General features: G+C 42.2%; 3 protein-coding genes across 4 annotated transcripts; 1 reads left to right on the forward strand and 2 right to left on the reverse strand.

Moving 5' to 3' along the window:
* Positions 1 to 3: 3 nt before the first annotated feature.
* LOC309524452 (phenolphthiocerol synthesis polyketide synthase type I Pks15/1-like) lies at positions 4 to 13,442 on the reverse strand (the record flags this gene model as incomplete). The annotated part of the gene is made up of 7 exons (XM_082242395.1): positions 13,138 to 13,442; positions 11,597 to 11,670; positions 10,772 to 10,925; positions 7,410 to 7,570; positions 5,685 to 5,888; positions 4,465 to 4,646; positions 4 to 4,218 (listed from the first exon to the last, which is right to left on the reverse strand). Coding segments are annotated over exons 2-7 (4,971 nt in total), but the record flags the coding sequence as incomplete, so codon positions are not given.
* Positions 13,443 to 16,826: 3,384 nt separating this feature from the next.
* Positions 16,827 to 31,022, forward strand: LOC309524453 (patched domain-containing protein 3-like). Its single transcript, XM_082242396.1, has 4 exons — positions 16,827 to 18,192; positions 27,413 to 27,534; positions 28,764 to 28,909; positions 29,136 to 31,022. Exons 1-4 carry the CDS (start codon positions 17,410 to 17,412, stop codon positions 30,719 to 30,721), a joined length of 2,637 nt encoding a protein of 878 aa, XP_082098522.1. The 5' UTR covers positions 16,827 to 17,409; the 3' UTR covers positions 30,722 to 31,022.
* A 1,119-nt stretch (positions 31,023 to 32,141) lies between these two features.
* Positions 32,142 to 49,972, reverse strand: LOC309524451 (mycocerosic acid synthase-like). 2 transcript variants are annotated; one of them, XM_082242393.1, is made up of 7 exons: positions 48,970 to 49,972; positions 44,007 to 44,110; positions 42,910 to 43,063; positions 41,263 to 41,423; positions 40,229 to 40,432; positions 39,445 to 39,626; positions 32,142 to 38,357 (listed from the first exon to the last, which is right to left on the reverse strand). In XM_082242393.1, the coding sequence occupies exons 2-7, from the start codon at positions 44,059 to 44,061 to the stop codon at positions 32,814 to 32,816; spliced, it is 6,300 nt and encodes a 2,099-aa protein (XP_082098519.1). In that variant the 5' UTR covers positions 44,062 to 44,110; positions 48,970 to 49,972; the 3' UTR covers positions 32,142 to 32,813. The 2 variants fall into 2 exon arrangements, with proteins under 2 accessions (XP_082098519.1, XP_082098520.1); XM_082242394.1 differs by lacking the exon at positions 48,970 to 49,972 and adding an exon at positions 45,812 to 46,001 and having other exon boundaries at positions 44,007 to 44,731.
* Positions 49,973 to 54,717: the final 4,745 nt, after the last annotated feature.

A 54,717-nucleotide genomic window follows, 5' to 3' on the forward strand; every position in this document is an offset into this window, starting at 1 on the left:
CGATGATTTCTGAAAAATGGTTGCAAGACTGAGAATATGAATTTGAAAGTTTTCATGACCGCTTCCAATTAGAGATCGCAAGTGTTCAGAATGGTGGTTGCCATCGATTACCACAACATCCTCAAGATGTGAAAGACGGGCTAAGACGTCTTTGGGTAATCTTTCTAGGAAGGGCAGAAAGACAAGGGCGTTGCATTGAGCTACTCTTTTTTCCAGGTTGCTGTCAAGTGCTGTACATAAGGTGTTCCAGCCCTGTTCCTGAGCTGACAAAGCAAGCACTTTACACAAAACCGACTGTGGTTCATCAGAAATAATGCCTAAAAATCTATTCCGTTTCATCTTTGGTAACATCTGGTGCAAAATTTCCCATCCTATCCTGAAGAAGGAGACACAGGGTACAATTTGAAAACATGGAAATTTCTGGGTTTTGAAACACACTGCTTCTGGAATCCTGATTCTTGAAGATGCAGCCACTGGGTAGCATGAAACAATATGATCTCCCACTTTGATCTTTTTTACATCACTGCCTGTTGCAACCACCGTCCCACTGTAGTCCAGAGCCAAGAACCTGTATTTATCAATGGTCTGTGAATTCCAGTATAATGTGTTTCCAAAGTTACAGCTGGAAACACTAACAGGATAATAGTCTTCAGAATGGATACTTATTTTCTCAACTTGCACTTCAACATTGTGATTATCAAGAGAAATCTCAATGTGGTCAGCTGGCTCGGCAAATAGATTTCTTACTTCATGAGGCTCAGAAGTGTAAAAAGTTGACAGCTCAGATTCTTGAAGAGACTGAAAAGGCTCATTATAGGACCAGTCATCAACCTGTGTACATCTAATTTCAGAAGTGTAAATTCTCCCCTGATTAATCCAGACTTCAGCATATTTATCTGCTTCATATTCTACTAAAACATCTGCTAAAACTGCTATGTCCATTGTACTTGTTGAAACGATATCAATAATCTGAAATGTGATTTCAGTAACTTCAAGAATGCAGGATCTTACCATCCCATACAAGGCCAAGCCAGGGTTAATGTGGTCTACAGTCCTGCCTGTTGCTCTATATGTAATTATCTTGATGGAACCATGACTGTTCTTCTCTCTCAATGCAACGACAAGTTGCCGGAAAGCTTCACAACATTTGGATAAGCTTGCAACAACACTCTCAGGATTTTCTCCATTTGATCTTTGAATTCCCCACATAAACAAAACATCACTGTAGTCATGTACCTCTAGCCTAATTTTGTCCTGAGCAGCTGAATTTGCGCTTCCTGACACCAGTAATTGCTCCCAGTCTTCATACATCAAAAACCTAGAATCTTTATGTAAATATTTTTTGAGCTGTTGAGAAACTCCAATTTTGTCAGCAAACACTGCAGCTCTGGGTGCATCTCCTGAGGTTTGGATAATCCGAGAAGGGGTTACCTCTTTCCACTGATTTTCAAAAAGGAAAGCATCATCACTATTGGACGCTCTCTTCAGAAGAGTGATCCCAACACGTTTAATCTCAACCAAAACAGAGCCTTGTTTATCTGTGAAGCATCCACAAAATTCTAAATAGTTCTCAGTAGACTTACTTGTTTTCAGATATATCATCATTTCCTCTTCCAAAGGTCGGACAATTACAAGGCTGCCTATGTTGGAAGGAAACCCTGTACAGTTGTTCCTGGTTTTTGTGGTCATCACACCAGTCATTTGCAGAAAGCAGTCTAATATCACTGGATGAATAAAATGCTTGTGCAGTTCTTCCCTGGTTTGCTTGTTCACCTTAAGGATGGTTATGGCTTCCTTCAGCTCTTCAAAATAAAACACATCACTCAGCTGCTTGAATACTGAACCATACTGAAATCCGAAACGAGATAATGCTTCGTATATTTCATCCTTTCTGACCATTGATTTACAACGCTGAAAAACATGTCTATATGAAATGTTATTTTCTTCAAGAAAGGTTTCTTGGTTCCATGTGATCTGTCCAGATACATATACTGCACCAGATGAGGACAGTATTTTGAAATCTTTTTTTTCCTTTTGTGATACTACTGTTAGCTTCAAATCATGAGAATTTTCACTTAAAACACAAGGTGATTCAAACTTCATGCTCATCTGACACAAACTTAAGGGCTCCTTTCTTCCTGAGCTAGCCATCACAGCTGACAAAGCAAGTTCAACAAAAAAGGCACCAGGAACCAGAGCAACACCATTGAGCTTGTGCTCGTACAAATAGGGAGTCGCTGTCTGAGATATGGAATGCTTGAATTCTGAACTGCCGTTGCTGACATTATGAATTGACAGGTGGTTTGCGTTCAGCTTGGTTTGAGTTGGCTGCTGGAGCCTGTTTAAAAATGACATGAGCTTCTTATGATCAAATTGATACCTGGGGTAGGCTGCAGGTACACCCTGATATCCTGCATAGATGTGCTCCCAATCTGGATTGACTCCCAATTCAAAAAGGCCTTTAACAAGTGTGAGAAGTGTCATATATTCTTTGTCAAGGTGCAAGGAAGGAAAAACTTTAGCTTGTGTCCCTAATGCTTCAATTATATATCTTTTCAGTGCACGCTGGGGACCAATTTCCACAAATACAGGATCATCTCTGCTTTTTGCTGCAGTTGTTATAGCCTCTGCAAAAAAAACAGGATCCCGAACCTGTCTGGCCCAGTAGGTGCCTGTAACAAAATCACCATCTGAAAAGGCCTTCCCTGTTGCTGTCGAAATTAGGTCAATCTCTGGCTTCCCTTTCTTTAATTCTGATAGATTGTCTGCTATCTCAGTTAGTACTGGATCCATCATTTGGCTGTGATATGCAGCTGGCACATTTAAAACATGAAGAAATATGTTTCTTTTACTGAAGTGCTCAGCCAGATCTTTCTGAATGGCATGGATAGACGTTTCATCTCCTGATAAGGTGCAAGACAAAGGACTGTTAAATGCTGCAACACAGACTTTCCCGGAATATGCTCCAATGGCTGCTGACACTTCTGCAACGGGAATGTTGCCAACCACCAGCATTCTGCCTCCAGTGACTTTAGCCTGTAGCCTGCTTCTGTGGTAGATGACTTTGACAGCATCTTCCAGGGAAATCAAGCCAGCACAATGGGCAGCAGCTACTTCGCCAACTGAATGGCCAACAGCAGCAATTGGCTTAATGCCCCAGTGTTGCAGGAGTGTAACCAAGGCCACCTGCAGTGTAAAGAGTAAGGGCTGGGCAACTTCAGGCCTGGAGAAATCTTTGTATTCATTTTCTTTTGATTTTAGGATTCCTGTGGGAAGATGTTCTAGAAACAGCCTTTCTATTTCTTTGCATTTGTCTCTAAACACTGGCTCAGACCTTAGCAATATCTCAGGTATCCCTTTCAGATCCAGACCGTTACCAGAGAATACAAAAATTAATTGTGGTGGTTTCTTCAGCGGAGCTGTTTCCAGTTCAGCCACAGGGGAAAGCTGTTGCTCTAGTTTCTGTAGTGAAGATGCCACAAATGCTTTTCTGTACTTGTAGTTTATATGGCTTCTTCTACAAGCAGATGTGTAGGCCAGATTTGGGAGTGTCGCTGAGTCACTTGTATTAAGGTACCTAGCTGTGTCTTCTATCGCTCGTTTGAGAGAATTTCCTGAAGCTGCCGAAATGACAAATAATTCGACAGGCCTTCGGACTGGAGAAATAACCTGGGTTTGTTTAAACTGTCTGACAACCACATGGGCATTGGTGCCCCCAAATCCAAAACAGTTGATCCCAGCAACTCTGCCGTATTCACCAGGCTCCTCCCACTTCTCCACTGTTGTTGGGATGGAGAGATTCAGTTTCCCTGTATTTATGCTGCTGGTGCTCTCTGAAAAGTGCAAGGATGGGACTATCTTCCCATGGTGCATCATGAGAAGAACTTTGATTAAGCCTGCTGCCCCAGCAGCCGACTCTGTGTGCCCAATGTTCCCTTTAACGGAGCCAATCTGGAGAGGGGGCAGATTAGGAGACCTCTTTTGACCAATGACATTACCTAAGCTCTCTGCCTCAACAGGATCTCCTGCAGGTGTCCCTGTGCCATGTGCTTCAATATATTGCACAACAGATGGATCAACACGCTCTGGGTAGATGCTGAGCAGCAACTTCTCCTGTTCCTCCTGAGATGGTCTGGTGATTGGTGTGACGGATCTTCCATTCTGGTTGACTGCACTCACGCTGATGACACCCCATATTTTGCTGAAGTCTTCCTGCGCCTATTTTAAAGAAGATGAAAAGAGATAAAGCTTCTTAAAGTTGTGAAACATAGGGATGGCAAACACAGCCAGTGCAATATAACTCAGTTAACATTTTATGATATGCTCTCTCTCTTATAACAAAGATTATGAGACATGGTGAGCATTCTACCAGCTATGACTATTTTATAAATAGAATTAGACATAATTCCTAGGTTTAATGAATTAAGAGTCAGGAGTTTGTGAATCCCGTGTCTATACTCATACCTTCTTTAACGATTTCAGCAAAATAACTCCACAACCTTCTCCCCTTCCATAGCCATCGGCCTTTATAGAAAATGGTTTGCTGACTCCTTCAGGGGATAGCATCTTTGCCTTACTAAGAGCGACGAAGACCTGTGGTTCCATTATGCAGCTCACTCCTCCACAAAGAGCAGCTTCACAGTCTCCTGTAGGGTAAAATAATGAATGCATTTCTGTTCAGCATAAGGCTCAGTATTTAGTCTTCTGAAAAGATTACATCGGTATATACAAACATACACATTTACCTGCCCCTCCAAGCTTAAGGGCATTCCGTTAAAGGAATCCAGGGGTGTGAATCTTGTCCGAAGCCTGGGGCAGGGCCAGGGCCATGCCACGACCCCATCAGGAACCCTGGGTTACCTCGAGTTGGTTTGCATGGACGGGGTTCCCCCTATCCGTTGTTGACCCTTACTGGACTCCCTGTGTGACGAGCAGGAGTCAGATGTAGTCGGGTCAATCCAATGCCTAAGCCAATAAAGCTCACATTCTGTAACCAATAAAGCTGTGGCCTAAATTTGCCCAATAACATTTAACCTAATACCTGTGCCCTTGTGTCTTATTCATCAATGAAGGGGTGGTTTCGGGGTCTCAACACGCAACAGTAAGTCTCTCATTGTTTGTTAGGGGAAATCTGTTGTTCTCTTTAAAATGTTCTAGTGTGAGTAAAGCAAATGTCTACATCTTGTCACTAAATTAATATAAAATTATTTTCCTAACTTACGGTTAGCTACATCATTCCTATAAGCTCTTTTCTCTCTCACTTCCATTCAGTGCTTGCCTACTGGAGTTTATGGTCTGTGAGGCAACATACCTAAATTACAAAATGCACCCTGTGTGACATGACATAATATAACTGGTCCGCAATGAGCATAGTATAAGGAAGACCAAGATAAATCCCAGAATTATACTTTGAAATATGTCAGTCTTATTTGTGAGTGCCTGTGGCCTTCAGAAGGCTGGGGGTTTTCTGGGGGGGGGGGAAGGCTTTCACAACATACAAACTTCAGACCTTTCCAGAAACATATTCCAATATTTTACTGTGCCTTGCAACTGATGCTGCTAAATAGGGAATAAGAGGCAATATAAGAGGCAATATCGCGTGCAGTGGGGACTTGTTTGCCACTTTGAGGTCCTTAGAGGAAAGGAAGAATATGAACGAGTGGAAAACTATTAGATCTCATTACCTTGTTTAATTGCATGCAAAGCAAAGTGCAAAGCATAAGAAAATGAGGAGCAAGCCGTGTCAATGGCAACCGATGGCCCAGTCAGATTAAATGTATATGAAATCCGGTTAGCAGCTATGCTCATTGCTGTCCCGGTGCCATCGTAGTGGCTTGCTTCAGTGGGGGTTCTGCCACTCATTAGCCTGTAGTCTTGATTCATCATACCTGTGAATACCAAAGATGTACTGTGTTACCAGCATAGTACATTGAGAGTACAGTATTCATTCTGAACAACTTGATTGCATTTATTGCTCTAGATCTGCCACACACAACATGCTTCAATCTACACAACAAGATTAGGCTTTTCATTGAGTCATCTTCGTAAGGGAATGCTATGCAGCTATTCAGGTTTGTGAGTACTGATCAGCTAAGTGGATAGACTTTGAGTTGTGAGACTAGGGTTAAAAATAACAAATCCACCATAAATTGCATTTCCTAGCTCTCTGCTAATCTCTCCGCAGGTCTCCAGTATATAAAATCTGAATGCAGTTCACCTACCTAACAGGGTTGCTGTACAAATGATCATGTTTTACAAGAATGTTTTACATACATCACTAATAATATGAAAACCGTATTATTCCTCAAATTTGAACTGAATATTGGAAATACTGCATAAATGTTGCTTTATAGCATAGTATTATTTATGTGTTTTATTTACTATAAAATCCATATTTACATGTTCTATTCAAAGCAGCTGATAGTCACAGAAGTTCTTTTAATGATCATAAAGTCCAACAGCTCTCTTAATACACTAGACTTTATTTTTTAAAACTGCAAATCATGTAACTGATTAATCACCATCAACAGTGCTGTTCATGTAACCAATAGTTACATGTTTGTTTCTTGAGTTATATCAGTTTAAACTTTCTTTAGCTTGTAATGCTCTTAAGCACGGTTATATTTACTGTCTAGACAACTTCACATTTTCTTCAAAAATATTGTGTAGTCAGCAATAGATACTCTCAATTGTCTTTAACAGTGGCTGAATTACATTAGCATGTGTTACCTGTTGACATCAATTAAAGTTCATTTGTTCAATAAATATAGGTATGTTGAACCCATTTTTCAAATGTTCTGATGTATATTTGGGAGCTATTTCACCATTACCAATCACTTTTTTGGGGTTTTTAAGTGATCTGCAAATGAACCTTAAGTGTTCATAAGACTTCATTAACACACCACCACAATAGGAAAATTCTATTCATAACTGAGTAGGATCTAAGCTAATGGGATTTACTCCCAAGTAAGTACGTGGACGTGGGTGGTGCTGTGGTCTAAACCACTGAGCCTAGGGTTGGGGGTTCGAATCCCCGTGACGGGGTGAGCTCCCATTGCTCAGTCCCTGCTCCTGCCAACCTAGCAGTTTGAAAGCACGTCAAAGTGCAAGTAGATAAATAGGTAACACTCCGGCGGGAAGGTAAACGGCATTTCCGTGCGCTGCTCTGGTTTCGCCAGAAGTGGCTTAGTCATGCTAGCCACCTGACCCAGAAAAACTGTCTGCAGATATGAGCGCTGCGCCCCCAGAGTCGTTCGCGACTGGACTTAACTGCCATGGGTCCTTTACCTTTACCTTTTTAAGTGTGTATAGGATTGCAACCTAAGAGAATTATGTAGACCAGCCCTATATGTTCCAGTCTATGCTCCTAAATTAGTGCAACTGTTTTAAGCTTCAAATTATCATCTCACCAACAAAAACCCCTGTTTTTGAACCACTTATGTTTTCTCTAGGGACTCCTGCATCTTCCAGTGCTCTATATGTGCATTCCAGGAGTAATTTCTGCTGGGGATCCATACGCTCAGCTTCCACATCATTAATTCCAAAAAGTCTGTTGTCAAATGCATTAAACCTACAAAACAGAAGTCAGATAATAACATTGTAAGTAGGAGAAAATAATATGCAACCAACTCATGGCACATTCATTAATATGACAATCAAATATTTTGACTTCTAGAAAATTATTTCCATTAATCATTTTTAAATAAAAGGCTTTAATAATTTGGTCATTTGTTCTTGGGGAAGGTAGAATGAAAATAGAAGAATATTTAGAGCCACTACTTAACAGTGGCTTAGGATAGTGGACACAAATATTTGTAGAATTGGATCCAAAGTACCATGAGTAGAGGGAGAAAATGTAGGGGTGCTGTTCTGAACCTTTATACTAGCAAAAGGCTATATTAAACACATGGTAAATAAAGATACAAGCTTTAGAATACAGAGGGGCACTCAAAGGTTTTGAGAAGCGCTAGTGCAAAGTCTTGTGCAAGAGTTCTTGCAAATGAAAGGACTTATTTAGAGTTAGGACTACTCTCTTTTGTTGAATCAGAAACAGGCCTTCCACAAAAGGAAGAGGCTTTCTTCTAGATTTTGGATCCTAGTCATAACGTTGCACATGCCTGAATATTTCAGATTCCACACTAGTTTCAGCTCTTATCAAAACACTGTATAAAATGAAATTCAAATAAACAGATGGCAGGAAAGCCCATATATCCCTGGCAGCCAGCCTGGGAATTCCCCAATAGCCGACCACCTTGCTCAGGCGTTGCTCCCCAGGGATAGGAGCTTGCTGTGGCTGGCTTCCAAGCCACCCACCCTATGACTGGTTAAGCAGCCATTAGGATCAAGGCCTATCTAGTCCAGCATCCTATTTGCAATATTGGGCAGACAGATGTTTCTGAAAAGCTTTTGAGCAGGGTAGGAAGGCAAAAGTCCTCTTCTGCTACCTCACAAGTGGTATTCAGGTGTTCACTGCTTATAAGCAGTTATTTTCAAAATTGGATGATAACTTATGGACATTGTTTTATAAATTGAACTCTCTCAAGTGGGGAGAAAGCAGAGGAAGGCGGGCCCAAAAAGGAACCATAGAGGAGTTGTGCCAAAGTTTTGGCCTTGTATAATTTTAGAGCTGTGGGGACCAAGAAGCCCCCTTGTGCTCTGAAGAATTTAAGGATACCATTTGCGGTTTTTTCCGCTGAACTCCCGATGGAGGTTATGTGTAGTTTGTTGGTTCCTGAGGCCTGTACCACCATTCCTAGATACTTGTAGTTTGTGGCTTGTTCTAGTTTATGGCCTTGGCGTTCCCAGCTTCTAAGCTTTGGTTTTTCCCCAAAAGCGAGTATCTTGGTCTTTTGATAGTTGTTTTTGAGACATTCAGTTTCACAGTATGTTGCGAGCTTTCTTAGTGCTCTTTTGAGTCCAATGGAGGTTCTAGATAGAATTACCGCATCATCGGCATATAGCAGGACCGAAATATGCCGATTTGCAATCTTCGGCGGGTGGAGTTCTGAGTCATTGAGTGCAGATACTAAGTTATTTAGATAGAAATTATAAAAAATAGTAGAGGGGCCAATAGGCACCCTTGCCTGACTCCTTTTGAAGGAAAGTGAGGACAGGTGACCTCACCTAGGCCCGAAGTCACCCCCCACCAAAGCAGGCTCAAAGCTTCTCAAAACTTTTCAAAATCATTTTCTCAGCAGCTAAGCATCAGAAACATTCCGCTCTGCTGTAACAAAGGTAGAGAACAGTCCATTGTTTCTCAGGCCTTTCTCATGTCTTCTGGCCTTGCTAAAGAACCACATTGCAACTTACTTTCTGTCCGGGAACCATGCCAGAACAAGAGATTGAAACATATCTGAACATGCTGAAAACCCCTTGGCTTCTCACCCCCCCTTTTCCTGGGAAGGGTGCCAAGAGTCCACAATAGTCCCAAAACAGCTTTCTGTTCATGCTCAGAGGAACTCCTGAGGGAGGAGAAAGGGGGAGGGAACTGGAAAGGGCTATATATGCTTGTGTACATGATTGTGAACTCATGCATGCTTTTTGTGACTTATCACACTTGCTCCTTCTACCAGTTCATGGATGGTAGAAATAAAAGCCTTTTCTCCGAAACTATTCCTTGAGTGTCTGTTGACTCCCACTTCCCTTTCCCAGGCGCAATATTTTTCCCACCCGAGGGCAAAGCCTCATAAGGCTACACTTTGAAGGTATTAATAGGGTCTGTTAGATGTCCTAGGTGGCTGCACCTGACTCTAAGAGCTGTGTTTGTGTGTTGGTTCTGGAGACTGTATCAAATGCTGCTTTTAGGTCGTGTTTAATCCAAATGTTTTATCCTATGCCTGTTTCCTTGTCCTCATTTGCTCTAACAATTATTGGTTAAAAAATCCTAACTGCTATTTTATCTATATGCTTTTTTAATTCTGGTCTGAGACCGTAATAAAGTTCATTCATTCATTCATTGTTTTATATATAAAACAAGTAGATGCAGCAAAACAAGTTGATAGCCCAGTTCAAATAGACACTTTAATTGCCAAAAAATGAGATAAAATGGGATTTGTCATATGGTTAAGGGAAATACAATAAAAACCTCCATGAGTAAACAGGTTATATAAAAAATATTCTGGTTAAGATGTTCAAGAAACAACTGCACATCTATTAAAATACAAACTGAAACAGTTTAAATTTGTGGATTAAAAACAAAACAAAAAACTCATAGCTGTTCCATTTAGTTATCCTGAGTAATAGTCATTGATGGACAAATTTCTATGATCCAATTCTTTTTCAAAGCTACTTTTAAGCCAGTGTCCACCATCTCACCCACCCACATGCTGTAGCCACAGATTCTGAAAATAATTTACACACTGTGTAATTAAGATTAAGAAACAATTTGCAGTAAATTCTATTTCCAAATAAACTGACTTAAATAGTTATGTAGTTCAGGCTGCAATCCTATACCCAGTTAACCTGGGAGCAAAGCCCATTGAACTCATCTGGAATTGTACCGTCTATGGGACAATCATATTAAGCTAAAACAAACTGCTTCAAGCCTGTAGCTCCAAAACCATTTTTGCTTACTATGAAAAAATGACTGGCATCACACGTAGAAAAGTGTCTTTGAAATGTATTATCTATTTTCCTTAACATACACCAAATGTGTACGTTTAGGCAAATTACTTTACAATAAAAAATATTAAAAACAGTTTAGTGTTCTGTTTCCTTGGAGCTGATTCACAGTTTATTTTCCACCATCGTGTGATTAAGCATTAACACTTACTCTTTGGTAAAAGCGGCATGTCTTGTGCTTGTCTTTCCTGGTTTGTGACTGTCTGGATCATACCAGCTTTTGGTTTCAAATCTTTCCGGAGGTATTTCTACAACACAGTTTCTGCCTTCTACTAGAACTCGCCAGAAATTATCAATTCCTTCACCTGTTGAAAATATATTATTTTAGATAGCTGGAATTTACTTCCCAATAGTTTATTTATTAAAATAGAAACTTAAATTATTTTGGTGTGATTCGTTTGACAGAAACTACAATGGAACACCGGTTGTCAAACGTAATCCGTTCTGGAAGAGCCGTTCGACTTCTGAGGCGCATTCGAAAACGGAAGCATTCACTTCCCGGTTTTTGGCATTCGGCTTCCAAATCGTTTGTCTTCCGAGATGCTCAAAAACCAAAGTTCCATTGTATAAGACAATTAAAAAATTCTGAGTAAATAACTCAACATGATAGCTCAGCCAGTAGAGCATCAGACTCTTAATCTTAGGGTCATGGCTTTGAGCCCCATGTTTGGCAAAATGATTCCTGCGTTGCAGGGGGTTAAACTAGATGACCCTCTTGGCCCCTTCCAGTTCTGATATTATGATTCTATATTATTTTATCATAGAACTGTATATCAGAAGTGTGCATCCATGATTCAGCCTTCCCACGTGAGCCGATACAGATTATGATCATTAAAAAGCTGCTATATGAATGCTGCTGTATCATTGCACTAGAAGTATAATCACATTCCCTGTTAGTTCTAATATAAAGATCTCTGGTAGCACCCACTACACATTGACTTATATTTAATATGTAATTTAAAGGGGCAGTGCTCACCTCCAGGAAAATTGCATCCGATCCCCACAATGGCAATTTCATCCTCAGTGTCCATCAGTTTTTTTACTTTTATTCTGAAAAGTATAAAATAATTAGTTCAATGAATCCACATCTAAAATTAAAATATGTTTCCCCAACAGGGTGAGCGCGGCATTGCAGGGGTTGGACTAGATGACCCTTGGGGTCCCTTCCAACTCTACAATGATACGATTCTATTTTTTCTGTGTGGTCATTTGGAGATAATCCTTAGGGAACATAATGTCAATGACCATTCATTAATGGCAAGCACCAGCCAGAAAGTGGACATTTAGATGGAGCCAATATATTCTAGTTACCACTGGGGGCCAAAGTAGACATGATGTTAAATACATCTTCATCTGTCCCATCTCCCCTTTTTAAATAACAGCTGGGAGTAGGGGCTCCTTAATTATTTCCTAGTGCAGTCCCCCCCCCCCCCCGTAAGAGAGCACAAGGGAGAAGCTATAACTGAGTGGTAATAGCACATATGCCTTCCATGCAAAAAGTCCCTGCTTCAAGCATCAGCATCTCAGGCCAAAACCATCAGATGGTGATGGGAAAGACTGAGGAGTGCCGGCAAACATAACATATAACAAGACAGGGAATATGCACTCATTCACACATCCATACTCACTGGCTCTTCACTGAATTGATTAGGTTCAGTAAAAGCTATGGGTGACCAGACAGTGGGAATCCCATCTGCGTCTGATACACAGACTGATCTGAAAAGTCTCGTCTTATATAGTCTTCTTGGTGTTCATCTGAATCTTGGCATTTCTCCCTTTCTTTGGCATGTTCTTGGCATATCACAACACTCATTGTTCGGAACTTATATTGAGTAGCTTTTGGCATGTTACAACACTCATTGTTTGTAACTAGTGTAGTATAGCCAGTCTTTACACTTCTTTGCGTGTTCTGTTCACTTGGCCAGAACATGCACATACCATTAGCTTTTTGATCAACACAGTTCATTATTAGTTCATCAACAGCATCTATTTTGTGGTGGTGGTCTTCAACCATTTTCGGTCCATTCAAACCATATCATTCATTACATTATGAGCCATCAAACCTCGGAAATATGCTTTTTAAAAAAGGTTTCCACAATTTTAGCCACTAGTGTATATGAAGCTAACTGGAATTATTACTGTTTTTGTAGCAGTAAAACTGTAGATAGCCTCTTCTATTGCAACCTCTATGGCCACATTTTGTAAAAAAAGAACTCAAACAACATTTGGTGCAAATTGCATGCCACATCCAGCACAACCAAGCCTTCTGCAAGGTATGAGGTATGCAAAGGATAGAATAGAGGAAGCTGTGCTGCTATTAGAATATAAAGGATTTCAACATTTTACCCAGCATGCCCACAGCAAATAAACTATTTGGGTCCCAGATACTTGTAAACTGCAAACATTAAAATAAAAATGCAAAAAAATATGAAGAAACAGACAATATTCTTATGTAAAGTAAACTTGTACAACAATCAAAGTCATCAATACATAGAACAGTAGGCTATTCAGACTCACCTCCAGTTGTTTTAATGTATGGTACATAGCTTTTTGAAGTTTGCTGGTGAAATCTTCTGTGCTGTGTATACATTGAAGTTCGCTAAGTAGCTATAACCATAGTGGGGGCAAGTCCCACTAAGGTTCTACAAGTGCTAGAACTGCTGAGACATCCTTGCATCTTTCATTTATAAAGGTTTCGAGTTGGCTAGCTCATCATTTTGTCATGGTAACCTTTCCATTACATCATGCTTGGGAAGTTCCCACGGAGTGCAACTTTCAGATTTTGCTTTCCAATTGAATACAGACTTCTGCTTCTCCCCCAAAAAATTATGATGCTTTGTCATCTGACCAAAACAAATTCTTTTTACCATGTAGCATTTTTGCATTGATGAATTCTTAGCTGTAAGTCCAACGTGCTATGTAAATACAGCACAATAATACCGACTCTGGTGTTGCGCACTCAACTCGCTTTACTGGCCGAGGGAGCTGGTGTACAGCTTCCAGGTCATGTGGCCAGCATGACTAAGCCGCTTCTGGCGAATCAGAGCAGCACACAGAAACGCCATTTACCTTCCCGCCAGATTTATCTACTTGCACTATGATGTCCTTTCGAACTGCTAGGTTGGCAGGAGCTGGGACTGAACAACGGGAGCTCACCCCGTTGCGGGGATTTGAACCGCCGACCACCTGATCGGCAAGTCCTAGGCTCTGTGGTTTAACCCACAGCGCCACCCGCGTCCCCTATAAGATGAAGTATTTCACTCAAATAATACATAGGGCAAAACAGAATAAACTCAGCTTCTGTGAGTCATAGTTTATAATTGCTGTGATAATACCTTCTCATGTGATTAACTGCAAAAAGATGTTATAAGTATGAGGCTAAATCATTGTGTCCATTAGGATTTACAGAGTTTAAAGTGAAAATCCAGTAAGCCTTACACCTATATAATACTAAGTGTTTGTCCTAGGACAAAACATTCAGCTCTTTGGGAGTATGTTTGGACAATATATGTAGTTAATAGAGCTTCTATGATATTAATGTGAATCTTGCTCTTCTGCTCACTAATCTGACTTATTACTGCTCTCCTGGTTTGTTCTGCATATAGGGTTTTTTGTGGCAATACTCATCATTATGGAGTGCCAACACCTGTTTTGTGGCTGCCTAAATGTCATTTTGGTTCTGGCACTCACAACACTCTTATCAATATATGAGACTGTAATAACATTTTTTAAAATAAAAAAATGGATTGCCTACATATATTATCAAGGGCACAAAAATAGCAGATGGATGGAACATATCCAAGCAGGTTTCCTACACAGCTTCTTGATCACTCACATTTGGAAGATTTCACCTTGGGGTATTTGCCTTATAAGCAGCTTGTGGATCGAGGGCCCGACCCCGCTATGTGAAATAAATACACAAGGACACGTGATATTAGGTTAATGGGCAAGAAAAGGCCACAACTTTATTGATTACAGCAGTGAAAAGGTATTGGCTTAGGCATTGGATGACTATAGGTGGTGGGTTTATTCAACAGTAGGTGGAGCCTGTTGATGCTCATCCAACTATAGGCTCACCCCCTGATGTCACCGAGGGTCGTGCCATGGCCTCCCGCCAAGCAGGCATCGGACGGAATACACGACTGCCAGATTCCTTTAACGGAATAACCCACGGTAGATAGCATAGGCGATGGCCACACCTAGCCCTTGACACAGCACAACACATGAATCCAATGCCTAACCTACCCACCAATACCACAAAGGTTGTGACGATTGCTACGAGGTAGGCGAAAAAACCAAAAGGCCTAATGCCAAATGGAAAAATTCCTACCAGGCCCACCAGCCAACCAGGGCGACCAACCTAAGGTCCACAGCAAGGCCAAAAACCTATACCCTGAGCTAAATGGGAGTGGAGGGTGGGTGACTCACTGAGGGACGACGACGAATGAGGAGGCGGTGGAGCTGGCACCACAGCATTAAGCTGCTACACACGCCCCCCGGAGGCACCTGGTTGGCCACCTCCGATGGGCGTGGGTGCCATCCAGGTAGGAGGGGAGGGGGCTAATGCCCCCTACCGGGGGCGGAGCTCGGTCTCCCGCCCACAACCACTCCCCTCTCTTCCAGGGAGGAGAGTCTTTTCTGCATGCAGTGCAACTATTTTCTCCTTGTGGCAGGCTGTGGTCTTTCTGGTAAGAGTTGGTTGGGGTATTTGGTGGCTAAGTGAGCCTGCCTTGTGGTGAGGGAGAAGGCTTGGACTAGTCAAGTGAGATAGTCTCCTGCTCCCTGTTCTAAATCCGTTCTAGTATGATAAAATGCTGTTGTTTAAAGCCATCTTTCCCAACCTGATGCTCTTAAGATGTTTTGGGCTACAACTCCCATAAACCCCACTGCCATGTTAGCTGGGGCTGATGGGAGTTGTAGCCCGAAAAATCTGGAAGTAACCAAACAAACCCCCGTGTTGCAAAGAGTATGTCAGCAATGTCTAGGCAACACGATGACCATGTACATACGCAATAAACAATCTTTATAGGATTCCTTCAAACCATAACAAGTACTAAATGAAATCTTTAGTCTCAAGTCTCTGACAATCTTTAAATAAAGCGAGGTACCAGACTTTGTACTATGTAAGACAAGCCGTGAAGCTTTGTGTATTCAGCAAATATGATGTCCAAAACTGAACAGTGATTCCGGAGATTGACTACTGTTTCGTAGAATTCTTCGTCAGCGTGGGGGGAGGATATAGAATAGCTTCATAAACTGAAAATAAAATTTTACAGACGATGACCTGCATGTAAAACACATGAGGAATAACTGGCCAGTTTATAGGGATTTAGTAGAATATTGATTGTTAGCATGTATGGGAACTAGGTGTGAAGACGCAGTTCATTTATATTTATAGCATGAAAGGCATATGATTTTAGTATGTTGAGCTGGGGCAGAGTCTGTTGCAGAATAAGGAAATTTCCGTGGCTACATTTTCCAGCTGATGGGAAGCCAAGGAATGTTTGGAAATTTTGCTCTCCTCTGTGTCCTTACTTGCTTTCTTTAGCACATGAGAGAAAGATAATGCAGCCCCCCAGTTAAAATATAGATTTATGTATTTACTTAGGTGATTTCTACACCTCTTAATAAGTTTCTGGGTGGTCTCCTGGATCACTCACATTTGTTCATCATTGTGCTGTTGCCATGATTCTTTGCAATATTTTAGGGGAAGCAGGTGGTACATGTAAAATTGTGTGATCCATACATTATTTCTATATATACATGATTCTCATTGAAATTTTGCCAGAACCTGGCGATTTCCCGTTTGACATCTTTTTAATTACTTGGGCAGTTTCTTCTATTTCTATGTCGGCATTTAAATATTTATATTCTTCTTCTAATATTGACAGTAAATTATTCTGTAACAAATACTCTTTTTATTTTGTTTTAATCTTTAAACTCTGTTTTATACAGCTTTTTGTAGTAATTTATAAAACTTTGGTTAATCTTTTCCGGGTCAGTAGTTTCAGCGCGCCCAGGCTTCAGCATGCAGGCAACTCTCCGCAAGCTGCGGGAGCCCAGTGCGCGAAGCCTGGAGAGTGAGAGGGGTCGGTGCGCACGGACCCCTCTCGCTCTCCAGGCTTCGGTGAAAGCCTGCATTCGCCCCATAGGACACACCCACATTTCCCCTTCAAATTTGGAGGGGGGAAAGTGCATCCTATGGGGCGAAAAATATGGTATATATGCATCTGTTTTTCTAAACACAACCTAGATTAACTGTGGGGAACCAGTGGCCCTCCAGATGTTAGGACTCCCTCTCCAGAACGGCCAGTCATCAAGCACATCTGGAGAGCCGCAGGTCGCCCACCCTTGCGGAAAAAGGACTGCCGAGACGAAGGAAATTCCCAGTTAAACGGGCTACTGGTTAAAAGATCACTTTCATTGCATCTTGGCTAAAAAGGCACTGCGCCCTCTCGTTCTGGATTTTCTCCGGAGTTTCCCTCAGACGTAGCAGCCAGATTGCAGCCAAGAAACCGATGCCTTCGCTGAACGGGGTTTCCCTCAGCATCGCCTCGCTCCCTCCCCCCAACCGACTTCTGAGGCGGTTAGCGGGTGGGCGTTTCCCGGACGGCGAACCTCCGCCCAGCGGCCATTTTTACCATCTTTTCCCGCTCAGTTCCCCCTTTTCGAGATGTTTCAGAAACTCGTGCGAAGTGGGGCCGGGCTGCCCGACGCCTAACTTACTCGGATAACGGTCTGAACTCTCTTAACTCTTCGCCGCTGGGAGGAGGAGAAAGAGAAAAGGCGATGGCGCCCCTCGACTGCCACACGGACTGCGTGGAGAGGCCCCTGTCGCGCGCGCTGCGGGCCCTGGGCGCCCAGGTGGGCGCGCACCCGTGGCCCTTCCTGCTCGTGCCCGTGGCGCTCTCGGCCGCTTTGGGCGCCGGCTTCGCGTCCCTGAGCAGCCTGGAGGACAACGACATCGAGGGCCAGTTCACGCCGCTCGGGGGCCCCGCCAAGGGCGAGCGGCGCTTCGTGCAGGCGCACTTCCCCACCGACGACGCGCGGCGCTTCTCGGCCGAGAGGCTGAGCACCGAGGGCTCCTTCGCCTCCCTCCTGGCCGTGGCCCGCGGCGGAGGCTCGCTCCTCACCCGGGAGGCCTTCGCCGAGCTGCTGGCGCTGGACCAGGCGGTGCGGGGGCTCCGCAGCCCCGACGGCCCCGCGCTCCCCTTCGCCCGGCTCTGCGCGCGGAGCAGCCCCGGCCACAACTGCAGCAGCGCCAACCCGCTGCTCAGCTTGGTGCAAGGCGACCCGGCCGGGATACAGGCGCTGCTGCCCGACCTCACCTTCCCGCTCTACGTCCCTCCGCTCACTGCCAACCCCCTTTACCTGCCCCCCTTTCTGGGAGGCCTCGACTTGGGCCCCGGGGATGGGCCGGCGCGCCCCGTCCGGGCAGCCAAAGCGCTGCGCCTCTTCTACTACTTGCAGGAGGACGAGGCTTCTCGCAGAAACGACAGCGCGCTCTGGCTCCGGACGTTTCTGGAGCGCATCCCGGGCGTGCTGAAATCCTTGAACCTCGCAACCATCCAGGTAAGCGTCTCCTGGCACGATGGAGCCGCGATATGACTCTCTGTGTCTGCCTGACGCATGCTGCCATGCTTACTGGAGGGAACGGGATCTGAAGTCAAACCACTAGGGTCAGAGGTTCCCCATGCCTAACGCACCTGCATCAGCAAGTGGAGGCATTCAGTGGCGGCCAAACATTTAATTTTAGTAAGTAATTAGAAAACAAGCTATTGCAGCATCTCTGGCAACGCAAGAATGCCAAGGAGTGCCTCTTTCAAAATGATGCAAATTATTACTATGCCTTGTGTCAATCTCTAGGTTTAAAAAATGCATTTTATGCTTTTATGCTGTTTCCTGAATTACTTCTTTTGCACAGCTTGGACATGCTTGGATGTAAATCAGGGGCAGAAAACCTTGAGCCCATGGGCCAAATTTGGCCTGCCATGCTTCACCATTTGGCCCATAAGGCCATTTTGCCCAAACCATACCCTGCCCTACATCTGATGTCACATGTGATGTCAGGCACAGGGCAGGCAGAGATAGGGCTAGATCAGCTGCACATACAACCAATCCCAGCAGAAGGGACCACCCATCAGCTGATGCATTGGGACTTCAGTTCTGCTTGGGCACCATCTTCCCCCGTTCCCGTAGGCCAACTTTGACAGGACCACAGGATGGGGAGAGATATGGTTAAAAAGGTTCCCCACCCTTGATATAAAATGATTAATAAATTATGTAGATAAATAAATGAATACTTAAATGATCCAGAGCCTAGGCCCAGCACATAATTTTTCATATAATTTGCATATGTAATTGATGTGCATACAGTGGTGCCTTGCAAGACGAAATTAATCTGTTCCGCGAGTCTCTTCGTCTTGCGGTTTTTTCGTCTTGCGAAGCACGGCTATTAGCGGCTTATCGGCTATTAACGGCTTAGCGGCTTTAAGAAAAAGGAAACAAACTCGCAAGACGTTTCATCTTGCGAAGCAAGCCCATAGGGAAATTCGTCTTGCGGAACGACTCAAAAAACGGAAAACTCTTTCGTCTAGCGAGTTTTTCGTCTTGCGAGGCATTCGTCTTGCAGGGCACCACTATAGATGCCTCTAGAAAATTAATATGGTGGTTGACTGGGATTTGGAGAATACAGTAATATTCTTTGCAGGACTTCCAACTGCACTATAAATAAAGTTTTCAAAATATTTTTAAATAGGGGGAGCAAGGGGATTGAGATTTGGGCCCCACTGCAAAAAGCTTGGTGCCCTGAATTAACCTTTAGCAACACCTCCGCCAGATTATGTCAGTGTGATGGGCTGATTTGTTCGAAATGCATATCATTCGACCCACAGCTCCTCACTCATAGGAACCCCTCCCCCTTCTTTGCGAAAATGAAAAGAAAAAAGGACCTGCTCCCTTAGCATTTGTAGAACAGAAAGCAGAACCTCACTGGCTGCTAAAAATGAGGGTTGGCTAACAAGCCCAAGCAAAATTTGTACTGTATCTGTTTTCTCAGCTAGGGTGGTTAGGATGGTTATTAGTGCAACTAGTTCTGCTTATCTGTGCTACCCAGGCCTGAATAGTTCCACCCTTTCTCTCTCTCTCTCTCTCTCTCTCTCTCCCTCCCCCCTCCCCCCACCACTATGTGGTTTGAGTACTGGAGCCAGTAACACTGTTCAGTGTAAGGCTATTAATATGCCTCTTTGCATCCAGAAGAAAAGTATAGGAACTGCTCCAGACAGTAAGTTTTATTCCATTTGGGTTAGTCTGTTGCAGCTTTTCATTCATTAGCATGTATTTCCCCTCTCACCCTATTAAACAGAACTCACTCTGGTACTTAGAGGCATAAGGGACATGGGTGGCATTGTGGTCTAAACCACAGAGCCTAGGGCTTTCCGAGCAGTTTGAATCCCCGCGACAGGGTGAGCTCCCGTTGTTTGGTCCCTGCTCCTGCCCACCTAGCAGTTTGAAAGCACGTCAAAGTGCAAGTAGATAAATAGGTACCACTCCGGCGGAAAGGTAAACGGCGTTTCCGTGCGCTACTCTGGTTCACCAGAAGCGGCTTAGTCATGCTGACCGTACGCCACATCCCTGAGCCAGTAAAGCAAGATGAGTGCCACCACCCCAGAGTCATCCACGACTGGACCTAATGGTCAGCAGTCCCTTTACATTACTTAGAGGCATGCTGCTTCTGAAGCTGGAGACATGGAATAGCATCATGGCTGGTTGCCATCGGTATTATTATCCTCCGTGGATTTGTCTAATCCCATTTTAAAAGTTATGTAAACTCGTGGCTGTCTCTAGAAGTTGGAAGCCAGACAGTGGTGCTAACCTGCGGCCTCTGCCAGTCATAGGCTGTGCACACATTGGTGACTTGAGGCATTAGAGACTTTGTTCAGCCAACCCAACCAAGCAGCTTAATGAAGACTGAGAATTGCTAGGCGGCCTCAGAATGTTGAGTGTCCAATGGGATGCGGAGTGAAATGAATTATTCTCAAAGAGGGCAGGGCTGCCTAACTTGAACCCTTGGTGTATGAAGTCGTGCACTGTTTAGGATGGGCTATCTGAAAGACCACCTCACCCCTTATATGGCAAATCAAGTCACTGAGGGCCTCCAGCAGATACCACCTGATCAGGAGGTCTGTTCCGCACAATGTAGGACTTGGGCCTTTAGTGCTGTGACACCTGTCCTTTGGAATTACTCCCCACTGCTTGGATATTACACAGACGCTGTAGCGACTGTCTTTTAAGTGCCTCCTGAAGAACCTTGCTCTTAGCAAGTAGAGATCTTTCCCAGTCTACATCAGTATTGGAATTGTTTTAAGGATGTTTTTATTGTTTGCTATCCTGGGCCCCTAAGCAGGAACACTCCATGCTGCAAAATGTATTTCAGGTCCCACTTATATTCTGCTAATTGCACCCTGTCTTTATACTCTTGTGAGCATTTAGATTTATATATCAAGGACTTCCGGGTTGGCGCCATCGGTAATGGCTGAATTCCTCTGACCGGGAGGAATTTGCCCCGTGGAAAATTGGGTCTGGCCGCTACGGCGAAGGCAGAAACCCGCAAAAAATCACAGGCAGGAGAAACCTGTGAACGTGGGATTCGGCGGGCACCTTTTGCGCCTCCCCTACTCGCGGGGAAACCCGATTTCGGGGTTCCGGAGCGACGTGCGGTGAGTGGTGCGGTGCTTCGAGTCTTCTGCTTCTTCCACGGAGCGAAGCCGCATAGCTGTTGCCGGAGAGCGCTGACTTTTTCCTGTGGGCAATTTGAATCTAAAGCAATTACCCGTGAGTAGAGCTGGAACGGGAGAATTAGATTTCTAAACGTATAATTTGGTATCGAAGTGGGGAGGTTCAATACAGGAAGTCCGCCTCCCCTTTTTGTAAATAGACTGAAGCAAAAAGGCTGTAAGCTGAAGCCTTGGAAAGCCCTTTGCAAAAGACTAAAATTTCAACGGTAAAGAACATTTAATCCCCCCTCGGGGGCAGGAGAGGAGGGGGGGAGTTGTGGACTGAGTAGACCTGCAGGAGAGAGTGAAGAGAGTCAGAATACTGCCGCTCTGACCCTGGAAACGGGCTGCTAGCTGGATTGACGTCTTTTGGAATGTCCATTGACAGCGTATAGAACGTTCACTGACAGCTAGCTAAGTAAGACAAATACATTGTTTCTACATTGTTTCTACAGTCTGGTTGTTTCTAAAAAGGAATAAATAGTAACAGAAAATGGAAACTAACTTTGGATGTTTGAACTGTGTTTAAAAGAGGACATTATTGATCAATACAAGTAACATAAATTGAAACTGTTTCCCCCTAGTGGAAGTTTTTGAAACTGGTTGTTTTACAAGAGTTCTACAAGTGTGGAGCTAGGGGAATTTCCAGCTGTAAGATAAGAAACTGTGAGACTCTGGGACTGACCTTGAATCGTTTAAGTGTTATGGCAAATGGAAAGGAAAAAATAGATTTGCCAACTGCTGAAAAAACATTAAGGTCTGGGAAGATTAGGCAGCAACCTAGGAGAAGTTCAATACCAGATCCCCTCCCTCCGGCTGCTGCTGTGTCTATATCAGCACAACCAAAATCAAAAGGAATGCTATCAGAAGAGGTACTAGCGGTTGCGTTAAGTAAGATAAATGACTCATTGGAACAGCTTAATAAGAAAGTGGACGCTGCAACTAATAAAATTGATTTAAATACGGAAAGCATAAACAATTTGGGACTAAAGGTGAATACCAATACAGAAACGATTCAGAAATTGATACAGGAATCCACTCTGATACAGCAGACTGCGGAGGAAGCTAGGGAAAAGGCTGTAGCTGCTGAATGTAAAGTAACACAATTGGTGAAAGAGAGAGTCCCAGCCCTACAGAGGCAACTTGATGAACATAAGCTGACGCTTGCTATGATTGAACTTAAAGAAAAACAGACAAATTTGAGGATCAGAGGCCTACCTGAATTTGAGAAGGAAAGTTTGATAGACTTTCATACACAGGAATTTGTTGATTTTTGGGACCTGGACTTGGGACAAGAAGAGTTTAGAATAGTGAGGGCCTTCAGACTTGGAAGAGGAGGGGGAAAAGAGAAGAATATAATAAGAGACTGCTTGATTACTCTTCAATCTAAAGAAGAGAGAGATAGAATCTTGGGTTGGCACTACCAGAAGAATCTAGAAGTACAACAGTCAAGAGTGGTAATTTTTAAAGACGTCCCGAAATATCTTTTGGATCTTAGGCCTGACTACGGAGATATTGTTGCCCTGCTGAGAAAGAATAAAATTATCTTTAGGTGGGAGTTTCCCCAAGGCCTATCTTTCAGTTTCAAAGGTAGGAAAATAAAAATAAGATCAGTAGAGGATAAAGTGAAGTTTTTGTACAAGTACGAGGAAGATTTGCAGAAGGGAGTTGGAAAAGAGCCAAGAGCATCGGACAGAAGATCACCAGATAGAGCACCAGAGCAGAGAGCATTGGACAGAAGATCACCAAACAGGGGAACATTGGACATATCAACATTGTCTTTTGGACTGGACTCCCCAGTGAACGTGCTACCATTACTACCAACAGAAGAAGAGCAAGCATTGGGTGCAGTTGGAGGAACATTAGCGTAATTACATGATGGCGTTGCAGGTTTTGAGCTGGAATGTGAATGGACTAAATTCCCCTGAAAAGAGGCGGAAAGTCATTCATTTATTGAAAAAAGAACATTTGGACTTAATTTGTTTACAAGAAACAGATGTGATAAGGCTACACAGGAAAATAATGAGTAATAAAAGATTGGGCCAAGAATTCATTTCATCAGACAAAGTTAAAAAAAGAGGAGTGGTCCTCTATGCAAAGGAGAGCCTATCACCAAAATTCTTATTTAAAGATGACCAAGGAAGATTTGTAGCAATTGAAATTCAATCACAAGGAGAGAAATTTTTGATTCTAGGTATATATGCACCAAATGAAGGAAAATCGGAATTCTTTAAGAAGTTACATGAGACCCTGATGGATTATATGGATTATAATATTATTTTGATGGGAGATATGTATGGAGTGGTGTCTACAAATATGGATAAGGCACAGAGACAGGTAGTCACCAAAGATGGTAGACTACCAAAAACCCTTTTTGACATGACTGAAAATATGGATTTAGTTGATATTTGGAGAATGAAGAACCCTCTGGGAAGAGAGGGAACTTTCTTCTCTGAGGCTAAAATGATGTGGACAAGAATTGACCAAATCTGGGTAACCAGGGGACTTGCTCCAAAGACTAGCAAAGTGGAGATCTGCCCCAAAACTTGTTCGGACCATAATGCGGTGAAGATGGAAATGAAATTAACGCCAAGCGGCTCCTTCAGATGGAGGATGAATGACACCTTGTTTAGGAATGAAGAGGTGACCAAGAAGGCCCAAAAAACTCTAAGAGATTATTTTGAGATAAACATGAACACTACAGTGGAAAAAAGAGTAATTTGGGATGCAAGCAAAGCAGTTATGAGAGGATTCCTAATACAACAGAATGCAATTAAGAAGAGAACTCAGAATGAAAAAAAGGATAAAATCCTGGGAAAGATAGGGGAAGGAGAGAAGAAACTGAGAGCAAAACCAAAGTCACAGGAGATTCTGAAAGAGATAAAGTTATACCAGGTACAATATGCGAAGCTGATGAATCAGGAAATAGAATGGAAGATTAAACAGATGAGGCAAAAGACATTTGAATCGGTAAATAAATGTGGGAAATTGTTGGCCTGGCAAATGAAAAAAAGACAAAAATTCAATACTATCATGAATTTGGAAGTGGAAAGAAAAAATATACAGAGCCCAGTGGAGATTAGGAAGTGTTTCCAGAGGTATTTCAAACAACTTTATACACAGGAGAAGCAGAAAGAAATGGACATTGATCGATTCTTGAAAATAAATGGACTACACAAAATCTCACAGGAAAAACAACTAATGTTGAACTACAGAATAACGGACCAGGAGGTGGAAGGGGCTATTCAGAACATGCAATTAGGTAAATCTCCAGGACCAGATGGTTTGACTTCAAGATATTACAGATCTTTGAAAGATTGGTTAATACAACCATTGAAGGAAGTCTGTAATGAAATATTGGAAGGAAGAAAGGCACCAGAGTCGTGGAAGGAAGCTTACATTACACTTATACCGAAAACAGACTGAAAAGACACAGCTCAAAAACTACCGCCCCATATCGTTGCTAAATGTGGATTATAAAATTTTTGCAGACATTTTGGCCAAAAGATTAAAAAAGGTGTTAGTAGAAGAAATTCATAAAGATCAAGCGGGCAGACATTTGTCTGACAATATGAGGAATATAATTAATATTTTAGAAAAACTTCAAGTGAATATTAATACTAAGGCTGTCTTGATATTTGTGGATGCGGAGAAATCCTTTGACAACATTTCTTGGAGTTTTATGAAGAAGAATCTACAGGGGATGGGGGTAGGCCAAGGTTTTGAAAATGGTATAGGTGCAATTTATTCAGAACAAAAGGCAAAATTAATTGTGAATAATGTGGTGACAGAAGAGTTTAAGATTGAGAAAGGGACACGACAAGGTTGCCCAATTTCTCCACTGCTTTTTATATCGGTCCTTGAGGTTTTGTTAAACATGATAAGAAAGGACCAAGAGGTCAAAGGTATACAAGTGGGAGTTAAACAGTATAAACTGAAAGCATTTGCTGATGATTTAGTATTGACCCTACAGGAACCAGAATCTAGTACAAAAAGGGTATTGGAACTGATTCAAGAATTTGGGCAAGTAGCAGGTTTTAAGCTGAATAAGATGAAAACTCAGGTTTTAGAGAAAAAATTAACTGTAAATGAGAGAGAGAAATTTCAGGAAGAGACAGGACTAACATTGGTTAAGAAAGTGAAATATTTAGGGGTTAATATGACTGCTAAAAATGTAAATCTATTTAAGGATAATTATGAAAAAAGTTGGATTGAAGTGAAAAAGGACTTAGAAATATGGTCAAACTTGAAGTTATCATTGTTAGGCCGAATTGCTGTGATAAAAATGAATGTGCTGCCAAGGATGTTGTTCTTGTTTCAAACATTACAAATTTTGGACAAGATGGATTGTTTCAAGAAGTGGCAGAAAGATATTTCCAGATTTGTTTGGCTGGGCAAGAAGTCCCGAATAAAATTTAAGATATTAACTGATGCTAAAGAAAGAGGTGGATTTGCCCTGCCAGACTTAAAACTCTACTATGAATCAGCTGCTTTTTGTTGGCTGCTACTTGAAAACACTGATGTGTTGGACCTAGAAGGTTTTAATAATGTATTTGGTTGGCATGCATATTTGTGGTACGATAAGGTAAAAGCACATAAAGCGTTTAAAAATCATATTGTCAGAAAAGCATTGTTTAATGTATGGATAAGATATAAAGATTTGTTAGAAAAGAAAACCCCAAGATGGTTGTCACCAATGGAAGCGAAGGCACAGAAAAAAACTCAATATGGAGGCCAAATGGCCGAAATATTGGGAAATTCTGGAACAAGAGGGAGACAGACTAAGATTGCAGAGCTTTGAAAAATTGAAAAATAAAGTGCGAGATTGGCTCCATTATTATCAAATAATGGAGGCATATAATTTGGACAAAAAAGTTGGTTTCCAGGTGGAAAAATCAAAATTGGAAACAGAATTGCTAGATTCTAAAATTAAGAATTTGTCAAGAATGTATAACTTGCTGTTGAAATGGAACACTCAGGATAAAATGGTGAAATCAGCTATGATTAAATGGGCACAAGATGTTGGACATAATATAATGATGGCTGACTGGGAACAGTTATGGACCACAGGTATGAAATTTACGGCATGTAATGCCCTAAGAGAAAATTTAATGAAAATGATTTACAGGTGGTACATGACACCAATCAAGCTTGCAAAAATTTACCATTTGCCTGAAAATAAATGTTGGAAATGTAATGAGACTGAAGGCACATTCTTTCACCTTTGGTGGACGTGCCCAAGGATTAAGACATTCTGGGAGATGATTTATAATGAAATGAAAAAGGTATTTAAATATACCTTCTTGAAGAAACCAGAGGCCTTTCTCCTGGGCATGGTCGGCCAATTAGTGCCAGAGAAGGATAGAACTTTTTTTATGTATGCAACAACAGCAGCAAGAATACTCATCGCGAAGTATTGGAAGACACAAGATTTGCCCACCCGGGAAGAATGGCAGATGAAGTTGATGGACTACATGGAACTGGCGGAAATGACTGGCAGAATCCGAGACCAGGGAGAGGAGTTGGTGGAAGAAGATTGGAAAAAGTTTAAAGACTATCTACAGAAATATTGTGAAATTAATGAATGTTAGAAAAATGTTGAAATGAAGTTATATGGCTTTAGTAGAAATATTATAAGGAATTAAGTACAGATAGGTTAATAGAGTATTAAAGGAAAAAATAAGGTTAGAATGAGTTAAGATAATTATAGGATAGAAAACAGAGGAAGATGGAAAGGAATTGCTGAAATAATTAACAGAAGTGGAATACAAAAAGGGAGGTGTGAGGAGGTCGTGGAAATAAGTGAATGAAAGATGGGATAATGAAATTGTTTGATTTATTTTATTGTCTTTGTCTTGTTTTGTTAATTTGATGTGTTGTATTGTTTTTCTTTTTCTTTTTTCCAGTGTTTTTGGAAAAATAATAAATATTATTAAAAAAAATAGATTTATATATTAAGAGAGAGAAAATATTTAACATGTGACCTTCTCTCCCCCCCCCCCCGCTCCCTATGGCAGGTGGCTTATTTTACTTCATTGTCCAGACAAGAAGAGTTTGAAAAAAATACTAAGGAAGTGGTCCCTTTGTTTTCCATCACGTATACCTTAACAATAACCTTCTCAATTATCTCATGCTCAAGGTAATTGCTGAGAAAAGGGAAGTAATTTTTATCTTTTCATTTTGTGAGAGTGTATGGGGGACTCCCTGGTTCTGAATGGGGCAACTGTGCCCCTGAAGGAGCAGGTGCACAGCCTGGGAGTCATTTTGGACTCACAGCTGTGCATGGAGGTGCAGGTCAATTCTGAGTCCAGGACAGCTGTCTACCAGCTCCATCTGGTACACAGGCTGAGACCCTACCTGCCCGCAGACTGTCTCGCCAAAGTGGTGCATGCTCTAGTTATCTCCCGCTTGGACTACTGCAACGCGTTCTGTGTGGGGCTACCTTTGAAGGTGACCCAGAAACTCCCAACTAATCCAGAATGTGGCAGCTAGACCGGTGACTGGGAGTGGCCACCACATAACACTGGTCTTGAAAGACCTACATTGGCCCCCAGTACATTTCTGAGCACAATTCAAAGTGTTGGTGCTGATCTTTAAAGCCCTAAACAGCCTTGGTCCTGGATACCTGAAGGAGCGTCTCCACCCCCATTGCTCTGTCCGGACACTGAGATCCAACGCTGAGGGCCTTCTGGCGGTATCCTCACAGTGAGAAGCGAAGTTACAGGGAACCAGGCAGAGGGCCTTCTCGGTAGTAGCACCCACCCTGTGGAACGCCCTCCCATCAGATGTCAAAGAAATAAACAACTATATGACATTTAGAAGCCATCTGAAATCAGCCCTGTTTAGGGAAGTTTTTAATGATTGATGTTTTAATGTATGTTTAACCTTCTGTTGGAAGCCGCCCAGAGTGGCTGGGGAAACCCAGCCAGATGGGCGGGGTAGAAATAATAAATAATAATAATAATAATAATAATAATAATAATTATTATTATTATTATTATTATTATTATGTATTAGGAGGAGGTAGTAGATCTACCAAGCTTCATCTGAATGTCGGCCATCTTTCCCACATTCCATCTTAAGAATGCAGACTCAATGGCCTTACCAACAGCCAACTTTGTTCTCCCCCCTCCTTAGTTTGTTTACTGTCTAGCTGATGAAGCATTCTGGGGAGTTTGGAAGCTTGCATCCTTTTTTGAGATATTTTGTGCAACTAGGGCTTCAAAACAAAGCTTCACACAGCTTCAGTGCATGCATAGCCGATCCATGTGGTGCTAACGGGTTTAGCTTGGTTCAGTGGGAGGGGGGATTAGTACATGGACCGTGATACTCTGAATCGAATTAGAATCTTCTTAATCTGTTTTCCAGGCTGGACTGTGTACGGACAAAAGTGTGGGTTGCAGCTTTTGGGGTGCTGTCAGCAGGCTTATCTGTCGTCAGCAGCTTTGGATTGCTGCTCTTTTGTGGGGTGCCGTTTGTTGTCACAGTTGCAAATTCACCATTTCTTATCCTTGGTAAGTGAGCAAATGTACACATTCCTCCTGACTTCTCCATTGGGCTTTTCATTAATATATTTAAGAATCATGATGGGTGAAAATTCTCTTACATATCTACGGGTTTGCGACGTTAAGGAACCTTTTTTTTCCGGGAGCCAAGTCATTCGAGTTTCAAGATATCACTGTATTTCTCTTCTCGCATGACATATAGGAACTAATATGTTATATATTTGCCATTCTTCAGGGGTTGGTGTTGATGACATGTTCATCCTGGTGTCTTGCTGGCAGCAGACTAAAGTGAAGGACAGTGTCAGAGAGCGAATGGCTGACACCTATGGAAAAGCAGCTGTATCCATTACCATCACAACCCTCACAGACGTGTTAGCCTTTTACATTGGAATTGCAACTCCATTCCAGTCCGTTCAGGCATTTTGCATCTATACAGGAACAGCCTTTGTGTTCTGCTACTTATACAACCTGACATTCTTGGGGGCAGTTCTTGCTTTAAATGGGAGACGAGAAGAAAGCAACAGACACTGGCTCACATTCATGAAAGTGAACAATGAGCCTCAGGACTCTCAGGGCTGCACATATAACATGTGCTGTGTAGGAGGGTCTTTTGATGAGTCCACTGGAGCAGAGACTGAACACCCCATGAATGGATTCTTTAGACAGTATTACGGTCCCTTCCTTATGCACAGCTGGACCAAGGTGCTTGTGGTAGTCCTTTATCTCATGTACTTGGGTAGTAGTATTTTTGGCTGCACTCAAGTCCAAGAAGGTATAGATCTTCGAAATCTAGCTAGTGATAATTCTTATGTCATCCAGTATTATGAATGGGAAGAGGAATATTTTTCAGAATACGGCCCAAGGGTTATGGTGGTTGTTACTGAAAGCAAAGCTTATTGGGATTCATCTGTCCGTGCAGATGTTGAAAACTGTATGAACGCACTAGAAAGCTCATCCTACGTCAACAAGAATTTATCAGTGTCCTGGTTGAGAACTTACCAAGATGTCGCTAAACTTATGTCTTTCAATATAGATGACCGTAGGCTTTTCATTGACAATTTATCCATCCTCTTTAGAATTAATCCAGACTTCAAGTGGGATGTTTATGTTATTGCTACAGAAATAATAGCATCACGTTTTTTCATACAGACAGTCAATGTTACTACTGCAGTGGATGAGAGGAGTCTTTTAAATGAGCTGAGAGGTCTTGCTAAGGACTGCAAGGTACCGTTAATGGTTTATCATCCAGCTTTTATTTACTTTGATCAATATCTTGTGATCGCTCAGGACACGGTTCAAGCTATTGTGATTGCTGCTGGAGCCATGCTACTCATTTCCTTACTACTCATTCCCAATCCTCTTTGTTCTTTGTGGGTAACCTTTGCTATTGCCTCTGTTATTGTCGGTGTAGCTGGTTTCATGTCCTTCTGGAGTGTGAATCTTGATTCCATATCCATGATCAACCTTGTAATTTGCATAGGGTTTTCAGTAGACTTCTCAGCCCATATTTCTTATAATTTTGTTGCCAGTGAGAAACACAAAGTGAATGACAAGGCTGTGGATGCTTTGTACATCCTTGGCTACCCTGTTACACAGGGAGCTATTTCCACTATCTTGGGAGTTATTGTACTCTCCATGGCATCCTCTTACATCTTCAGAACCTTTTTTAAGATAATGTTTCTGGTGATCTTGTTTGGGGCTGTTCACGGTCTCATTTTTATTCCTGTGTTCTTAACTTTCTTCGGCTTTTGTAGTAAAATGCCAAATAGACAGCTTCCAGTCAGTGCCCAGAGCTCCAGTGCTGGAGGAGTTCCTCTCTAAGATACAAATACTGTATTATGAAACCGCCTAATGTAAACATGACAATATTACAATGAGAGCAGATAATGGAACTAATTACCTAGAGTGCAGGAGTGGGCTCTTCCTGGTGAGCATTTAAGGTCCCCATCCCTACCTTGCAGGCTGCCATCTGATTGGGCTTTACTTTGATTCTGACTTGATTTTAGGATGTAGGATGTATTTTAATTGATTGCTTGATTTTATGGTAATATGTCATATATTTGATGTTAGCCTCTATGAGCCCAGTTTTGCCTCAGATAATAAATAAAATTTATTATTATTATTATTGTTCCTCAGTGTTCTCTCTCCCACCACTTGCGGGCCAACTTTGGAAAGTGAGCAGGACCACTGACATCACGATTACATCAGGTGGCCCTTTTGCCCACATGGGTCTTACAGAGCACTTTTCATAAGGCTTCGTAAGACCCAATGATTAGCTGATTGTCAGGTGTTGCAAAGCCCTGCACGCAGCATTTTGCTTAGGATATTTCAGGCACCACCATTCCACTGATTGACAGCGCCTCAAAACCCCTTTCAGTTGAGCCACGTTTCAAACCTGCCTGGAAATACCACCCATTGAAGTGGGTACCCCTCCTTATCCCAGATCTGTAGGTAGAATCTCTTATGTTCTCTGTGACGCTATGATATTAGCACCCAAAATGTACAATATATCAAGTTTTGCTTGTGTTATATTTTCTTTTCTTTTTTTAATGTATTTTTTTAAAGATTTCTTGGTTTACAAAAATATGTGCAATGTCTCTTTTTTCGAGTTACCTTTTCTACAGGTCAGTTTCATTTGTTGAGACATTAGTGTTACATTAGGAAGAAAAGGGGGGAAGAGGTGGAGGGGGCCATGGTGGGTGGGGTGGGGATGTTTCTATTTTACTTAATGTATGTGTGGGGTTTTGTGTCAGCATCGTTTGCGCAGGTTCTATCTGCTTGTGTTCCTTTGGTGGTGAGAGAAGTTGGGGTTTGCCTAGGGTGTGGTTGCTTGTTTTGGCTGTGGTCAACTTTGTTTTCATGCGTGAGTTGGGAGGGTGTTTTTGAATGTTGCGGCTGGGACGGAGGAGGGAGAGTTTGGTTGTGTTCTCCAAGCATATTGTGTCTACCTTCTGTCTCATCATCTAAAAATCTGATTCTAACCTTTGTAGCATCTTTGAAAATGGTCCTTGTCCCATTTTGTTGCCGTTATGGTATCTTCTTGGCCTCTTCTGAATTCCTGTCTTGTGTACACACACAATTTTTCTGTGGTTTGAATTTGAATTCAGTCAATTGACATGATGTGGAGGCTTGATTTTCAATGACAGCTGGTTAAAACAGCTGCTGCTGGACCTCCCTCTCTTATCTTACAAGTATCTTACAACATGTGCCCTGAAGTTATTTTTGATTTCCACACATCCACAAGCATTGCTGTTCCTGTTCCTAGGCCAATGCAAATATTAGAACCACACAAGAGTTTATTAATACAAATTAGGATATGTTTTGCATAAAGACCCCATTATAAATCTTCATTCAAATTAATTATCTGTACTAAAGTTACAATCAATACATTTCCCATATAATTCATATTCCACCTAGCAAATAACAGTAAAAAAATAAAAATCAATTGTACTTAAATAATTGAAGGCTGTAATCATAGGCACGCCTCCAGAGCAACACTCTACATGCCTACTTAGAAATAAACACCATTTTTTTCAACTGAGCTTCATGCCAGGTAGGTCTGTGTTGGCCTGTGGTGTTACATACAGATACATCTGTTTTGCACAATCAGAAATTTGTAGCTTAGCAGAAATTCTGTATTGTGCACCGAACTGAAAAGACATTGGACTTGCTCCATTTGTCATATGCATTTATATCTTCTACCACAAGCCACCTACTGTGCCTACGTCTTACCCGTCAGACTGTGGTGATAGGCATGGCCAGAACGTGTCCTGTATAGAGAGAGGTTTCCATTTTGGGGACTAGTAGTACCGTGGCGATCAAGGGGTTTTGAGGTTTTGAACTGCAAAAAACAAACCTTGAACACTAAGCCATTACTGATAATTAATTTAGTATAATGCCTGGAAATGCATTTCTACAACCAGCTTCCAACATCAGTACCTTCAGCTCCATGAGAATCGGTTGTGTCAGAATTTTCTTTCAAGTATAAGATTAAAGTTGACACAGTGGACTGAGGATCAAGTAGTTTCATGAGAGGTATTTCCACTCTCTTTTCCGTAAAGATACGATTCTGTAGAGTAAAGGCTAATGTAGAGTCTACACCCAATGATGAAAGTGGCGTATGCATTGAAAGATCAACAGGGATAGTTTTAGCCAGGCTTTTCAAAAGTGCAATTGCATAATCTACAGGCTCATTTAGAGAGTGGTTTTTGAATCCAGCTTCACCAGCAAGCTCAGGATTACCACCGGCCTCTTCAGAAACAAGTTCATAAAAGCGACTCTTCAGCGACAAATTTTGAGATAAAACATGATCAGCTAAAGTTTGAAAATTCAATTTTAACACAGCTTGCTGAGGTTTATCCAGAATTAAGCTTCGTTTTAGATATTCATGAACCTCATTCACTTGCAGATCCTCTATTCCTTTCGTTTGTAACCTATAATTTTGATAGTGTTGTTGATCTTGCAAGGCTCCGAGATTTAAAGCACCCCAGTTAATGGACTGCGCTGGAAGGCCACTGTTTCTCCTGTAATGACAGAAGAGATCCAGGAAGGAATTGGCAGCTGCATAGTTTGACTGTGTTGCGTTTCCAAGAAACGATGAAATAGAAGAATAACATACAAAGTGGTCAAGCTCCCTGCCTTGCATGGCACGATGAAGATTGATTACCCCTGCTACCTTTGGATTTAAAACTTCCTCAAAGTTAGACATGTTGAGGGTTTCAAGAAGCCCATCATGCAAAGCCATAGCACTGTGGAATACACCTTTAACAGGAGAGTTTGGGAAAAATTTACTGATCAACTTGATAGCTTTCTCAACCTCTGAACTGCAAACAATGTTAGACTGCAAGTTGACTATTCTGCTCCCTTCACAGTGATCCTGGAGAGCATTTATTTCTTTTTGCTCCTCTGTGCTTGGATTCCTCTGTGAAAGTAGCACAATGCACCTGCCTCCATTCTGAGCTACAAATTTTACAGTTTCTAAGCCAAGCCTAGTGAATTCATCTGCGACTATATAAACTGCATTCTGCTTAAACATTCTCCTGTCTGTTTCAGTCTCGGGTATATCTGATATCTTGCTGTCTTCCTCATCACTTTTTAGTACTGCAACTGGGAAATTCTTGCAGTTGAAATAGGATGCAACATCAGGCCTCAGATGCTTTCCTGCTTGCTGAAAAATGAAATATGCGATATCTTTTAATTGTTTCATATTCATTGACTTCAGCCAACAATACATCTCCTTCTGAGATCGTATCAGATATGCTTTCTGGAAAATGCGGATAAGACTGACAGTGTGAATATGGATATTTTCATGATCACTCCCAGCCAGATACCTCAAACATTCTGGTTGTTCATTGCCATAAACCAGTACAACATCTCGGAGATGGAAAAGACAGCTTAGGCCCTCTTTAAATAGTCCATTTAGTGGAGGTAGAAAAATAAGGGCATTGCACTGATTAACACGTTGCCATAGACCAGTTGTATGGTTTGTAACTATTATTTTCCAACCTAATTCCTGAGCTGAAAAAGTAAGCACTTTGCCCAAAACTGACTCAGGCTCAGTGCAAACAATACCTAATATTTCATTATGTTTTGGCACTGGCAGCGTTTGATGAAAAATCTCCCTTGCTACCCAGAAGAATGAAGTACATGGTATATTTCTGAAACATGGAAATTTTTGAGTACTGAAACAAACTGTTTCTGGAATATTAATTCTTGACGCTGCAGAAACCGGATAACATGAAGCAATATGATCTCCCACTTTTACCTTTTTCACCTCACTACCTGTTGCTGTTACAGTGCCAGTAAAGTCTAGAGCTAATAGCTTGTGTTTATCTATAGTATCTGAATTCCAATACAACGTTTTCCCAAACTTGCAGCTGGACATGCTAACAGGGAAATAGTCTTCTGAGTGGATGCTTATTTTTTCAAGTTGAACTTCAACACTGTGGTTGCCAAGTTGAGTACGTGAGTTGGCAACTTTAACTGACAGATCATTCATACAGTATGGATCTCCTGTATACAAGATGCAGAAGTCTGAGTTCTGAAGTGGGTGGGAAGGTGTATTGAAGGCTGTGGGTTCAATCTGTGTGCGCCTAATTTCAGAACTATAAATTCGTCCCTCATCAATCCAGACTTCTGGATAATCCTGTGCTTTATATTTTACTAAAACATCAGCTAAGGCCGAGATATCTATTGCATTTGTAGAGCTGATGTCAATAATCTGAAACGTTATTTCCGGGACTTCAACCATACATGTTCGAGCCATGCCGTACAAACCAAAGCCAGTGTTTATATGGTCTACTTTCCTTTCTGATGTCCTGTAAGTGATTACTGTAATGGAGCAATGGGACTTCTTCTCCTTTAATGCAATAACAACTTGGCGAAATGCCTCACAGCATCTTACTGAATGTTTCACCACTTTCTCTGGCAAATTTTCATTCAGTTTTTGGATGCCCCACATAAACAGAACATCATCATAACCCTGCAGTTCCATATTAATCTTACTTTGTGCATAGGTATCTGTTCTCTTAGCTGCCAACAATTTCTCCCATTCCTGATACGCAACAAATCTAGACTCGCTATGTAAGTAATTCTTGAGCTGCTGCGATATTCCAAATTTGTCAGCAAACACCACAACTCGAGGTGCTTTGGGCAGATTATGCATTGCTTGATCAGAAGTTATTTCCTTCCACTGATTTTCAAACAACAATTCATTTTGTTTCCTGGGAATTTCCTGCACCAAATTAATTTGAACACATCTCAGTTCTACCAGAACGGAGCCTTGTTTGTCTGTGAAGCATCCACAAAACTCTAAGAAATTGTCAGTGGACTTGGTTGTTTTTAAATATATAATCATTTCCTCTTCCAATGAGCGAGCAACTGCAAGACTACTTATACCAGAAGGTAAAACTACTTTGTTATTGGAAGTAACTGCAGCCAGAATACCTACCATTTGCAGAAAACAATCTAAAAGGACTGGATGGATATAATACTCATACATTTCTTCTACTGTTTGTCTCTTCACTGTAACAGTTGTCACAGCTTCTTTCAAGTCTTCACAATAAAATACATTACTTAGCTGCCTGAAAGTAGCATCATAGTTGGATCCAGACTGAGCCAATATTTCATAAACCTCATCTTCGCTAACAACAGATCTACACCTCTGAAAAATGTCTTTTAAGGAAATAATCTTTTCTTCAATTGATGTTTCAGGGTTCTTTCTGACTTGTCCCGAAGCATAAACTGTATTAGCTGAACCTGATTGTATTCTGAATTTTGACACTGTTTGTTGTGGCTCAACCTTTATCTTCAAAGCATGGAGATTTTCATTTAAAACACATGGTGCAGGGAAAAATATATTCATTTGACAATAACTTAAGGGTACTTTTGGCCTTGAGCTCATCATCACGGCTGCCAGAGCAAGTTCCACCAAAACAACTACAGGAATTAATGCAGCACAGTAGTTCTTGTGCTCATATAAATGTGGTTTCAGAGCCTCAGAAATAGAACAAATGAATTCTGAGTTATCCTTATTTGTACTGCAAATTAAAGAATGGTTTGAGCTTACACCTCTGCTGTTTGCTTTCTGATGCAGCATGAGTTTCTGATGATCAAAGTGATACCTGGGATAAGCTGATGGTACACTTTGATAACCTTCATAAAAATGCTGCCAATTCACATTCAATCCCAATTCAAAAAGATCTTTCACTAGATTAAGAAGAGTCACATATTCCCTATCCGTTTGCAAAGAATGAAAAACTCTGGTTTGCGTCCCTAATGTCTCAATGATGTATCTCTGCAAAGCTCTTTGAGGACCTATTTCCACAAATGCAATGTTGTCCTTGCCTCTTACTGATGTTATTATGGCCCCGGCAAAAGAAACAGGATCCCGAACCTGTCTGGCCCAGTAGGTGCCTGTAACAAAATCACCATCTGAAAAGGCCTTCCCTGTTGCTGTAGAAATAAGCTCAATCTCTGGCTTCCTTTTCTTTAATTCTGATAAGCTTTCTGAGAGTTCTGTTAGTACCGGTTCTATCATGTGGCTGTGATATGCAGCTGGCCCATCTAAAGTATGAAGAAATATGTTTCTTTTACTGAAGTGCTCAGCCAGATCTTTCTGAATGGAGTGGATAGACACTTCATCTCCTGATAGGGTGCAGGACAAAGGACTGTTAAATGCTGCAATGCAGACTTCCCCGGAATATGCTCCAAGGGCTGCTGACACTTCTGCAACGGGAATGTTGCCAACCACCAGCATTCTGCCTCCAGTGACTTTAGCCTGCAGCCTGCTCCTGTGGTAGATGACTTTGACAGCATCTTCCAGGGAAATCAAGCCAGCACAATGGGCAGCAGCTACTTCGCCAACTGAATAGCCAACAGCACCAATTGGCTTAACGCCCCAGTGTTGCAGGAGTGTAACCAAGGCCACCTGCAGAGTAAAGAGTAAGGGCTGGGCAACTTCAGGCCTGGGCAAATCATTGTGCTCACTTTCTGTTAAATTCAAAATTCCAGTGGGTGAAAGCTGCTGAAATAATTGCTTGATTTCAATACATTTGTCTCTGAAGACGGGCTCAGATTTCAGCAGGATTCTACATATCCCTTTGAAATTCAGACCATTACCGGAGAACACAAAGATCAATTCTGCAGGCTTTTTCCCTGAAACAGTTTCCATTTCAGTTGAATTAAGCTGTTGCTGTAAGTGCTGGAGAGAGGATGCCACAAACGCTTTTCTGTATTTGTGGTTTATGTGACTTCTTCTACAAGCAGATGTGTAGGCCACATTTGGGAGTGTCGCTGATTCACTGGTATTAAGGTACCTAGCTGTGTCTTCTATCGCCCTTTTGAGAGAACTTCTTAAAGCTGCCGAAATGACAAATAATTCGACGGGCCTTTTGGCTGGAAGGGTAACCTGGGCCTGTTTAAATTGTTTGACAACCACATGGGCATTGGTCCCACCAAGTCCAAAACAACTGATCCCAGCAACTCTGCCAAAATCCTTGAACTCCTCCCACTTCTCCACTGTTGTTGGGATGGAGAGATTCAGTTTCCCTGTATTTATGCTGCTGGTGCTCTCTGAGAAGTGCAAGGATGGGACTATCTTCCCATGGTGCATCATGAGAAGAACTTTGATTAAGCCTGCTGCCCCAGCAGCCGACTCTGTGTGCCCAATGTTCCCTTTAACGGAGCCAATCTTGAGAGGGGGCAAATCGGGAGGCCTTTTTCTGCCAATGACATTGCCTAAGCTCTCTGCTTCAGTGGCATCTTCAATAGGGATTCCTAGACCATTTGTTTCAATGTACTGAACAGCTGAAGGATCAATATATGTTGGATAAATGTTAAGTAACAACTTCTCTTGTGCTGCTTGAGATGATCGCATGCCTGGAGCAACAGAACTTCCATTCTGGTTGATTGCCGTGATGCTGATGATGCCCCATATTTTGTTGAATTCTTCCTGTGCCTATTTGTGGACAAAAGATTCGAGGAATACACAATGTTATCAAACATTAAGTAACTGTTGCAGCATGATTATATTTAGATTTGTTTTAACAGCGACAGCACTGATCGATTTTGTTTGAGAGCAGTGTTTGGACCTTTCAGTAACACTGAATCTTCTCCTCATCTGTAACTTCCCGTGACGTTGCTTTGGTGATATAATTACCAAAGTCCATGATCCTAAACTACCTACTGCAGGCCAGTAGGATATACAACTTTATGCTGAATTCACTTTTTTTCTGCGCCATGGTATTACTTTTTTTCTGCACCATTCTTGCTCTCTTAAGCATTACTTACAGTACAAGAGCAGCAAGTTATTCCAGCCATTTATTTCGAGGGATATTGGGGAAATTTGTAATTATTATGTGGCAGTTACGCATTTTTTAGTGGCTAACTATTTCTTGTTGGACTGTTTTCTGGTTAATAGTTTGGAATACTTCATTAGTGAGTAAATTAAGGAGTCAGTCTGGTGTAATCAGAATGTCAGACTAGTACTGGGAAGATCAAGTTTCAAATCTGCTTTCAGTCATTAATCTTATCGTGTGGCTTTAGATCAATGACCATCTTTCAGTCATTGGATAACAGGGTAGAGCACAATGTATGTATGCCACCTTGAGTTCCTTTGAAGAAAGACAGGATATAAATATAATAAATAAATAGTATCTGTTTAGAAGAGAGTCTCATGATAATTGGGAATCTCTCCAATATCTTCTAATTTAGATACCAATCAGAATTCAGAGGTTAAAACCTCTAGTTCAGGGGATCATGCCAAGAAACAGCAGCCAAAGGTAGATAGCCATTTTGAAGGCTTAGTGACATAGGCAGAGAATCTTTCTGGAACTGTTTCTGGAGATTTGAGATAGAGTAGCATCAGTGCTACCTTGAAGGAATGCCTGTTTGCCTCCACTTAGGTTCTGCTTGGGCATATTTTTTTAAAAAGCAAATATTACAAAGACAGCAAGTTTCTGGTGTTCTCCTTTCCAAAGCACACTAGACCCAATGAACATCCCTGGGACATTTGGGAAATTGAGAGTTCAGTATAAACACCCTACCTTTACCAGTGGCTTTAATAAAAGAACGCCACATCCTTCTCCTCTTCCATAGCCACCTGCATGTTTAGAGAAGGGTTTACTAATTCCGTCAGGTGATAAAAGGTTTGCTTTACTCAGAGATACAAACTTCCAAGGCTCTATGATGCAATTTACTCCTCCGCAGATAGCAGATTCGCAGTCTCCTATATCAAAGGTACAGAAAAACAAAACGAGACTGAAATCATGAAAGGGGGAAAACAAATATTTCATTCACGTAGCCACGAGGTGTTGATACCATCTGTGTCATCATGGTGATTTCTCTTGCAGAATCCTTTGTTGGGCATATCTTTGTCTCTCATCTCCATGTTTTAAACTAGCCTCTCCTGGATCAGGCAGGGCATAAGCAGTGGAACGTTGGTTGTCGAACGTAATCCGTTCTGGAAGACCATTTGACTTCCAAAACGTTCGACAACTGAGGCGCAATTACCGGTCGGCAAAATCCACTGGAAAAATGGAGAAATGCACCTCAGAAGCCATTCGACTTCCGAGGCACGTTCAAAAATGGAAGCATTCACTTCCGGGTTGTCAGCGTTTGAAATCCGCAACGTTCAACTTCCGAAGTGTTTGACAACCGAGGTTCCATGCACCACTTAGCACAGTGCATTACAGTTGATATAATACACAGAAAAATCATTTAGTGATCCACTAAGACCCTCAGCAATTTTCAAGTGGTCTATGGGGGGGTGGGGGAAGTTTGGGAATCACGGTTAATGGTATGCATAAGAAACCTAGTAACCAAGAATACCTTGTTTAATGGCTTTGTAACCAAGGTCCAAAGCAGAGAGAAAAGATGAACAAGCTGTATCAATGGCAATTGATGGTCCAGTCAAATTAAAACTGTATGAAATCCGATGAGCAGCTGTACTCATTGCTGCCCCTGTGGCATCATAATGATTTATTTCAGCAACTGCCCTGCTGGTTATAGATTCATAGTCTCGATTCATCAGGCCTGTAAATACAGAACATTTGTTTTTAAGGTCAATTTACACTCAAATCTACATCTAGTACTGGTTTTTATTCTTCACCTCCTATCCTACAATTATTTATTATTTCACTTTTATTCTGTGTTTCTTCTAAGGCACTTAAGCAGCATGTGTTTCCCCATCTCAGTTTCCCTTCACAGTAAATCTGATAACCAGCCTCGCACACAACCAACATGCTTAAGTTTTATTAATGCCTGAAGGGGTTAAAAACACAGAGTGAGCTCTCCTGCCAAGCTTAGCTATGTCACTTCCCCCGACCTTGGGATGAGATAGGTAATCAGGCTTACGGTCCCATCTACTTGAGAAACTCAGTGTGTGAGGAGGTTTGAGCTGCTTGTTTCAGCTCAGCCACATGGCTCTCACCAGCCACCCTTGTGTTCATATTCCAATAAATCTAGGAACTTTTACCACTTTGTAACTAAGCTAAGTTTTCCTGCCTGTGCAATGTTTTCTGATGAACGTATGGAAAAGCACATGAAGCTGGCATTTGATGAGTTTGTAAGTAAACCAATTTTTAAATTACCAAACTTGTGGCCTTTTCCTATGCTGGGGAAGAGGGGAATTTAGGAACTCACTTGGAAAGACATATTTTAAAGGCCTAACAATATTATCCAATATTGTCAATTCTGACAAAGCAATTATCCAGCGTCTTCCAACATCATTTTATTTGGAATTACCAGGTGTAAATGTCCATATAGATGTGGTGTTACCAATCGTCGTGTGGCCCCCTCTAAAGCAGATATATGGTATGCAATGTAAATATACAAAATCTTCTGCATCATAACTATTATCTTACCAACAAAAACCCCTGTTTTGGTACCACTAATGTTTTCAGGAGTGACTCCTGCATCTTCCAGCGCTCTGTAGGTACATTCCATGAGTAACTTTTGCTGAGGATCCATACGCTCAGCTTCCTCATTGCTGATGCCAAACAGCTTGTTATCGAATGCATTCAATCTAAAAAAAATAAATGGAGGTATGACATGATATATGGTGTGATTCATATACTGCTTAATCCAACATGCTCTGATAAGATATACTTAAAATTCATTGAAGCCTAATACTACATGTTGTAAGGTAAAGGGTAAAGGGACCCCTGACCATTAGGTCCAGTCGTCACCGACTCTGGGGTTGCGGCGCTCATCTCGCTTTATTGGCCGAGAGAGCCAGCGTACAGCTTCCAGCACAGAAATTGTCAAGATAGGACACAGCAGATAGGACACTGTGCCCATGTCATTTCATAGTACAGTGGTACCTTGGTTTATGAACTTAATCTGTTCCAGAAGTCCGTTCTTAAACCAAGGCGTGCTTTCCCATAGCAGCGGGGACTCAGTTTACAAATGAAACACACTCAACGGGAAGCGGAACATGTTCTGCTTCCAAGGCAAAGTTCACAAACCAAAACACCTTCCAGGTTTGCAGCATTCTAAATCCAAGTTGTTCATAAACTAAACTGTTCTTAAACCAAGGTACCACTGTATGAAGCTGGTGGAAATACCAGTGAAACACCATGGCTTGAAACTATTGCACCAGGAAAAGCTGCACTGCAGTATAATCAGGGCTCCCCCTCCCCCACCAGAACTCGCTGGAACTCAGTTTGGCATCTCTCAGGTGGGCACCATTGCCATTATAAGAGGACAAGGGAGGTGTTCATAGTGAGTTCCACCACCTCTTTTTCTAGAAAAAGAGCGCTGGGAATAAGGATAACTCTCATGTGGGAGACAACAGTGCTAAAATGGGTTATAGCTGCCTTAGTCCCAGGGTATGATCTGAAGCAAGAATGAGGCATTTGTTGGGCACACTGGCTGGCATTTATGGGACATTTGGAGGAGCATAGAGACAACATCTGGTCTGAAGGCACTTAGGGACATCTCCTTACTGAAGCTGAGCAGGTCCAGATGTACCTGGGTTGGTGACCGCCTGGGAACTTGGATTCCATGATGGGTATAAAGTATAATGAAATAATAATGATAATAATGAATTTATTATTGTTGTGGTGATTATCAACTAGTCACTTTTTCAGAAAAAAAAGAACTCAAAGAGACTTGAAATGTGTCTCTGCTCATGCTGCTCACCAAACCACCTCAGCATGGGTCCTGCCCTCAAGGCCTTCCGATCATGTAGTTGGAAAAGAGATTAATACCCACACTCTGAATTGTAGCTGATGAGCAGAATGTGGAGGGACATTAGTATTATGATGACATCACCTTTTTTGTGAAGTTCATATAGTGTACAATTTCAGCATAAGATTTGCACCCAAAGCAGCTCCCGTAGTGTGGAAATGCATTCATTATAACGCAGCACTTTGAGATTGCTCGTTAGTTTTAAGAGATATTTTGAAAGGTTCATATAATAACACATATTACACCAGCGAGTCATTTCAAGGGGGAAATCTGCAAGTTTAGAAAGTCTGAAGGATTTATTAGCAAAATATATGACTTACTCATCAAGAAGAGCAGCACGAGTTGTACGTATTTTACCTGGTTTGTCGTCACCTGGATCACACCACTCTCTAATGTTAAATCTTTCTGGAGGTATTTCTGCAGTGCAGTTTCTGCCATTCACTAACACTTTCCAGAAACTGTCAATTCCTTCACCTGTTGCATGAAGATTTAAATATACATTTTTAGATGTATTAAAATATACTGTTTCCGTTTTCAAAGTGTCAAACCTGTTGTTCAGTTTATCTGAACTTACATGAGAAATCCAACTTTCAAAATGCGATACAAATTAAATTTGCATTTCAAGTGCTACAAAATTTCAAATTTCATAGAAAATTGGACCTTTTCCTAAATCACACAATCTCATCATACTGTCTGTAATTTTTCTGCATGATGTTCCTATGAAAATTGCATTTAGCTGTTACCATATTTGTTTGGATGGCATCTCGCAGATGAGAGCCATCTAGTTGTGAAGGCATAAGCTTTAGGTTAGCATATTCCAAGTTCAGGAAGGCAAAATACATAATTAAATTGATATGTGCTATTCTGCTTGTTGTGAAAGTTAGATCATACATTTAAAGAGTATTGATGAGATGCAAAATTCCAAGATTTGTCATGTAACAAACCTGAATTTGCAGTGGACTTCACAATATCACAGACATTCACTTCTCCGTGTTCATGACAGGGACATATTTCTAGCAAGAATTTAAATACAGTGGTACCTCAGGTTAAGTAATTAATTCGTTCCAGAGGTCCGTTCTTAACCTGAAACTGTTCTTAACCTGATGCACCCCTTTAGCTAATGGGGCCTCCTGCTGCTGCTGCTCTGCCGGAGCACGATTTCTGTTCTTATCCTGAAGCAAAGTTCTTAACCTGAAGCACTATTTCTGGGTTAGCGGAGTGTGTAACCTGAAGCGTATGTAACCTGAAGCGTATGTAACCCGAGGTACCACTGTATTGGTATCTCTCAATAACTAGTGCTGAATTCTTAGTTTACTTTTACTTTAAATCACGAGAAAGCTTTATACCATAGAACAATAAAAAGAGTGAAAGAAACATGGATAACTTTCTTATATCACTCCCCCACCCAAAGACTTACCTCCAGGAAAGTTGCATCCTATACCCACAATAGCTATTTCATTCTCAGACGCCATCTTTATTTTATTTTTCTACTTGTGTTGGTCACTGAATAAGGCAATCGTCCTGTGGAAAAGAAGGTAGAGTTGTAAATATTTATTAATTGGTGACTACTCCTTGAAATATAAGCAACCCTTTGTGATGACCGCAGAGTAATATTCTTCGATGAAGAGCAGACCAGTTCATAAATGTGTGTCTGTGTGTGTGCGCGTGTTTACGATATATCTATACAGTACCAATCTCTGAGGTACGTTGAGATTCAGATGTGATCCTATTGCAATAAACAAACAGAACAGCAGGCAGCAACCTACAGGTCACCTGGGCAACCAAGCACAGATGAAGGGAAAGTTCAAGGTCTATTGTGGAGGTCAAAGAAAGAGGACTGACATCCAAGTCCTGTGTAAGAAAAGTAGGCAGTTCCATAAAGATTGATATGCATACATGAGTTGGCTGCTGAAGAGGAAGTCAATGTTTCGAGACGTAAGACTCTCCTGAGGGGCAGACTGTGAGCACTGAGGGGAATTCCAAGGCCCCACCTTCCCCTTTACCTTTAAAGCAGAATCTTGCCCCATTGAACAGTCACAGCATCCCCCAAAGGGTCCTGTCAGTAGTGCTTGCCGAGAGACCCTTATTCCCCTCACGCCGCTACACTTCTCAGGGCGGCGAAACAATAAATCCCTCTTACCTCTTTTTAATAATAATAATTTTTATTTATACCCTGCCCTCCCCAGCCTAGGCCGGACTCAGAGCGGCTTACAAGCAATAATACAAACAAGTTGAATGATTACAACTTAAAAGCAAAATTAAAATACAACATTAAAATATTGAACATTAAAATATTAAAATGTAGCCTCATCGCAGGAGAAGGAAAGGAAAAAAGAAAGAAAGAGAGGGAGGGAGGGAATCAAACTGGCTCCAAGCCAAAGGCCAGGCAGAACAACTCTGTCTTACAGGCCCTGCGGAAAGAAATCAGATCCTGCAGGGCCCTGGTCTCATGAGGCAGAGCGTTCCACCAGGCCGGAGCCACAGCTGAAAAGGCCCTGGCTCTGGTTGAAGCCAATCTAACTTCCTTAGGGCCCGGGACCACTAGGGTGTTGCTATTTATGGACCTTGAGGCTCTCCGTGGGGCATACCGGGAAAGGCGGTCCCGTAGGTACGAGGGTCCTAGGCCGTGAAGGGCTTTAAAGGTCAAAAGCAGCACCTTAAATCTGACCCTGTACTCCACCGGGAGCCAGTGCAGCTTGAAAAGCACTGGGTGAATATGCTCCCATGGCAGAGACCCCGTGAGGAGCCTCGCTGCAGCATTCTGCACCCGCTGGAGTTTCTGGGACAGCTTCAAGGGCAGCCCCGCGTAGAGCGAATTACAGTAGTCAAGCCTGGAGGTGACCGTTGCATGGATCACTGTGGCCAGGTCGGGGCGGGAAAGGTAAGTTAAAGGTAATATACCTTGAACTTTCCCTTCATCTGTGCTTGGTTGCCCAGGTGACCTGTAGGTTGCCGCCTGCTGTTCTGTTTGTTTATTGCAACAGGATCAAATCTGAATCTCAATGTACCTCAGAGATTGGTGCTGTATAGATATTAATAAGGAGTATACAGTGGTACCTCGGGTTACATACGCTTCAGGTTACAGACTCCGCTAACCCAGAAATAGTGGTTCAATTTAAGAACTTTGCTTCAGGAGAAGAACAGAAATTGTGCTCCGGCGGCGCAGCAGCAGGTTAAGAACAGTTTCAGGTTAAGAACGGACCTCCGGAACGAATTAAGTACTTAACCTGAGGTACCACTGTAATGGGGAAAGTGCTCTAGAGAGTGTGAGGTAACTTACACTTGACGTACTACAGGTACGCCAATTCTAGGGGGTGGAGGTGTCTTCAGCCTCCTCAATATTTGTTTGAAGGGGCCCAACGCCCCCCCCAAAAAAAAATATTGAGGGAGACTGGTGCAACACACACTGACACACACCCCCCAATCTTGGGGGGCAACCTGGCGCCTCTCACATAACATCTAACCTTTTAAAAATAAAATAAAATGTTTCTATTACAGTGGTACCTTAGTTCTCAAACGCCTTGGTTCCCAAATGCCGAAAAACCTGGAAGTAAGTGTTTTTGGGAAGCCGAACGTCCGATGTGGCTGTCGGCTGCTGTTTCTGGGGCGCCTTCACCTATCAGAAGCTGCGCCTTGGTTTTTGAACATTTGAGAAGTCATATGGACTTCTGGAACAGATTAAGTTTGGTACTTTTGTTTTTGCTATTTCTTTTGCGTTTTTGTTTATGAGGCTTTTTTGGTTAATTTTTTTTGTGACTGTGTGGAACCCAGTTCAGCTACTGTTTGAGTGAGTGAGTGACTGCGGAAATGGATAACACACACACACACACACCCATCCAAACAATGACAACCATCAATGCAGGTAAGAAAAAATAATAATTTTAATTTTTCTCATCTACAAAACTTATTTATTTTATAGTACAGTTGATTATTGCTTTCATTTTATGGATTAGTTGTATTGTTAGTGAAATTCATGTTAAATTGCTGTTTTAGGGGTTGTTTTTAAAAGTCTGGAGCGGATTAATCCATTTTGCATTACTTTCTATGGGAAAACAAATCAAGATGGATTTTTAATAAACAGGAAGCCAGAGATGTCTAAGTCTTCACAGCAAAGGAGAATCCTGTTGTGGACAAAGGCTGTCATCAAGTGAGACGATGAAGTGGTCCTAATTATTTGAAGGGCAGAAAGCTACATTTGGGCAGGAATGTAGTCACCTAGTCTTTATGGGGTTAGATTTCATACTTCTTCTAATAAGACGGAGTAAGCCTCCAGCTTTTTGAGTTTTCTCCCCAATTCTTTTCAGCTTCTGTTTATAAACATCCTGTTTTGGCTGGCCTAGATATATAAATTGAGCAGCTGCACTCACTTTACTCCTTACAAAAGATGTTCCTGTGTAAAATGAGCTTTTCTCTTTTATTAGGAGCTATCGAAGAAAGTCCAATAAAAATAAAAATATCCCACTCACATCCCATCCCTCTGTGAAGTATTTCACACTTGCATTGTTTGCAACAGGCTGTTTATGTTAATGTTAAGCAATTGTTGTGTAAGCGCCTATACTTTGCCCTTTGCAGAAATTTCAACCTGGTCTATTTCTGCATTGTGCTATTGACATTTAAAACAACCATTTTAATTCCTTACTCCCCAGGACAATTTTTCTATAATGACAAATCATAATTGAGTATCAGTACATTAAGGCGTGAGATGATTATTGGAACCAGTTTGCAGAAACAGCTACCAACAGTTTAGGAATGCAGCAGTTCTGCTATGGCAAGAGCAGGGGACGGAGGCATCCTCCCTTTGAGATGGAATGCACAGAGTCTCTTCCTTTAACTGATGACTAACAATGTAGTCACAGTGTAATGAATCTGAGGATCCTCCCAGCTCCCACACAAATAAGATGTTTTCAGAAGAGCATGGAAGCTCTCCTGTTTGCACACCAGCATTTTGTTTCTGACAGTGGCTAACCAGATGCCTCTGGAAAGTTTTGTAAAATTGTACCAGGGGTTATTCCAGATCTGCTATTTCTGGATAGGCTTCAGTCACATACCAAAAAATTCAGGCTGCACAATTAAAGCTGATAGGGTGCTGTTGCACAACAAAAACACTCCCCCCCCCCACACCAGAAAAGGTAGAATTTTGGGATAAGGGGATTGGGGGGCGATTGCACTGGAAAGTGCGGAATAATTTATTTATTAAATGTATATATCTACTTATTGATTTATCGATTAAATGTATATACGTACAAGGATCACAGAGCAGTTTACAATATAAAAACACAAAAGTACATAATGTAATAAGAAACAAAGCAATACCCTCGCCCCTCACCTTTTCCGGATTGAGAGAGTCATCTGACCAGTGAGGGCGCCCAGCTCCTTAAAAAAAAGATCAGCCCCCCCCCCAGTGCCTTGGCCCCAAGGAGCTGGCGCTCTGGCCCCACACAGTTCAAAAGGCCTGGTTGAAGAGGGATGTTTTCACTTGGCACCTATAAATATGTAATGAAGGCACCAGGCTTTGAAATTCCCGAAGTAACATGCTTCAGCTAAGGGGTAATTCCGCTTCCTCTACTCATGTTCTCTGGGACACATCTGCCTGCAAATATGCATATTTATCCTAAGTATATCATATAGCATTAAGACCAGTGCTTTTATTAAAGAAAAAAAAGGTGTCGGTACTCAGTTTGGCTGGATCATGCCCAATATCCTTATGGAAACAATGAAACAATTGTTATGCCTCCCGATAAAACGAAAAGAAGATCTTATTATGGAAAAACTAATACTGAACCATCTTCAATAAAAGCATCCTGGGCACATTGGAAAAAAGCAGCTGAATAGCTTTGTAGGTGTAAATAAAGCACATTCTGTAAGTTTCTACAAGCAGTTAGAAACACACAAGTAAAATATTAACTGCTCAACGACTTTATGATTTCAGATAACTTCAGGTGTGCATGCATTAGAGATATATACACCGCCTATGTGTGACGGGGGCAAACTGGTCCTGGGTGCCCATTTCTCCAAAACATTGTCAATAAAAGTTATGTTTGAATTAATCAGCTACAGAACAGAATGTTATCTTTTCCAAGGAGAAAAGGCTGAATTGTTCAATCTACATTACACACACACACACACACACACACACACACACACACACATACACACTAAACATTATATGCGGATACTCACATAAACAAAAAGCTTGAAAGACATACACATGATGTACAATAGTAGTACAGAGAACAACTTGAAGCATTCTGTTTACATATTTAAGATTTCCATACAATAAACACAATCACATATAAATAAAGCCCATCCTTTTTTTTAAATGCACTTCTCCATTTTGTTTGTTTCTGCAACCAATACTTCCTCTGTTTAATAACACCTACCTTAGGCATGGATTTCCCAGGTTCCATGTGCTCTTTCTAAGGATCAGTTATCAGTTACACTGTCAATGAATCCCCAGTCCTTAGTCTCTGTACAAAAGTCCTTAGTTGCTCTTCATATTTTCTAGACGCATTCAGGCTAGGCTGTCTGGTTATACCAGAACAGGCATCATGCTTAATTGGCAAGTAAACAGCACGTGGTTTAGTACACTGTCTTTCAACAGAGATCGCAGAAGCTAATGAAACATGAATAAGATTTAGAAAGATAAAATTGTCATGGCAGAAGCAACAGCCTCAGACCAAATGAATAATGAGATCCTAGGCAAGATAAATAAATCTTACTTTTTTAGCACAGTGGATAACACTATCATAATTATAAGTGTCCCATATTGTAATAGGAAGATTGGTTTTACTGGTCAGTTGCTGCAACTCATATATGTTAAGGGAGCTACAGAAAGAGAGCCAGCTGTCAGTACAGTGGTACCTCGGGTTAAGTACTTAATTCATTCCAGAGGTCTGTTCTTAACCTGAAACTGTTCTTAACCTGGAGCACCACTTTAGCTAATGGGGCCTCCTGCTGTTGCCGCGCTGCCAGAGCACGATTTCTGTTCTCATCCTGAAGCAAAGTTCTTAACCCGAGGTACTATTTCTGGGTTAGCGGAGTCTGTAGCCTGAAGCGTATGTAACCCGAGGTACCACTGTACATGCCATCTCCACCCTGACCAGTCCCCTTACCAACCAAAAGCATTCCTCAGTGTCAAACTAGATATGATGCTAAATGCATAATTGCCAGTCACGTCCCTGTGTGTTTTTAAAATAAGAAGTACCGGTAATCAACTTTTTGTGGGTTGAGGGCTGCATCCCTTGGGGCAAAGTAGTGGTGGTGGGCAGAGCTGTAGCTACAGGGGGGGCTAGCCAGGTTGTTTGCCCCAGACGAAGCCTCCAGAGGGACAAAATTGAGGCTCGTGGCCTGTGTGTGTGTGTGTGTGTGTGTGCGCGCACACACAAAAGCACATGGGGGCGCTGCAAAACTGGGTCTTTGACCTGGGTGAAATAAAGCCTAGTTTCGCCCCTGGTGGGGGGACTCACATAGCAGTCAGCAGCTATCCATTTCTATTTCCCTCCTCATGCTTGCTCTCAGCAGTGGAGCAAGCCGATTGGGCGCCTGGGGCAGCGCTCGTGACCGCAGGGTGGGGCCAGTCGCCCATGGGGGCGGTGACAGTCGCCTGCGGGGCCTCCAAGGAGTCTGCCTGCCTCCTCCCATTCAGCCACCCTACAGCTGAGGGGGAGGTGGCGGGCAGACCGTTTGGGGCAGCGCTGATTCTGTGGACGCCCAAGCCACTGCGTCACTCCCAGGAGAGACATGTAGTTCGGGTGCGCTGCAGGCCCTGCGCTGAGTGCCTCCCGACATTTTGTCACCCCCTCGGTGGTGACACCCGGGCCACCCGCACCCCCTTCCTCCGACCCTGCTTGTTCTCCCTCCCTCTCCCTGCCCCACCCTCCTCCCTGCGACTCCCAGCCTATTCATCCATTCTGCCCCACACCCCACAAACATCAATTCATACAAGCACAGAGAAACACACAGGCCACCTCCTTCCCCCCACCCCACCCAGCCACTTTTGTAGATTGGTCTGCTTTCCCTCAAACCAGCTTCCACCTAGTTAAAACGCCATATTCACTTCGCAGTTAAGCTGAGGTGTGCGCATTTGAGACGAACATTGCACATGTGCAAATGACAGCTTCATGATTAGAAGTGGTGAGGGGGAGGGGTTGCAGACATGGGGAGACCAAAGAGGTGATGCGCATTGGATAAAGACATCTCTGTCCTGTCTCTGGTGTGCACAGAAACATGCAACTGTGACTTGAAATGCAGTGGTGGTAGGGCAAACTTTTATGGCTGGGTGGCCATCTGTTATGGATGCTTTAGTTGAGCTTCCGGCATTGCAGGGGGTTGGGCTAGATGACCCTAAGAGCCCTTTCAGCTCTATAATTCTATGAGTCTAAGCCACTAATGTGTACATAGCCTCAGTCTCTTGGAACAGCACAAAGAAGCCTATAGGTTCCATTTCAGTCTCTGCTTGTTGTCAGAATGAATGCTCCCCACATTAAATGGGGGGCGCCCTTTGCATGGTCGTGCACAGCTCCCTGGGCCCTATGTGGCACCACTAGAACAGGCTTGGCTTCGCCTTCCCCAGATGGGATACCTGGAGTTCTCCGCCTACCTCAGCCAGCTGCCCAATCCCGCCTGGGGAGGCGTTGCCAAGGTGATCAGGCCAGGTAGGGGGAGGGAACACCTGCCCACACAATAGAGGGAGGATCTTATCTGGGAACTGTCAGCTGGCTCCAGAGCTTCTCCCACCCTACCCACCCTCAGTTAAGACTTCTTTTGCAGGTTAACCTTTTCTCCACAGGTACGTGGGCGCTGCTACGGCAAGGTCGCTGTTGAAGGGCTGGAAAGGAATTATCCTGCATTGGTGGTATCAGGCCTTGGGCGGAATCCTTTAGTCTACCTTCCCTAAATGGGGGTAGGCGTGTAACGGTGACCCACGGCCCCCTTCTCTTTGCGGCGGTGATCCCAGGGTTCCCCGTTAAAGGGGTTGTTTTGAGGGGAGGCTTTGACTGTACGCCTAGATGTCGTCATTGCTCTCCCCTGCAACGGCGGCGTAACGGGGGTGGGGTTCTCTCTGCTTGAACATATGTTCTTCAGAGCCAGCCCACCCACCCCCACTCACACACTCTGGATAACCCTGATGTTCCCCAGATCCCCGGTGGGGGACTGGGAGGGTTAAACACCCAATGCCTGAGCCAAGGTCTACCGTCATCTGAAACATAATAAAGTTGTGGCCAATTTTAATCCCATAGCACATTGTCTTAAGTCGTTATTCCACACAGGGGCCGCCCAGGGTTTGGGGGACTCCGCCTGTCCACGCAAATCTAAGTGTCAGGTTTGTATACAGGTATTTTCTGTTGGACACAGTGCACCCCCCCCCCTTTCGTTGTTTCTGTTGTTGCATTCACCATTATTAATATGCATTTACTAGCTTTGTATAAAAGTACTTTTCTGAGAACTTGGGACTTTTTGGTTGCATAAGTACCATAAACCTATCAGTTTACAAATAGTACTGACACTTTAAAGTAATTTTTTACTCAGGGTGTCAGTAAATTAAGAAATTAATTAGAGCAATATGTGATGAGATATGGGTTTATAGCAAAAAAAGGAGATAAACAACTTATATCCCCCACTCCACTCTTATAAATCTTCATACAACCACAAAAATTATGCAGCTGCACAGATCTCTCTGGTAATATCAAGAACAGAGTACATAGGCACTGCACATCCTCTGTTGTTTTTATTCAGTGTCTGGGGTGTTTTTATTCAGCATTTAGGGGTGAATTTCTGTGCACATAAAAGTTAACTAATAAGGCCAATGTTCACTAACATATCTCTCCTATGATGCTCAGTGGAACAAAAAATGTCAGTCCTATCCATAGCTGTCAACTTTTCCTTTTTTTGCGGGAAATTCCCTTATTCCAGCGCCATTTCCCGCTGCTTCCTGCTGCTATCCCGGATTGTTAGATATCCCGTAGACTGTCCCCGGGACAGGTGAGGCTGCTGATCCCTTATTTTTGAGGTTGCTGATCCCTTATTTTCAAATCTGAAAGTTGACAGCTATGGTCATATCAGAACAGTCTATCTGTATATTCATATTGTTTACATGTTTTCAAGCCATTTTACTAGAAATGACTGGTTGGCTGGGCCTTAATTAGACATCTACAGGAACATGTCTGGCCTTGATGAAGTCATCTGTGTGCTGTAACTTATGCATGATTTATTGTAACATGCAGCTAAACACATTTTGTGCTGTGTAGAAGAAGAAAAAGAGGAAGAGTGTGAAATATTTTTTGTGCAGTTGTGCACATGAGTGAACCAAAGAGAAATTGCCCCAAACCTGTATCTTGGCATCCAGTGAATTCTTCTTTTATGTACCTATCTTTTCCTTGCCACCAATGATTTCCTCAGCCTTGTAGTCTATTTCTTCCTTTATTTTGCTGATAATTTTCATTTGCCCACCCCTTCCTTTTGTTTACTAAAAGTTTGAGGAGGGGGAACTACTATTGCAGTGGGGGGGGGGTAGTTTAGAATAAGCCCTGCTGCACTCTGTCCTCAGTAAGTAGGCCTTATTCCACCCACATTTGTGGTGTCAGTGACACAATGTGACTTCTTCCATTTCTAGGCTGCCTTTCTCCATTATAACGGAGGACCCAGGGCATGTTACAAACTTGGCAAACCATTATCAAATCCACTGTAATGGAACGGACATACTCACTGTTAAGAGGCTTCAGTGTATGAGCTACCCTCAGGAATGAGTACCCTGACTGAGATGCAGAAGGAGTCCCCACTAGGGCCATGGTCAGCTCCCAAGTCCTGCAGCAAGGATGGGAGCTGGTTCCCACCCTGGCACTGCTGAGCTTCAACTCCCATCAGCTCTGACCATTGACCCTGCTGGCTGGAGCAGATAAGAACTGGAGTCCAGCAATAGCGGAAGAGCTGCAGGTTTCCCATCCCTGTGCGGCACTAAACATAAATTTCTTCCTTGTACACTCACATGTATAAGAATCTATATGTATCAGCTGGGGGAAAAAATATTTTGTAATGCAAGAATTCTTACTAAAGTAATATTAAATATACCTACAAAGAATCTTTAAAACATGCTGAGAGTCTTGTCCCCCTTCAACAAAAATCTGAAATAACACCCCCCTTTTTGTATTAAGAATAAACTTTCCATTTAATCACATAAAAGTACACCTTTATTAACTGATTGAAAACAAGTACATCTTTATTAACTGATTAAAACAATGTAATTTATTTGAACACAAAGAGTAATAATGGTTATTTTTGATGCAAAGTAGTAATAAAGCAAAAAGACTTCGCTGTATAGCATAAAATTATAAAATATGCAAGTACAAAGTAGTAATGAAGGTAAAAACATCTTCCATATTAAAAATCGGGGGGGGGGGGAGAATATGTATTTCACAATTTTAAACATGATATGCAAAGTTAACTAATATGGTACTTAACTAACCTCCAAAGTCTGCAAAATATAAAGCGTAATGTTAATTATACTGCATACAGACCTGGGAATGAAGGCAGCTAATGGCAGTGAGGACTGAACTCCAAATACAGCCCTTTGCTCAGTTCACTTTTTAAAAGACCCAGGAGAGGCAGAAGCAAAGCACTATGTCGTGTCTCCCTTGGAAACTGTGAGATCGCAGTGAAAAATGCTATGTATTGTAATGGTTGTTTGAATTTCCTTGATCAGTTTTCAAAAGGGAGAAGATAAACACACAAAACATACTGTAGTGGAGCAAATGACTTGTAGATAAAAAAAAAAATCAGAAACACATTTTACATTCATTTTAAAATCCTGTGTTTAATGTTCAAACTCAAGCTCAGCCTCTCCACCCTCTCATAAAGGGCAAGTGATCCCCGTAAACCACTTTACTTGTCTTAAGCATGCTAAAACATTAGGAAGGGCAAACCAAGAATGCCCCAAAATGGTTCAGAGTAAGCTGTTTCAGGAGCCTCTGGGCTTATCAACCTTTCCTCTGCTCTTTCCATGCTGTACTTTAAAGCTCCATGTCCCAGCACCCCTTTATTTTTTTGCTGTGGAGCTTTCCCCATGAAAACCTGCATTTTAGCAGTCAATCAGAGCAAACTTCAACCCACTGAAAGCCTGAATTGACATTTGC

Source organism: Podarcis vaucheri (genome assembly GCF_965113315.1).
Source record: "Podarcis vaucheri genome assembly, contig: HAP1_SCAFFOLD_229, whole genome shotgun sequence".
Lineage (NCBI taxonomy): Eukaryota > Metazoa > Chordata > Lepidosauria > Squamata > Lacertidae > Podarcis > Podarcis vaucheri.

Excerpts from the sequence above, each read along its gene's own strand:
- LOC309524453 (XM_082242396.1), top strand. The coding sequence starts at position 17,410 with ATGGCGCCCCTCGACTGCCACACGGACTGCGTGGAGAGGCCCCTGTCG. Across the intron at positions 18,193-27,412 it reads TGAACCTCGCAACCATCCAG|GTGGCTTATTTTACTTCATT; the intron begins GTAAGCGTCTCC and ends TCCCTATGGCAG. Across the intron at positions 27,535-28,763 it reads TCAATTATCTCATGCTCAAG|GCTGGACTGTGTACGGACAA; the intron begins GTAATTGCTGAG and ends TCTGTTTTCCAG.
- LOC309524451 (XM_082242393.1), bottom strand. The coding sequence starts at position 44,061 with ATGGCGTCTGAGAATGAAATAGCTATTGTGGGTATAGGATGCAACTTT. Across the intron at positions 40,433-41,262 it reads CAAAACAGGGGTTTTTGTTG|GCCTGATGAATCGAGACTAT; the intron begins GTAAGATAATAG and ends CTGTATTTACAG. Across the intron at positions 38,358-39,444 it reads TATTAAAGCCACTGGTAAAG|GCACAGGAAGAATTCAACAA; the intron begins GTAGGGTGTTTA and ends GTCCACAAATAG.